This window comes from Lactuca sativa, chromosome 2 (genome assembly GCF_002870075.4).
Source record: "Lactuca sativa cultivar Salinas chromosome 2, Lsat_Salinas_v11, whole genome shotgun sequence".
NCBI lineage: Eukaryota > Viridiplantae > Streptophyta > Magnoliopsida > Asterales > Asteraceae > Lactuca > Lactuca sativa.
This window is the reverse complement of record NC_056624.2, coordinates 224,077,308-224,135,618: the sequence shown is the minus strand read 5'-3', so window position 1 is coordinate 224,135,618 and position 58,311 is coordinate 224,077,308. Positions and strand designations below refer to the sequence as shown.

Below are 58,311 nucleotides of genomic sequence, written 5' to 3'. Positions count from 1 at the left end.
ATATTTCAGAAAATTTCCAAAAATGTGTTGCGCGTGGAGAAGACACGTCACGTCCGGACCTACTTCTTAAGAGATTTCCGACATATTCCATTAAGTCAAAGCTCAAGCTTCCAGATCTGATCCCTAACAATGTATTAAAGGATAAAGTTGATGCGTTTTACACAAATAACAACCTATGTGTTCATGCAAACCCTAATGCTTGAATCTAGGTTTCTCTATTGTACATGCAATTCATTCAAGACTTATAAACCCTAGATCTAGTATGTATATTTCAAAATTGACATATGAAAACAGATCTAGATGATTACCTCTTCAACAATGGCTTGAATCTTCTTGTCTTGGAGCTTAGAGTCACAAATGTCACTCCTCTAATGGCTTACAAACACCACAAGCAAGAGGATGCTGGTTGAGAGAGAGGGGAGAGGCACAATTTTGGCTATGAAGACTCCTAGGGTTTCAAGTGTCTGAAATCTGATGCCCTAGGGGTTCTATTTATACTTGTGCTGCTAGGGTTTCAGTCAAAACCCTAATGGACAACTAAGGCCTTAAGCAATCCAAGGAAGCTTCTGGAATAGGGTCGTTATGGCCGAAATTAGGATGGACATATCCCTAATTTCTTCCATGCTTAGTCCATAAGCCATCTCAGCCCAATATTCAACTATCACACATTTGACAGCTTAAGTCCCCTTTATTTAATTAATGTCTTTTAGTCATATAATTAATTCTTGTCTAATATTAATTAAACTATATGATTTCTCTTTTAATATATTATTAATATAATATAATAATAAACCATAATAACCTCTCTCTTCAAAAATCACCCTGTCAAGTTGCTTTGGTGAAGGCAACCCAAAAGGACCATGCACAACCGGGTCAAATACATACCAAATATAGTTACAGGCTTAGACACTAATCCAACAGTCTCCTACTTGGATAAGTCTAGTAACTACAAATACAAGTACAATCCGATTAGCAATCGTAGCTCTCAATGACGCTGTCGAACTCTGATCTTATCAATAACCTGCCCTTTAGATAAGGGATTGTATAGTCCTCCGTTCTAGATATCGTGTAGACAATTACATGGAACATAATCATACTTATTGTCCAGCAGTTTGTTTCTCGATCTCTGATTCGTCTGACATAGAACTGAATTGAACACATCAATTTAGTCCTGACCGTGCCCGACACATAAGTCAAACCAAATCATCGAGGGGCCCAGATATCGCTTTTACCCTCTTAGGATAAAAGGAACAGATAAAATTCGACTTATATGCATTTACTATTCACTAATCAAATCATAAACAACAATGTGTTTTATAACATCAAGTTACGGATGTGTTTACACATTATCAATGCATAACCAATTAGCAAACAATAAACCATATATCTTGGTTTTAAGACCATACGATATTATCGTCTTGCGATCACTCGTGATAAATTCCATGAAGTGATTCCAGCAAGCGTGAGTTTATTCCAATGCTCAAATCTTATTCATAAGCAATCATGAACGTTGTAGCAAACTTTTGTTATGTCTAATACACTTTAGAAAATCTACACACCAATTCATGACAATCTTCTTTCATACCTACTCCCAAAGTATGAGCGACTGTGGAACGTTCGAATAATCTTATTATTTCAGGAAGTCAAAACATACAAAGTGAAACAATATATAAATAATCAACACAAGACAGTAACTTTACTTATAAATAATACTCCTTTATTTAATCATCAAATGTCAATTACATTTATCTATTACCTGTTTCAAACTATCTAATCTAAACTAACATCGTCCTTCAGCCCAATGCTCCTAGCGTGCTGCAAGTGCTTAACCCTACCTAGTCCCTTCGTAAGGGGATCTGCTGGGTTATCCTCCGATGATACCCTCTTCACTACAAGGAGTCCTTCTTCTACCCGATGTCTAATGAAATGGTATTTCCTGTCGATATGCCTGGATCTGCCATGATCCCTCGGTTCTTTGGTCAAGGCAACCGCACCTTCGTTATCACAGAAAATTTCCATAGGCTCCTGTATGGCTGGCACAACTCCAAGGTCTCCAATGAAGTTCTTCAACCACATTGCCTCCTTTGACGGTTCGCTCGCTTCAATGTACTCTGAGCCGCACGTTGAATCTGCTACAATCTCCTGCTTGGAACTTTTCCAAGTCACAGCTCCTCCATTAAGGGTAAAGACACATCCCAACTGCAAACGATAGTTGTCCCTATCGGTCTGAAAACTGGCTTCACTGTACCCTCACACCTTTAAGTCATCACTCCCACCGAGGACTAGAAACCATTCCTTGGTCCTCCGAAGGTACTTAAGAATATTCTTGACTGCAGTCCAATGTGCTTTGCCAGGGTTCCCTTGATATTTGCTGACCATGCTAAAAGCGAAGTCCACATCAGGGCGAGTACAATTTATCGCATACATGATCGAGCCAACTGCGAAAGCGTATGGTACTCGGCTCATCTCTGCTATCTCGACTTTGGTACTCGGACTTTGAGTCTTACTCAACTTGGCATTACTTTGGATTGGTAACTCCCCCTTCTTGGAATTCTCCATACTAAAACATTTTAGTACCTTGTCCAAGTAAGTATTCTGACTAAGTCCTATTAGTCTTTTACTCCTATTTCTCACTATCCTTATTCCCAAAATATAGGCAGCCTCTCCGAGGTCCTTCATAGCGAAACACTTCTCAAGCCAAGACTTGACTTCCTGCACCATCGGGATGTCATTTCCTATGAGTAGTATGTCATCGACATATAATACGAGGAAGCTTACTGTACTCCCACTGGCTTTGACATATACACATGATTCATCCTCGCTTTGCAGGAAATCAAAATCTTTGACTTTCTCATCGAAACAAAGATTCCATCTGCGAGACACTTGTTTCAGTCCATAAATGGACTTATCAAGCTTACACACTTTGTTAGGATGCTTCTTATTGACAAAACCCTCTGTCTGATTCATGTAAACATCCTCAGCCAACTTTCCGTTAAGGAATGCGATTTTGACATCCATTTGCCATATCTCATAGTCATGAAATGCAGCCATGGCCAGCATCACCCTAATAGACTTTATCTTCGCAACTGGTGAGAAGGTCTCATCATAGTTAACTCCAGGAGTTTGAGTAAAGCCCTTCGCTACCAATCGCGCATTATAAGTGGGTACATTCCCATCCATGTCGGTCTTCTTCTTGAAGATCCACTTGCACCCGACTGTCTTACGACCTGGAACATTATCAACCAAGCTCCAAACTTGGTTATCGTACATGTACTGAATATCGTTGTCCATCACCTCTTTCCATTTTGTAGACTCCGGGCCTGCCATGGCTTCCATGTAGCTGTTAAGTTCGTCCATATTCAATAATGTACTATCACTAATCCCCTTCTGTAGTAATATGAAAACCATAAAATTGGGGTTGAACCCTAACTCTTTAGGAACGTCTAAGAGGTAAGGACTCGTCAATCGGTTCAACCGGAGTTTCCTCCTCGGGTTGAGCGCCAGCGTTAGAGTTTCCTTCACCACTCGACTCTTGAATCTCTTCAAGATCTATTTGCCTCCTACTATCCCCTTGGCTTTGAGTTCTCGCTCTCGGAAAACTCCTCTCCTCGCGACGAAGACAGCATTGTCACTCGGTCTATAGAAGAGATATCCAAAGGACTTCTGCGGGTAGCCAATGAAAATACACCGCTCACTACGAGGTTCGAGCTTGTCGTGAGTCTCTCATCTTACAAAAGCCTCACAACCCCATACCTTGATATGTGCCAACAAGGGAGCTTTCCCTATCCACATCACGTGAGGTGTTTTGGCAACCTTCTTGGTAGGGACTAAGTTAAGGATATGGGCGGCAGTCTCTAAGGCATACCCCCAGAATGAGATAGGTAGTGAAGCATGACTCATCATGGAACGAACCATGTCTAGCAAGGTTCGATTATGCCTCTCAGCCACACCATTCAACTACGGTGTCCTAGGTGGCATCAATTGCGAAACGATTCTGCATTCCTTGAGGTAGTCATGGAATTCAAGACTCAGGTACTCTCCACCTCGATCGGATTGAAGCATCTTGATTTTCCTGCCCAACTGATTCTCCACTTCTTGTTTAAACTCTTTGAACTTTTAAAAGGTTTCTGACTTGTGCTTGATTAAGTAGATATACCCATATCTGCTATAATCATCAGTGAAAGTCACATAGAAACGGTTTGCATCCCTTGTGGTGGATCTAAAGGGCCCACACACATCGGTGTGTATGAGATCCAATAAACCCTCACCCCTTTCACAAGTGCCAGTGAAGGGTGACTTGGTCATCTTTCCAAGTAAACAATACTCGTACACGTCATCGTCCGTAAGGTCGAATGACTCCAACACTCATCATTTTGGAGTTGGGCTATGCGTTTCTTGTTGACATGTCCAAGACGACAATGCCACAAGCATGCTTTATCCAAACTATTGGAAGAACCAATAGACAACACATCATTTCCTAAATTATCTACAATCATCACAGTTTCATATATTCCATTACAAGGCAATACTTCAAAATAGAAAACACCATTAAGATAAGCATTAATAAAACCCTTTTCATTATCAAATGAATATCTAAATCCTTGTCTATATAAACCATGAAAAGAAATGATGTTTCTTGCCATATTTGGCGAATAGCAACAACTATTTAAATCTAATCCTAATCCATTACTAAGCACTAAAGAGTAAACTCCAATCTTGGTGACACGCGACGATCTTCTGTTTCCCATGATCAAGTTTATCTTCCCATGCTCCACATCCCTAATTCTTCTTAGGCCCTGCAAATTAGAACAAATGTGAAAACCACACCTTGTATCAAGAACCCAAGAAATAACATGTGATGAATCATTAGATTTAATAGTGTAAATACATGCGAAGGACGGCTTGATCTTTCCATCCTTGATATATTGTAGATACATCGAGTAGCTTCGTTTCCAATGCCCTATTTCATGGCAATAGTGGCACTTTGCCTCCTTGGAGTTGGAGTTGGGTTTAGCAGAACCAGCCTTGGTTCCACTAGAAGAGGTACCTTCTTGGGACTTTCCCTTACGGTTTCTCTTTGAGGGAGCCTTTCTCTTCTTTCCCTTTCCTTTCCCAATTGCCAAGACTGAGCAGCAGGAGGAGTAGGAGTTGATGCAATAGATTTATCTTTAAGATTGCTCTCAGCAGTCCTTAGCAAGCCTTGAAGCTTGCTCAAAGTGACCTCTTCCTTATTCATGTGGTGAGTCATGCGAAACTGGTTGTAGTAGGGAGGCAAGGAGTGAAGGATGAAGTCAATTTCCAGCTCTTCATCAAAGTTAACATTTAACTTTAGCAGGCGATCAACATATCTCTGCATCTTTTGCAGATGAGCGGTAAGGGACTCTCCATTACCCATTTTGGCAATGATCATTGGAGTGATGATCTTGTACCTTTCTTGCCTAGCGCTTTGGTGGTTCCGGTCCAACCGATCTTGATGCATCTCAATGGGATACATGTCCTCATAGGACTTCTGGAGTTCTGCAGTCATAGTCGCTAGCATGATGCAATGAACTATCGTAGCATCACGCTCATGGGCCTCAAAGGCAGCGTTCTCATCAGTAGTGGCAGTGTTGAGGTTGATTTCCTTCAGCTTTTGATCGAGGACATACTCTTTGTCTTCATAACGACTGACTATTCGGATGTTGCGGATCCAATCATTGAAATTGGACCCGTTAAAGATCACTCTCCCACACAAATTCATGAGTGAGAATGAGCCGGAGGAATTTAAGCCGAAAGCATTGTTGTTCACGTTCAACATCTGAAATAGAAAAGAGACAAGTTTGATTAGAAATGAATCCCCAATTAAACACCCAAATGAGAAATTAGGGATAGGACCCAACAATATTATTTACAAATTAGAAGAGGGATGTCGTAATCTAACATGCAAATAATTTGAAGGTAAGTGAATGACGATTCACTAATTTTCCACCATGAAAAATGAAAAAGAGATTAAGTTTTAAATGTATTGAAAACCCCTAGATCTTTTTGAGATTCATTGAACTTTTCAATGACATGTTTAAATCTCGATATGCCCCTCAAGTTTATGACTGGTATGCCGAGGATCACAAAGCGGGTGTGAATAACCATTATACTTTTAATGAGGAAAGGGTTTGCCCTATCCTACCCGTTCAGCTAACGACCATCCACCAATCAAGGAAGCGGTGGGTGAGAGTGGACACCCATTAAATGGCCATTTTATAGGCGATAACCTTATCCCCTCCCCCCTTATAGATCGGCTTCGTGAATGAGGCCTACTAACGGTAAGACTAGCAGTTTTAGTTATACATATATAATAGTTATTCTTATAATATTATAATAGTATAGGGTGAATTTTAAACTTGTAAAATTCTAAGGTTCAAAATTTAAATAATTCAAATTAAAATTTTAATGAAAAATTAAATTTCAAAACTTGAGGGCAAGTTTTAGGCTTTTCAAAACACATAAGATCAAATAGCAAATAATTCAAATCATACAATTAGTTTAATGATTATCTAAATTTGACTTATTCCATTTTATTCACAAGATAAATCATCAAATAATTCAAATAATCAAATTTTATCATATAAGGAATTTATTATTCAATTGATTGGTAATTATCTATTTTTTTGGTAAGGATAATCACATAATAATAATAATACTAATAATAATAATAATAACAACAACAACAACAACAACAACAACAACAACAATAATAATAATAATAATAATAATAATAATAATAATAATAATAATAATCGGATTTTATTAGTCAAAAACAATTTTGGTAATTATCCTTCAGCAAAACAGCAAGAAATCCCGAGATATTCTCTGTCTGACAGCCCGACTCGCCGAGTCCCATGAGAACTCGTTGAGTTCATCCAACTCGTCGAGTTTCTCATGAGGTCTTGTCAATATTTTTGCAGTTTATCCATTAAGACATCCCAAACTTTTATGCACCAAAATAACCTAAAGGACCAACATAACTTGCATGACTAAAAGAAAAGGAAAAAGGTCCTAACTTTCCTAGTTCATGAGGTCCAAGGAGCATCCCAAAGTGCTCACTTGGTATTGGAGTTCTCTCAACTCCAAGATTACCGAAAAAAGGGACCAAAAAGAGACATGAAGCAAGATCTAATGAACCAAAGAGAAAGTTTGAAGCTCTATACTAACAAATGTCTAGAAAAATGCAATCTTGTTGGATCTACACTAGAGCCTTCCTTTGATGCATCAAAAGAAACTCTTGAGAATTAATGCTTAAACAGCCTTCAAAACCCTAAAAAGACATTCATCCCATGGGCTAGGACACGTTGCGCCTATTAAAGGTGCTCTGTGTCTTTTACGATTAATGCTTGATTTTCAGATTTCAGCCAAAAAAGCAAAATAAATTACATATTGAGAATATGGATGTTACAGCTCTCCTCCAATTGAATCATAATGCTCCTTTGAAATTTTTTGTGGCAAAAAGCTCTTTATAGTGCTCGCGTATCTCCTCCTCGGGTTCCCAGGCCCATTTAGAACCCTTGTGGTGCTGCCACTACACCTTCACCAAACTCACTACCTTTTTACACAAGTTCTTTGTCTTCCTATCCAAGATCGCGATCAGTCTCTCCATATAATTCAGACGTTTTTCCACCTGAATATCTCCCAAATGTACCACTGTTGAATCGTCTTGTCAATATTTTTGCAGTTGATAAACATGAAAAGTGTTGTGGATCTGGTTAAGCTCCTCAGGAAGATCCAACCCTTAGGCAACCATACCCACCCTGGAAATCACTTGGAATTGGTTAATAAACCTGGGGCCCAACTTACCCCGCCTCTAAAATCAGATGACACATTTCCAGGGTGACACCTTCAGAAGTACAAAATCTCCAACCTAGAACTCGAGATCATGATGATGCTGATTTACATAACTCTTTTATCGACTCTGCATGACCTGCAGCCTCCCGCGCACATGCTAGATCAGCTTTGTGGTCTTGAGCACAATCTTAGTGCTCCCCATAACTCTTTTGCTAACCTTACCCTAGAAAATCAAAGTCCGACACTTCCTTCCATAGAGCAGCTCGAAAGGAGGCACATCAATATTGGCATGGTAACTTTAAATGTAGGTGACATGTGTATATTAATATATATATATATATATATATATATATATATATATATATATATATATATATATACATATATATATATATATATATATCATATCTTAATAGTTTAGCCTTTATTATTATTATTTAGAACTAAAAGGTACTTATAATGGTTAAATTTATGTTTTACAGATATAATTGTTGCTAGAGCGGAAAAGAAATAAGTGGAGCAGAAATTGGGCTTGGAGTGCAACCTCTTCCCCCTCCATCACAATGGGAAATACTATCGGGCTGATGTGTTTTAGACTGCCTATCAAACACAAATCATGCAACCTCTTCCCCCTCCATCACAATGGGAAATACTAGACCATTTGATTGCAGTTTTATTGACAATGTGATTACAATTAATTATGTTTGTAATTGATTTGCAATGTGTAATGAAAGCTATTATTATTGCCCTAATATTTGTTACATATTACAAAGATAGTAAAAAAAACATAATTTACAAGCACCATAGTAAACAAACAAGACAACATTACATATTAAAAAGATTAATAAGCGTTACAGAAGGTAAACATAGTTGAGGAACATAAAGCTTACAACTTGTACATAATGATACCATAAAAGAAAACCCAACTACAAATTAACGTCATCTTCAAGTGCATATTTTGGGTTTCAAGTTTCTTCTTCGATCAAAATAAGTTACTGATTAGCACCGAATTATTGTCTTTTGCTTTGTCAACCCAACAGATTAACCCAGACTGTGGTCCTTAAAAATTTAAGATCAAACACATGACATATATTGTGTAAATTAATATTAATTCAAAGAAAAATAATAAAAGGATAACCCACATACCTCTTTAGGACAAACGTAAAAAAATTCGTCCAAGGTTATTTCTATTCGTTGATGTCCTTATAATACCTTCAGAGCCACAATTGCAGTATGTCACTTCTTTGGATTATGATAAATGAATTTTAGGTATTAATTTTCACAAGGTAAAGAGTTTTGATGCTTGAATTCCTTTATATAATGGCATTTACTAGGGTTATTGAAAGACCCTCACTTTCATAATACTAAAACAATTTGTTAGTCCAAAACATGCTACATGCATATTCACAAATAATATTTTACATTGATAATTTATTTACAAACGACTAGATACAAACCGACTAAGTTTAAGTTTATTACAAAACTACCCAGGATATTGTATATTTTATACATACTAAAACTTAAATACAAAGTAATAGTAAATACTATTGTAATTCTTCCAACAGTATAAAGCTATATTGGGTGCTTGTTGCCTGCAATATATTAAAACATTGAGAGGGTAAGCGGTGACGCTTAGTGAGTTCAATAATAGATACAATATAACGTTATGCCATATATATATACTTCAATATGGAAGAAGCAAAGAGGAACAAGGAACAACAAAGGCATATGTGAATCATGTGACAAACTTTTCATATCAATCAATGACTTGATTCAAAGATATACAATCAATGAGACATAACAATTTCCAAACTTGATACACATCAATAAAGCATCGGCCCAAATGGCACAGAAGACATAAAATTTCTGATTAACATTTTGGTAGATTTCAGGCTTATAGCCCTATCTAACCATTTGCCAACACCATAGAATATAAGTCATTCTCTTACGGAGACATGCTCTACATGGTCAGAGGCTACATACCAGTACCACCATGAATCTAAGTCTTTCACTGATCACATGGTCAAAGGCATAACTTTGCTATCATAAATAGTTGAAATAATAACAACTGAAAAGCACATAGCACATATAGCACGTAACATACAATTGTTCCTATATATTGAAACTCACTTTGAAATAATCGGGGGTTAAAATGGTAATTTGTGCAGGACTTTGTTCCTATCAATAGCTTTCTTTTATAAAAACCGGGAGCTTTCTTGAAAACCGGGCTCTGCAAAGGTAGAGCTTCAAACCGAAAAGATAAATTTCCCAGGATTCTCGGGCACTTCGGGGCGTGTTTCAGGTGTTAAAAATAATATTGGGGCTTCGGGGGAAGTGGAAATAGCCAAAATATGGAATAAGGGGTGAAAAAGTGGCAAAAATCCAAAATTACCCGGGAGGTCTCGCACCCTTTATAAAGGTGCGAGCCTCGGATCCGAAGCAAGAGGGAAGGAGGGCAGGTGACATGAGGCTGCAAGGCTCGGTACACGCGACAGCTAGAGGGAGGCTCGGATCCGGATGCAAGGTAGGGCTCCGAAGGCGCCACCAGGTGCGAGGCGCGTCGGACGATGGTTGGGCCGCAACTTCGGTTCAATCGGAAGGCAACATGCGTCGGTATCGGATTCGACCACTGTTACGGACGCGTCATTGGTTCGGACACGGGGCGGTTCGCGAGAGCGGGTGACGTTGCCGGTACTATTCATGCGAAAATTCTCGGTATTATCCACTATTTCTTGGTTTTTGAGCCCCAAACTTCTAAAATCCATAAATTTCGCATTCGAGCTCCGTTTTCGACGTTCTTTATATGCACGCGTAGGTAAAATTATGCTCTGCAACTTTTTTTTAGACTTCGTCGGCTAATTTAAACATTAATTTTAGTATTATTATTTTTAACAGACCGGGACAGGAAAATTTGTTAAAAATTCATAAATTCTTCATCCGACGTCTGTTTTCGTCAGACTTTTTACCGTTGTACTACTATTGACGAGACATTCAATTCTCCTTTAGGTTGTTTCGGCTAAATATCGCTCGATCTTTATTTCGAGTTTTTAGTTGTCTACTGTTATTCCGAAACTTAGAAAAATCATAATTTTCTCATACGAAGTCATATTTAGAAGTTCTTTATATGAAAGTTTATTATTTTAATGAGTTCTACAACTTTCATTTATATTACTTAGGCTCAAAAATAGTTTATCAAAAACTCACTTTTTACGCGACATAGTGTTTGCCGGTTTTATCGCAGATCTTCGATTGATCATAACTTTTTCGTTATAACTCGGATTTCGACGAGGTTTTCGCCTAAACTTTTCTAACGAGATTCGTTACAACTTTAAATAATAACATTTTACTTATTTCAAATTTTATATTTTCACTAAATTTCACTATTTGGCATTTAATTGGAATCTTATAAGACTTCCAATACCTTCTGAATGATTCTAAGCATAGTTTTACTTCATTTCTAGTAAAACCATTTGTTAGAACTCAACATTCAAATTCACATAATATTTCGTAATATTATTCACTTTTATAATTTACAATACATGATTACTGAACATGTATGTTACAAACACCTCCTCCTTTTGAGGATTTCGTCCCCGAAATTACATTGATTAAAACAAATGGGGATATTTTGCATTTATCTCACGCTTATTTTCCCAAGTATAATTTGGGCCTCGATGGTGTTTCCACTTGACAAGGACCAACTCTACTACTTTATTACGTACATTAGTTCTTCTTTCATTCTCAATCTCTTCAGGATTTTCTACACATCTTAACTTATTATCCAGTTTCACCTCGGATAATGGAACCGTTTCATTATAGATGCTCAAGCATTTGCACAGATAACTCATATGAAAGACATCATGAATACCTGCCAAATCTTCAGGCAATTCCAAGCGGTATGCTTGTTTACCAATCCTCTGGATGATTTTGAAAGGACCAACAAATCTGGGACTTAGTTTTCCTTTCTTTCCAAATCGAATAAGACCTTTCCATGGGGATACCTTTAGCATTACGAAATCACCCACCTGGAATTCTATGGGTTGTCTCCTCTTTTCTATCTAGGACTTTTGTCGATCCTGGGCCGCTTTCATTCTTTCACGTACAATTTGAATCTTGTCGGTGGTATCTTGAATCATTTCAGGGCCTCCAAGGATTTTCTGTCCTACTTCACGCCAACATAATGGAGTACGACACTTGCGACCATATAATGCTTCATATGGTGGCATTTTGATTGAAGCGTGGTAACTGTTATTATATGAAAATTCGACAAGTGGTAAATACTTATCCCAGTTACCACCGAACTCCAAAACACATGCACGAAGCATATCTTCTCCTGTTTGGATTGTTCTCTCATTCTGACCTTCTATCTAGGGATGATAAGTTGTGCTAAGATCAACTCGAGATCCCAATTCACGTTGCATACTAGCCCAAAAATGAGAAGTGAAGCGACTATCACGATCGGAAATGATCTTCAGTGGCACACTATGTCTTGAAACAATTTCATCTAGGTATACTTGTGTGTATTTCTCCATTGGAGTTGTTTCACGCATGGCGAGAAAATGTGCACTCTTAGTCAGGCGGTCGAAGATAACCCAAATGCTATCATGTTGTCTAGCAGTCTTTGGCAATTTGGTAATAAAATCCATGGACAGTTCTTCCCATTTCCATACAAGAACACTAAGACTTTCTGGGGTTTCATAAGGCTTTTGGTGCTCTGTTTTGACTTGTAAGCATATCAAGAATTCTTGTACACATCTTCCAGTGTCGCTTTTTAATCCTGGCCACCAATAGTCAACCCATACATCATAGTACATTTTTCTTGTACCAGGATGTGTTGACAGTTTAGATTTATGGGCTTCATCTAAAATCTTCTGTCTTAATCCACCAATCTTTGGAATCCATAGCCGATTCTTAAATACCTTCAATCCTCGTGGATCATCAAGTAAAACATCGGTATAATGTACCATCCCTTCTTTCTTCACATTTTCTTGTTTTAAGGCCTCTTCGTGCCATTTCTCTAGTTAATCAAGAATCGTGAATTTTACTGTAGTGTGGGTAATAGTATAACACATACTATTACGATAAACCTTCCTACTAAGTGCATCGGCAACTACATTGGCCTTTCCAGGATGATATAGAATTTCACAGTCATAATCTTTTATTAGCTCCATGGCTCGTTGTTGTCTTGTATTTAAAGTTTACTGACTGAATATACATTTGAGACTTTTGTGGTTAGTAAACAATTGGCATTTCCAAAAAGATAATGCCTCCAAAGTTTTAGGGCAAATACCACTGCAGCGGGTTCAAGATCATGAGTGGAATAATTATTTTCATAATCTTTCAGTTATCTTGAGGCATAGGCTATCACTTTACCACGTTGCATCAACACACAACCGAGTCCCAATCTTGAAGCATCGCTATATACAGAAAAATCGTCATCACCTTCTGGAAGTGATAAGATTGGAGCATGAGTCAAAAGATCTTTTAGAGTTGAGAAAGCTTTTTCTTGGGCTTCACCCCATTCGAACTTTGCTTCCTTACATGTAAGACTTGTGAGAGGTCCGGCTATACAGGAAAAGTCTTTAATGAATCTCCGGTAATATCCCGTGAAACCCATGAAACTGCGAATTTTGGAAGCATTATGGGGCACTTCCTAATTTTGAATGGCTTCGGTTTTAGTAGGATCTACAGATACACCGTTACCTGGGCCAAGAAATTGAACTTGGCGAAGCCAAAATTCACATTTCGAGAATTTAGCGTATAGTTTCTCCTTTCGAAGAAGTTCTAATACCGCACGAATATGAATGGCATGATCAGCTTCAGACTTTGAATAGATTAGAATATCATTAATGAATACGATGACAGATTTATCGAGCATTGGGCGGCATACCCGATTCATCATATCCATAAATACAGCAGGAGCATTTTTCAAACCGAACGGCATGACAAGGAATTCATAATACCCATAACGAGTACGGAAAGCAGTCTTCGGTACATCCTGCTCGTGCACTTTCAACTGATGATAGCCAGATCTCAAATCAATCTTTGAGAAACAGCTAACACCCTTTAGTTGATCGAATAAGTCATCAATGTGAGGTAGTGGGTACTTGTTCTTGATTGTTACCTTATTTAGCTCACGATAATCAATACACATCCGCATTGATCCGTCCTTCTTCTTGACAAACAATACCAGATCACCCCAAGGAGAGGTACTTGGTCGAATAAAGCCTTTGTCAAGTAATTCCTATAGTTGAATCATCATTTCTTTCATCTCAGCTGGCGCAAGACGTTAAGGAGTCTTTGCAATCGGAGCAGCACCGGGCACAAGCTCAATTCGGAATTCTACTTGCCTGTCCGGAGGAGGTCCAGGCAATTCTTCGGGAAAAACATCAAGATATTCTTTAACAACAGGAACATCATTTACAGCTTTCTTCTCCTCTTTTGAGATATCAACTGTGTAGGCTAGATAGATAGAACATCCCTTCGATATGAATTTACGAGCTTTATGGAAAGAATTTATTTTTAAGATTCTTTGTTCACCGTAGACATAGATAGGAATCTCTCCTTCAATAGGAATGTGTACTATCTTTTCATAGCACAAGAGTTCTGTGTGGTTCTTTGACAACCAATCCATGCCAATAATAATATCAAAGTTGGGCAAGGAGATAGGGATCAGATTAGCAAGAAAATTATAGCCTTCAATTTCTATGACACAATCCCTATAGACTTTATCAGCAAGTAATGATATACTTCCCGCAGTATCTACGTGAAATGGTTGCGCGAGTGCATAGAAAGCAGTTTGAAAAGAATGCGCAAATTCGTAAGACATAAAAGAATCTGAGGCACCAGAATAAAATAAGATGTGATCAGGTCTAGAGTTGAAAAGAAATGTACCCGTCACAACATTCGGGTCCTTGCATGCCTCCTCTATGGTAATCTGTAATGCACGACCCTTAGCTTTTGGAACCTCCTCCTTTTTAGTTGGAGTACCCTTTGATTGTTGAACAGGAGCTTGACCTCTCGCCGGTTGTTGAACAGAAGCTTGACTTTCCGTCATCTGACTAGTAAGAGTAAGGCAAAAACACTTCTTATGGCCAGTAATACCACTTGCATAGCAAGTAACATCTTTTCTTGGGCAAGCTGGCTTTATATGACCTGTTTCTATACATCCATAACAGACAATGGATTCCTTGTCTATTTTGCATTGGCCCGGATAATTCTTTCCACAAACACGACATGAAGGCGATTGCATGGAAAAAGATTGTGATCGACCACGACCACGAAAAGTACTTTGAGATTGCACTTGCTTGTTAGGATCATATCGAATAGATTGAGTTGGTGGAATAGAGGGAATAGGAACAGTTCTTTCAGTACGTGGATGCTTCGGAACAGTAAAAGTGGCACCACGTATTTCTAAGTCATGATCGCGTCTTCGAGCACACTCAACGGCTTTATCGAATGACAGAACATCCCGATTGACAACGAAATCGTGGATTTCATGTCGTAGTCCCTCCATGAATAACTGAATTGTATCGTCTTCAGTTGGAATATACTTTGTAGCAAACCTTGCTCTTTGATTAAACTGTGTTTCATACTCATTCACTGTCATTCCTCTTTGTTTGAGCTCGAGAAATTCCTTCTCCAATCTCCTCCTCATGTCTAGAGGACAATACTTCTCTAGCAAATGAGTTTTGAACATTTCCCAGGATAAATTCTCCTGGTCATACCCGTTGAGAACTTCATATGTTGCTTCCCACCAGACTAAGGCTTCTCCAATGAGCATTGCAGACGCATAATTAGCCTTGTCTTCATTACTCACATGAGAAATACGAAACACTTTCTCTGTGTTCTGGATCCAGGTAAGAACAACAATGGGATTAAGAACACCGGAAAACTCTGTAGCACCACTACTCTTGAAATCTTTGAATGGGGGACGCTTCACTTCCCCTTTTGAAGATTCTCCAGTGGCTTTCTCTTTTCCTTTATCATCATTCTTTTTGTGTTCTTCGAGAGTCTATCGAATAACACCGGTAAGTTTACCCAAGAGTCGCTCCTCACGAGGAGATACTGGAGTATCCACTTCCTCGGGTTGAGGACATCTACCCACCTCAGGGGTATGACTACTAACCTGTTCAGCCATTGCTCTACAATATGGAGTAACATCGTATTTTAGAATATTAGGGTTTATCATTACCTAATACCCTACTTAAGTCTTTCCTAAGGTTTGTATCCATATAATTACAATGGATCAGTTCATATATTGAACTTCCAATAGTTTAAATCTAAACGCCAATCCGTGGCATTTTGTTCACTTAAACTACTGCTCTGATGATACCATGATTGAAAGACCTTCACTTTCATAATACTAAAACAATTTGTTACTCCAAAACATGCTACATTCATATTCACAAATAATATTTTACATTGATAATTTATTTACAAACGACTGGATACAAACCGACTAAGTTTAAGTTTATTACAAAACTACCCAGGATATTGTATATTTTATACATACTAAAACTTAAATACAAAGTAATAGTATAGACTATTTTAATTCTTCCAACAGTATAAAAGCTATATTGGGTGCTTATTGCCTGCAATATATTAAAACATTGAGAGGGTAAGCGGTGACGCTTAGTGAGTTCAATAATAGATACAATATAACGTTATGCCATATATATACTTCAATATGTCAGAAGCAAAGAGGAACAAGGAACAACAAAGGCATATGTGAATCATGTGACAAACTTTTCATATCAATCAATGACTTGATTCAAAGATATACAATCAATGAGACATAACAATTTCCAAACTTGATATACATCAATAAAGCATCGGCCCAAATGGCACAGAAGACATAAAATTTCTGATTAACATTTTGGTAGATTTCAGGCTTATAGCCCTATCTAACCATTTGCCAACACCATAGAATATAAGTCATTCTCTTACGGAGACATGCTCTACATGGTCAGAGGCTACATACCAGTACCACCGTGAATCTAAGTCTTTTCACTGATCACATGGTCAAAGGTATAACTTTGTTATCATAAATAGCGGAAATAATAACAATTGAAAAACACATAGCACATATATCACGTAACATACAATTGTTCCTATATATTGAAACTCACTTTGAAATAACCGGGGGTTAAAATAGTAATTTGTGCAGGACTTCGTTCCTATAAATAACTTTCTTCTATAAAAACCGGGGGCTTTCTTGAAAATCGGGCTCTGCAAAGGTAGAGCTTCAAACCGAAAAGATAAATTTCTCGAGCTTCTCGGGCATTTCGGGGCGTGTTTCAGGTGTTAAAAATAATATCGGGGCTTCGGGGGAAGTGGAAATAGCCAAAATATGGACGAAGGGGTGAAAAAGTGGCAAAAATCCATACTTACCCGGGAGGTCTCGCACCCTTTATATAGGTGCGAGCCTCGGATCCGAAGCAAGAGGGAAGGAGGGTAGGTGGCGTGAGGCTGCGAGGCTCGGTACACGCGGCAGCTGGAGGGAGGCTCGGATCCGGATGCGAGGCAGGGCTCAGAAGGCGCCACCAGGTGCGAGGCACGTCGGACGCTGGTTGGGCCGCGGCTTCGGTCCAATCGGAAGGCAACACGCGTCGGTATCGGATTCGACCACTGTTTCAGACGTGTCATCAGTTCGGACACGGGGCGGTTCGCGAGAGCGGGTGACGTGGCCGACCCTGTTCATGCGAAAATTCCCGGTATTATCCACCATTTCTCGGTTTTTGAGCCCCGAACTTCTAAATTCCATAACTTTCGCATAGGAGCTCCGTTTTCGACGTTCTTTATATGCATGCGTAGCTAAAATTATGCTCTAAAACTTTTGTTTAGACTTTGTCGGCTAGTTTTGACTTTAATTTTAATATTATTATTTTTAACAGACCTGGACAGGAAAATCCGTTAAAAATTCATAACTTCTTCTTCTAACGTCCGTTTTTGTCAGACTTTTTACCGTTGTACTACTATTGATGATACATTCAATTCTCATTTAGGTTGTGTCGGCTAAATATCGTTCGATCTTTATTTCGAGTTTTTAGTTGTCTACTGTTATTCCGAAACTTAGAAAAATCATAATTTTCTCATACGAAGTCATATTTAAAAGTTCTTTATATGAAAGTTTATTATTTTAAGGAGTTCTACAACTTTCATTTAGATTACTAAGGCTAAAAAGTAGTTTATCGGAAACTCACTTTTTACTCGACATAGTCTTTGCCGATATTATCGCGGATCTTCGATTGGTCATAACTTCTTCGTTATAACTCGGATTTCGACGAAGTTTTCACCTAAACTTTTCTAAAGAGATTCTTTACAAATTTAAATAATAAAATTTTACTTATTTCAAATTTTATATTTTCGCTAAATTTCACTATTTGACATTTGATTGGAATCTCATGAAACTTCCAATAGTTTCTGAATGATTCTAAGCATAGTTTTACTTCATTTCTAGTAAAAACCATCTGTTAGAACTCAACATTCAAATTCACATAATATTGCATAATATTATTCACTTTTATAATTTACAATACACGATAACTGAACGTGTATGTTACAGTTATGGTTCTTAACATTATTCCGGAAACACATTCCGGAATTGATATTTCAAAGTTCGAATACTAATTACGGAACAATAATTGTCCTAGATTAATGATATATGAGTAGTCACTTCGAACAGTAAAAGTCAGAGATTCCTGACATATATATAGTTATTTCGAACAGTAAATTATATAGATTCCTGACAGTATTTTGGACCATTGTTCTGGAGCCAAGTTCCGGACCAGCTATTTCAGAGCCACATTCCGGAATTGATATTCCGGACTATAATTTCGAAACAATAATTGTCATAGATTCCTGACATATGTGTAGTTATTTCCTAATAGTAAAATTCATAGATTTCTGACAGTATGTGAAGTCATTCAGACAGTAAATGTCTTAGATTCTTGACAGTATTTCGGACCCTTATTCCGGAACCCCATTCCGGATCCGGAGCCACATCCCGGAATGGCTATTTTTGGACACTTGCTTTTTGACCTTAAAATGTTCCTAGCATGAATCCTCAACGTTGAAATAAAATTGGAATGAATTCATCTCATGAAGGTGTCTGGCATTGTGAAGAAGAAGATTGTTATGTTTGTTCAGATAATAACTCGTTTCATAAAGGCCCATATTCCCCACTCTTGGATAAAATGTCTGATGATGTTTTCCAAGCTATAAAGGCTGATGAATAAGAAAACGAAAGGGACTCTGAAAGAAGTTGCACCCTAAATCGACATGCAGACAATCTAGCAGAACAAGTAAATGAAAAAGAAAAATAGGTTGCAGAAGCGACGAAAGAAGTGAAACAAGCTAAGAAGTGGATTGAAAATGCAAATAAGGAGATTAATAAGTTGCATGCAAAACGGAACCTTCTAACAAAAGTTCTTAGAACTATAGGATATTTTATAGATCGAGAACAAATATGTATCCCTTACAATTTCCTGATTTGTGGAAACCAATCTAAGTATGTATTAGGTTAAATAACGCTCTTTTCAATAATGTTAATGAAAAAATATAATTGTCATTTTAGTTTAGATAATCATATCGTTCGTTTTACAAAATTCAGCTTGAAAAGACATTACAATATACATATTTAAAATTAGATTACATTTGTGGCCGATAACTAGGAACTTGCATCTAATGCAAACTAGTCGTGTCTACATGATTTTCAAACAATTCCATGTAGGTCTCAATAGTTCAAAACCATTATTAGTTAATTCAACTCGATCTTCTATTGTTGGAGTTGTCTTACGTGTTTCTTCGATGATGTTCATTGTGTTCACAAATTGTTGTATATCTTTAGACATGGTAATAAGGAGTATTTGCATGTTATACAATGCTACTTTTCTTCGTTACTCAGCCGGTGAAAGCAGGTAATAGGATATCCATTATGACCATTTGGTGTTTAGTACTTTGATAATCACAAATCATTTCTAATGCAGTCGTATCAACAAAATGTCGTTCCTCATCTTCAAGACGTGGTATAACATACTCTATAGGCAACTCACCATGATCGTTCGAGTTACCGGATGTTGGAGACTGAAAATAGAATATACCTAAATTATATTAATATACTATTTGAAAACCAATGTGCATAAAAGTATTTAATAATAATAATAAACAATTCCTAAAACATATCCATAACAAAAAAAACAAAAAAAAAAAATACAACTAGTCTATCATAACAGGTTTGTCTGCACTTGCTTCAGTGTCATCTTTCAGAGTCCTATCTGCTTTCAATTTAAGTTTTAACACCCTTTCTGATTTTTTTTCTTAATTTTATGGATGCCTTTGTTAGTTTTTTTTTATCTTATTTTGAAACTCAACATCGGCGTTATTTATCTGGAAAAAAAAATCCAAGAAAATTTAAATACATTACCGTAAAAATAAATTAGAATTATAAAATCATTGTTTTTCGATTTTACCTTTAGTGGGCGCAATTCTAAAAGCTCATGTAAATAGAATACAACTTAGTCATCCGTAAAACCCATTTTTTTAACAACATCCACGCTAAGTCGTCTTTGGACTAACATGTCATTTCAGAACAATACTTAGAAAAAATTGTATATTATAAGTATTCCGAATCATCATTCCAGAATAGATCATCAGGCTCTGGACAACGTTCTTCATGTTTTGGACCTACATTATCATTTCAGAACCCCTACAATACCTAATTTCGGACTAAAACAACGTATCAGAAACACATTACAAAGTACTTACATAACATTCATACATGTACAACGAGAATATATATATATATATATATATATATATATATATATATATATATATATATATATATATATATATATATATATATATATATATATAAGGATAATTCGGATATTCTGGAGTTGTTCCTTGTGTTCTGGACCATTCTAGAATACATAAATCATTTCAGAAAATCAAATGCAAAGTAACTTAAAAGTATAGAACTTACTTTGTTTGATTAATCCATGTTGAAAATTTGGTCTGAAATACGGGTAGATCGTGCTTTGGTTTTGCTAATTCTGGTACATGTATTTCAGATATTTTGTGTGTGAGACCCATATATATACCATTGAGCTACAGTAGTGGGCTTGGGTCGATTTTCGGGTCCAAAATGACCTATTGCGGACCAAAATGTTATTTTTTTTTAAAAAAAAAACTTGCTTATATATATATATATACCCAAAAAAGTGATTAGATTCCTCAATTTCCCATCAAAAAATATATTACTCTTTTAAAAATCCAAATTTGTTTTATATAATGTAATTATTACATTAAAAAGGATACATGTATTTAATAATTAAAAAAAATCCTTCAACCATATATGATATATGATAGAGTAAATTACATGAATCGTCCCTTATGTAAGTGTCAAATGACATATTCAGTCCCTATTTTTTAAAATTAACTCGGTCCGTCTCTCGTATCGTTAAAGATGCACGTTACGTCCCTTGCAGATGTAAAATGACTACCTTGCCCTTTTCCTTTTCTTTTTTATTTTATCTGTATTTATTTTTTTATTATTAATTAATTTATTATCTAAACTAATTATTAATTGCCTTTAAAAAAAATGGGCCTAAACCTTAAGCACGTGCATAACTAGTCTCCACCCACCCCTTCTTCTTCCTCATCAGGACATCTCCATTCCACCATGATCACAGACATCGTCAGCCTGCATCACTACTTAGTACTCTAGTAATCCGACGACTCCAAGACATTTCCGGTCACTCAAATAATCCGACGGCTCCAATACGTCTCTCTTTCTTTATCGTCTCCAACATGATGGCGAACCTGAACAGATAGAAGAACATATCAACGAACTTGACGGAAATTGGATAAGGAGAAATCACTCCTGCGCACCTCTGTCAGCAACCACTAGCCACCTCCATCTGCTACTATAAACCTAAAATCCCATATGTAAAAATCCCAATCTCCGGAAAAAACGATTTTCTAAAATAATCTCTCTTTCTCTTTCTTTCTGAAAATCAAGTTTTAGATCTAAATTATCACCAATTTTCTTGTTCATATGAATGATTTCAGGGCTCCAGATGAATAATTTCCCAGATATCAGTTGATTTTCCGAAAGATGTGAGGGGTAATGTTTTGATTTCCAGTAGGGGATTAAAATTTTCTTTTCCCCGTTCAAAATAAGCCACCACAGTAAACCGATATTCAAACTCTAATTGAGGGTTGTGTTTTTTCTTATTAGATTTGAGTAAACTAATTTTAGGTTTTCGATGTAACTAAACTGATTTTGCCCTAGTTTTTTTATGCTTTCCAATTAGAAACACAGAGTGAAGGGGTTACATGTTTAAGATTTTTGGTTCAAAGGTATTAATGAAAATTTAAAAGTATTAATCTAAAAAACATGTCTTATTACTTTTTATTAAACAATATATTCTAATTAATACTTTTGAATTTTTATATGGGCTACCTATGTAGATGTTTGTAGTGGATCTGTTGGATTTGAAAAATAATCATTCTACCTTAAACAAATTTATATACAAAATGAGAAATCATTCTACCTTAAATTATTTATAAACAATTTTACAAATATACAACTTCTTTTAAATTGTTAAGTATTAATATTTTGAATATAAAACAATAATAACAAATGTAAAATGACCATGTACAAAGTAAAAATATACAAACATATATTTATGATTTCAATGTTAAAAGCATCACTATCTCCTCCACTTCCACCCTTAAACAATGTCATTAATATTATTTTTTCATTTAAATGCATTTATATAATAATAATAATAATAATAATAATAATCCTCTCTAACAAATGAAGGTTTTTTTTGCCACATGTCAATATCTAATTAGTTTTGACACTTGTCATTTTGTGATATTTTTTAAATAAATAATATCCACTAGTCAATTTATGATTTTTTTCAATTTTTAAAATTAAAAAGTCATATAATCTTATACTTATATATGTAAAGTATCAAATGTAATAAATATTATAATAAATTGCATTTAATATGTTTCTTCATTCCTTATTTTAAAATTTTATTTTAAAAAAATACTTATTATTTACATTTTAATATTTTTTTTTTAATCAATCCGTGTAATACACGGGTTTTACACCTAGTCCTATCTAATAAATGAATGTTTTTTTTATCACATGTTACTTTGTTATGAATTATGACACTTGACATTTTATGGTGTTTTTGAATTTAATAAAATTCACATGTCATTTTCTTGTATTTATCAATTTTATTTAAAAATGTCACCTAATTATGTATTCATGAGGATTTAAAAATACAGGTTCCTTCCAAATTTCAATTCTTATATTTAAGGCAATTTAACTCAAATTTTCATTTATTTTTCTTATTTGATATTATTAGCCTAAAATTATGCTACTATTTGGCATTCAAATTCACATACATTTCATTTTTTCAAAAAACTTACTTGTGTATGTATATATGTTATATGGATTTTAAATTATGCTACTAACATATTTTTTTTTATATACTTTTGTTAGATTTTTTTGTTCTTCGTTTTATTATTTACCAAATAAAATTTATTTAAACATCTTTTGAGAATAATAAAATAATAAAAGTTGTTAGCAAACTAAATTATTTTATTATAAATATTTTAAATAGAACACTGGTATTACTAGGCATGAAAATAATTTTTTTATATTAAAATTTATATTTTATAGGACGACATGATGATTATATCATAAATCTTGTGTTAAAAAATATTTTTGATGTTTTAATATTTACACTTGGATATTTAATCTTTATTTTAATCAGTTAGTATAGTAAACAGTCTCACACTAATAATAATAATAATAATAATAATAATAATAATAATTTATTTATTTATGTTTTAAGAGAAAATTCAAACTACAAACACAGTCAGCGAGAGTGGACGCATGAATTGTCGTTGTAGGTGTTAGACTTCCTCTCCGATCAATCGTCGTAAATGCTACACTCGTCCGTTTCTGGATTTCCAGAACAAAACGACTCAAGAGGATCTTCTTCATGCTCCAACTTCACTCTGAGACGAGCTTTCGCCTGACTAATCTCTTCTACCTCGTCCCACGCCACTTTACATTCATCGGAGCCTTCATGGCCAGCGCACACCTCCTTCGCTTCCGTCACCTTGTTCTCAATCATCTCTGTCAGCTTCATCTCTCTATCATGCGTCCCCTTAAACCTTGCTCCTCCACCCATCGCTACCACCGTCGACACCGCTGCCAATTGCATCTTCTGACCAGAAAAATAGAAAGAAGGGTCAGCCAATTTGTGGACAAATAATGAAGATCTGACATTATTTACGTATGTGATTGATCCAACGAACGAAGTACTAAAAGTTGCCATGACTTAAATAGAGAAGATTAAGAGTATGTTAGCTTCAGTACTAACCTAAGTAGAGGTATATGTATATATTATTGTCATTGATATCTTCATTCTTCGTTGTTTTCGAGATCGGAAGAAACAGAGATTTTGTTTCTTGTGATGCTACGAATAGTTATCTATTATAACAGAATTACTTGTAGATACGCCCAAGAGAAATTATATTTAGCGAATAATTTTCTAACACTTCACATATATCTATTGCTACTGTTACTATGTAAACAATTGAATTCTCATAGGTTATAAGCTGAACGCTGATTATAAACTCTCATTGCTCATGATGATCAACTTAATTGTCTTACTTTTTAGGTTATGTATCAACAAGACCATATGAAAGAGTTCCAATTTGTTTCAGTAATTTAAGATCGGTCCAATTTGATAAAAACCCTAAATAAAAAATTTGTGGATCCTAATTAACAAATTTGATCTTAATTTGTTCTCATCCTAATCAATTCAATGCATGATGTGATGGTGGGAGAGTATCAGAATCATTTTGTGGGGATCCATAACTTTATTCAAAGCCAAGCTAACACGAAATGGTACTCTTTACATTGTACTATATGCATTAATTATTATACCTTTTATGTGGTTCTTGTTCTTCCATGGTGAACTTGTTATCAAAATTCAGAAGTGGCCTCTGTGCTTGTTAACAGATAGTATAAGATTACACGACTTCAGCGTACAGTTGCAGAAAATGGTACTTTAGGAGCTATCAAGTATTGTAGCTGTTTATAATAATAAGAAAAAGGTTCTACTCGTCGATTGTTTCAGTGGTGGTCTGTTTGTTTAGATCATTAGCACTTTGTAGGATACAGATACACTCATTAGTGCTTTCCTGGTATTAATATGATATATATGAATATCTCGATTTATTTACAAAATGCAGAACATGATAAAATGATGCAAATTCTTGGTCTGTGACTATGTCAGCTACTTTGTTTCCAGTTTTGGTCCCATTGAGACATGCACGCCTGATTACTCCACTTTTTGTCCTGGTGTGTTGGTATCGAATAATTGGCAATGCATCATACAATATGGCCACTCTTTCTTAACTACGCCTACACTTTATTGAAACAAAGAGGATTTATTGCATTGGATGCTTGAATTTATTATTTTTACTCTACCTTTATAACCAACAATTTATTCACCTTTTACAGAAGAAAGGAGTGTGCTTTTGCTTTTGCTTTTCCTTCTTTTTTTTTTTTTTTTTCTCAGTGATTCTTCTTTCCTTAAGGTTTTAGATGCTCTCTCTTCACTATCATGTTCTTCTATTATGATTTCCTTTTTTATTAATTTAACATTGGATATATGTGTTGTCGACGTTTGTAACTTGTTAATCTTTTGTATAACCAGCAAATCTTTGAATGAATGAGAAAGATCTGAATTGCCTTTATCATGTTTCTATGGAAATGATTCTTTTATCTCTTTGAAATTGTTTATTCTTGAAATTTAAAGCTTCCACTTTCTAATGGAAAAGCTAAAGCTAAAATAATTGTCCTCTGCTTTTTTCCCATATAGGAGAAGTCAAGAACTTCATGAAATAGAAACTGGTCTCTACCAAAGCTTCAAGCTTTACCTTCATCAATGGCATAGTCACTTCCATCCAAGGTAACCAACTATTTCTTTCCCTCCTTATCTCAATTTTATTGCGTTTATCTTCTAGTTTATGCAACTTCTTACTTATGTCATTAATGATAGAAGTAAGCCTTCTTTTTGCATAATGGTTTGCTAATATTTACTCTTATTTCCAAATTCCTTTCATATTTATGTAGGTTGACATATACATAATGAAAAAACTTCAATTTGTAGCGGTTGCCACCATTATCTTCCTACTTCATAATCTTCATGAAACAACCGCTGACATCAGCAGTGACGCCCAGTCTCTTCTTCAATTCGCTTCATCGGTCCCACACGTAAGGCAGCTAAACTGGAATTCCACAATCCCAATCTGCAAATCTTGGGTTGGAATCACTTGTAACAATGAGGGAACTAAAGTTATTGCCATTCATTTACCGGGTCATGGACTATTCGGTCCAATTCCGCCCAATACCATCGGAAAGCTTGATTCCCTCAGAATCTTGAGCCTAAGATCCAATTTCCTAAACGGGTCTCTCCCTACTGATATCATCTCCATTCCCTCCCTCCAGTTTCTCTACCTTGAAAACAACAACTTTTCTGGTGAAATCCCTCTTAGTGTTTCTCCCCAAATTACCAATTTAGATCTCTCCTTCAATTCCTTCACAGGAAACATCCCGGAAACACTAAAAAACCTCACCCGTCTCACCTCCCTCAACCTCCAATTCAACTCCTTTTCGGGATCCGTTCCCGACCTCAACATCACCCGACTCCGTCTCTTAAACGTGAGTCATAACCAACTCAACGGTTCAATCCCGTCTTCCCTCCAAACTTTCCCGCTTTCTTCATTTTCCGGGAACGAACTCTTATGTGGGCCCCCGTTGAATCCATGCCCGGTTCCACCCCCATCCATGGCCTTACGCCCGAAAAAACACACCAAAAAACTCACAACCGGTGCAATCCTAGCCATTGCTATCGGATCCTTTTTGCTCATCCTTCTACTTGGAATCCTCTTGTTTTGTTTCTTGAAGAAGAAAGACCGGGATTCGGTTGGTGAATTGACGATAAAGGCCGTCCCTCCCGGGAAAAATGAAAAATCGGATGATTTCGGGAGTGGGGTTCAAGCTGGAGAGAAGAACAAGTTGGTGTTTTTTGAAGGGAGTAACTATAACTTTGATCTTGAGGATTTGTTGAGGGCATCTGCTGAGGTACTTGGGAAGGGTAGTTATGGAACTGCTTATAAGGCTATTCTGGATGAGGGAACAATAGTAGTGGTAAAACGAGTGAGAGAAGTTGGTGTTGCTAAAAAAGAGTTTGATCAGCATATGGAGTTTGTAGGGAGGGTGGGAAGGCACCCGAATATTGTCCCCTTATGTGCTTACTACTATTCTAAGGACGAGAAGCTTCTTGTGTATGAGTATATGGTAACTGGTAGCCTATCTTCACTGTTACATGGTACGTAAGAAAAAAAAAAAAAAGCAATGTACTTTTGATTTATTTGTGTATAAATTATAATGGAATATTAATTTTTAATTTCAAAACAGGAAATCGAGGTATAGGAAGAACTCCATTAGATTGGGAGACGAGAGTGAAGATATCACTTGGAGCTGCAAAAGGGATCTCACATATCCATTCAGAAGGAGGTGCAAAATTCACTCACGGAAACATCAAATCTTCCAACATCCTTCTCACCACAGACTTCGACGGCTGCGTATCAGATCTCGGCTTAGCTCCGTTAATTAACGTCCTCCCCACAAAACCTCGTTGCATCGGTTATTGTGCGCCGGAGGTGATAGAAACACGAAAATTCACCCATAAATCCGACGTTTACAGCTTCGGAGTCCTGCTTCTCGAGCTTTTAACAGGTAAATCGCCGCTGCCGTCGGGGCATGAGGAGGTGGTTGATCTACCGAGATGGGTGAGATCGGTGGTTCGAGAAGAATGGACGGCGGAGGTGTTTGATGAGGAGCTAATGAGGTACCCACATGTTGAAGAAGAGATGGTGCAGATGCTTCAGATTGGGCTCGCTTGTGTGACTAGGGTTCCGGATAATAGACCTTCCATGGAGGAAGTTGTTAAGATGATTGTTGATTTACGATCGTCGGATTCATCGGAGCATCGGGGTTCTTCCGAGGATAACAGGTCTAAAGGATCTAACGTCCAAACGCCATGACTTCAAAAGCGGAGACCGCAGTCACAGTGTGCAAATGGTTGTGTTATTGATAAATAGTTTCAATTTTGTGTCGATTTCCACTTTGGGGTTTTATCATATTCTTCCTTGTATAATTGTTCCTGGTCTTATTTGGTTACAAATTATAATCGCAAACCTAATAATCCAAATATCCATTAGGCAATACATAAAATACTTTAAAAAAATTAATTTTTTTTTGGAGCCATCACGTCTAAAAGACTAATGTAAAGGTTAACGATACAAATGATAATATACTTTTATATGATTTATCATTAAATTTTCTTCAGTTTTTCCAAAATTAAAATTGTGTTAGAATGTTATAGGTTATATCGGTTGTCTTATTTATTTAAAAAGATGATTAAATTTTAATTACATAGATAAGATTAATGACTTAAGATTGTAATGTATTATGTTTCGTATACATATTTAATCATTAAATTATTTTTTATATGCCACTTTGTTATTGTGATGATTTCTTTTTAGTTCTTGCTAGTTTTTTAATTAAAAAAAAATTATTTTGTATATGATTTATTTTTAAACTGTTTTCAATTGTTCAAAAACCACCGTTATTACGAAATTAAAACAATTGTGTATATATTTAGTCAATTAACAACTGTTTATATGATTTACCATTAAATTTTTTTCTACCGTTCAAAAACTACAATTATTATCCAAAGTAAAACCATTGTTACATATTTAGTAATTAAACTATTTTTTATATGATTTACCATTAAGTGGTATTTTATTTGCATAAGAAATGCATCTAAAATGAATATAAATGCACAATTATATATGAGAGTCATTTCAGTCATGCATATTCCATTTTACTATGCACATATGATACCCGGTTATAATTTAGTTTTTGAATATCTAAAAAGATTTATGATAAATCGTATAAAAAGTAGTTCATTAACATCGTATTTTCACAAAACCACCACCAATCGAACCCTCACGTCGATGCAATAAGTAACACCTTTGTCCCGTCTTCTCCCCACCTCGCTATTTTCTCCACCTTTTCGTATCCTGTCTTCTTGAGTCTTTAGAGTTGGTCAAAATGGAGTCAAATAGTGAGTCCTGAAACTTCCAATAGTATTTTGAATTTCCAGGCGTCTGATTGTGACGATGGAAGTCCGATGAGATGCTACAAGTGTTTAATTGGCGGTGGTTTGTTGCGCCCTTATCAATTGTTCTAGTGGTGGTGTTGGTTTTGAAAACGGGTGGCCATAAGTGGCTAAAAAAGGGGGCGATGGTGGCAGCGTGGGGTGGTCGTTGAAGGTAGATCCGACGTTTGTTCGGGGTTTTGTCTCCACATCGAGGGGAATCCAATAGAGGTGGCGCATGGTGGTTAATGACAAAGGAAGGGGAATCGGGAGGTGGGGTTTTGATCGGACCTTATGGGGGTTCGATTGATGGTGGTTCCGTAAAAATCTGATATCAGGAGTTCAAAGGATAATATTAAAAGCTTCAATGAACAAAACTCTATAAATTGATTGTTAAAAATTTATTGGACACAAGAAATTTGGTTTCAATCATTGACGTAGTTAAAAGGATGAACTTAACAACTTCTCGCACATTTAAAAAAAAAAAAAACTTTATAAGTTAATAACCAACGATCAAGAAGGTGCTCAAAGGATTGCACATTTTCATTCCATAAATAACTTTTAAAATTATATATAAAGTTACTATATTATAAAACAAAATATGAAACTTATCGTTAGGGCTCGTCCGTTGATTTTGATGGCCCTGTACGAAAACAAAAAAAAAAAAAGGCCTCGAAAATTTTGAATTAGCAACAGATATGGAGAGATTAGCGACGAGACTTACATATTAGCGATGGATTAGTGACATAGTAACGAGGGATTAGTGACAAAATTGTGACAAATTAAAATTCTGTCCCCTAGACAGCATGGGTCATGTGCGATCATACATCCTACATGTGTTTCGAGCCAACCCTGCTTATCAATAAACATACATTATAATGTCCCAAATTTCAGAATAAAAAATTTCATTTTTAAAATAGAATAAACACTCGTTTTTATGAAATTACATTAAGTCAAACCATTTGTTAAAAATCATAATTCAAAATTAGAGTTATAAGGAAAACAATGGGGAATCTCGAATCACAAAATCGTTGATATGCATGTGTACAGTCATGCCTTCGCAATCCGATAAATACCTGAAAAACATCTAATCAACAATTATAAGTCAAGGCTTAGTGAGTTCCCCTAAAGTACCTCACACAACAAACCATATACAATGCATTAATATTAGGCCTACAACACAAGACTGGACCGCCCCTAGGCCTACAACACAAGACTGGACCGCCCCCGAGCCTAACATAAAGTTGGACCACTCCTGAGCCTGCAACATAAAGCTGGACCACCCTGGGTATCTTGGCCTACATCACAATGCAGGACAACCTCAACCCAACCACACTATATCGACATATGCAAACAATAATCAATAACCAACAAGTACATGTAATCATACAGATCTGTCAATCTAACATATCACTATAGCACAACAACATCCTATATACAAAAAAATATAACACAATCTAGTGGGTCATCATTGGTGCCTTTGATCCACGAGTACAATGAGGAAACTTACCTCGAAATCAAGCAGATAATACAATAGCTCCCTCTAGATATCAAGCCGACACCACAAGTCACCTATAAGACAATAGGAACTAAACTTCAGACTAAATTCCAAACTCACAAGTTGACTAAAAGTCAACTAAGTCATAAAGTCAACGAGTCAATCCTCATGGTCAACGGTAAAGTATACAACTCCAAAAACCCTAAACAGCGAGTCACTATATCGTGGCCATCCATCGGTTGTGCCGTGGCAACGAAAGGGAAAAACAGTCGAGTCCTTACCCAGTCGTCGCGCCATGGGGACTTGTCTGAACAACTTAACATATTAAGCTGTTTTCCAACAATTCCAAGAGCTCCAAAGCTTAGATCTGGTCCTTCCCATGGTCTTGATGGATAAAGTTTCCAACTTTATCTATTTATACATATAAATAATTCAAGATCTCAAACTGTAAGTCCTTAAAGTCAACTCAAGTCATGCAAACATCCATTAAGCACTTAATCATTAGAGTTACTCCTCTAAAGTTTCCAAAAGGGTTTCCTACACCTAATGGACCATAAAAATCGTAGCTTTATGATCATGCATGTCCAATGCATTTCCCTTCCATTTTAGGTCAAAAACATGGCAAATATGCACTGAAAGCTTGTGTATGGGACAAAAACTCCAAGGATCCTCAGATCTGGAACATATAACACTAATATGACCACAAGGATCCATAAAGCTGCCAACTTTATGGAATCCAACCTTCCAAAATTCAAAACCATGAAGATTAAGGGACCAAAATCCTAGATCTAGAAGCAAGTAACAAAAAAATTGGATCTTGGACACTTACAAAGGTCCAGATAATGCACAAAGGGAAATATGATGAGGCTTGCTTGCTAAATCCACACTCTAAAGTATTTTCTTATTATTCTCCAAGCTATCAAGAGCACCAAAAGGACCAAGTGTCACCAAGACAGTCTAGGGTTAGAGTTTTTGAGGTTAAAGGATGATGGAGGCTGAGGATAAGCAAACCATAGCCCATACTTTCCTTTATATAGGCCATAAAATCTGAAACATTAGGGTTTTAATCGTCAGACAGTCGTCATGCCGTGGCCATTCCATTGACACGCTATGGGGGGCCAAAACATATCTACAGTTTATTAATCATCGCCACGTCGTGGTGGTGCTTCCACTACACCGTGACCCCTGAAGAACATAAATGATTTTAAATAACAAGTACCTCAAGATCCGGATGCTACATACATAAAAAGGAACTTACGAGAATCTGATAAAACTACTAATGGTGGAATTGGAATCTAATAATTTATCAATGAATCCATGAATCCTTTATGTGCTAATATGTTGTGTAACACATCAAGAAATTTCATATGCTTGTGAAAATCTCATTGTTAATTTAATATTCATGTCACACGGAAGGAGAATATAAAAGAATACAAGAATTTTTTTAATTACGTTTTGTTATGTAGTCACTAGGAAGTCTTGAATCTGTCGGCAATCGATGTTATTTTAAAAGAATACTCGTCTATTCACGAAATCATAAACACATGCCTTTTATCCGAACTAATGTAATATCAGGTTAACTAAATACCCGAATTTTCAAACCCGAAATCTGATAACCACAACCCAATCTATCCGAATTCGGGTCGATCGGTTTTTTTAGGTATCCGTTAATTTAAACAGGCCTAACTAGAAGTTTATAGTATATATAAAGATGATTTTTTGTTTTTTTAGTTTGCTAACAATTTTTTTTTTATTATCTAAAACAACACAAATCGGCAAAAACAAATCAAAACGAGGGCATACTTAAAAGCAAAGAGTTGGAATGTCTACAAACTTGAAAAGTTATTTTTTATATCATCTACTAAAACATTACACCAATGTTTTTAAGTCTTCTGTTTAAAAAACAAACAATATTTTTCAAATAAAAAAATGAAAAAAAAAGTATAAACCGTACCATATGAGTGGTTTATCAATCTACCCCAAAAACCATTTTGGAGGTTAATTGCGCGACATTAAGAATATTGTTGGTGTGACATGGTTTGCACTGTGAACCTCCTTGGTGGAATTCAACTCCTCAACCACTAGACTCTGATTGTAAATTCTGATCATTTTGCACATATGTTTGTCCTTCCGGACATAAATGATGAAATAAATCTTAACTAGAAGGTGATCCGCGTTTCGACGCGGTTGATTTTTTTTTTTTCATGTTTACATATTTCAGTGTTTCTTTGGTTTTTTTTTTCTTGTTTGTTGTTTCTATTTTGTGTGTGTAATGTTCCGAGGACAATATGGTAGTGTAGTACATCATCATATGCACCATTCATGTAAATATAATTTTATATAAATCTGTTACGAAAATTACTAGGACAATTCTTGTAATTTATTTTCTATGTAGTGACCAAACATGTCAAACCTACATACATGTCAATATACGAAATGTAAATGAGTGGAACTTGTTGTTGTCTAAATTGAGGGAGTAAAACTAACATTTTACAAAATATGGGGAATGGAAAGTGACATTTAACAAAGTAACGACATGGGAAATGTGAACGTAGAAAAATATAGGAACCAAATGTACCAACAAGGGAAAGTCTTACGGCCAAAGTCTAAAATAAGATAGTTTTATGGCCAAAATGTAAAACCATAACAAACTCTAATATAAAAAACTTTTGTTGTAAAAATCTAAAACCATAAAAAAATTATACTATTCCTAAATATAACACATGAATTAATATATATGTATAATGTAAATAAAAACAACAAGCATTCTCTTAATGAACAACACAATAGAACAGCAATAGAACGGATATTTTTTGGTTGTCTATGTGTTCGTGTTTGTCTGTTAGCTCGGTTAAACTCACAGATGAATAATATATTTTTTAAAACAAACAATTACAAACAAAAAATTAGATTTGTTTATATTTTTTAATTCAATTAAACTTAAACAAACTAATATAGTTATATAGACAAATTTTATTCGTATTAAACTTAAATAAACCAATATAGACAAGTTTTGGTCGTCTTTGTTTGCTTCGTCTACGGCCTAAATAACATATAAATTATAATAAGATTAATATCTTCAAAAAAATAGTACAAAAATTCAATTTTGGCCCATGCAGGTCTCGAACCTGCGACCTTCGCGTTATTAGCACGACGCTCTAACCAGCTGAGCTAATAGGCCTTGATGGTGTGTAGTATGAATTACGACTATTCATTAGATTGGTCATTTTTATTTGAACTAACAAAGAAAGCCATAATACTCCGTGATTTCACTTGGTTTGACTTCAACAGTTGGTTTTTGTTTAAAGTAAACTTTAAAATTTGATGCAACTTCCACTATGACTTCACTTAATTAGGTTGATTTTAAATCGGAAGAACCGAGTTAATCTATTACATTGTTTTTTTCTAAAAAAAATTCATAATACGTAAACACTAACTCAGCAATATAAAAAGCTTAAAAAAAATCTGGTATATGATATTTTTATCATCAGATTATTTTTCGAACCACTAATATTATAGAGATTATTTTATTGTTATTATCTTTTACTTAAACAATTAGGTGAAAATTTATGAGATCCATCAAGATGATAAAACAACTCCGCCCAAATAATTTTACAAGATTTCTTAAAAGGTTTTGAGTGAAAATCACCAACAAAAAATTGTTCATACTTCATAGAGTTTTCCAAGTGATAATGTTTTGAAAAAAAATTATAATAAAAAATAAAAGACTCCTAAAAATGTTATATGTTTTTCCATGATTATATAAAACTACATGTATGTTTGCGCTCTGCATAGTAATCAAATGGTATAGTAGAATAACATTGAAAGCTTTACAATGTTAGAAGCTTAATTGACTTTGAAATTCATGAATTGCTATCTTACAAGCTATACTTGATGAATTTGTGATACCCTTAAATTTTGAAATAGAATTTTGTTGCCAAATTTTAATCGAAAAAATCCTATAATTTCCAACCAAAATCTGGGCGGATCATATCTTCAGTTTTGGAATATATCGTATAATTTCCAGCCAAAATCTGCGATATATCCCATATGGATTATTCAAAATCCAGTAATTCTGGTTTTATCCAATCCAATATTAAGATATGAAAAAATGAAATCGAATGCACATGTACTCATTAAGTCCAATACAACACCCATAAAACCTTTAGGTGACATTTTTTTGAACAAGCTAAGAGAAATTTGACGTCGTCATTGTCTCATTAATGATTGATTGTAAGGTTAACAAACGATATTTAAAAAATCATTTTCAATGAATAAAAAAAAATGATTCCTCTCTATAATTCCCTAAATTTTGGAAAATACTCAGTAAGTGGCCCATATGACATGTTGGGCCGAACAAATTTCAGTTACCTGAATAAAGATGTCATATTGGGCCTCTCTTAACGGTATACAATTAGACAACTACCCGAAATATCTAACTGTGAAAATACCTAAAGACTCCTACAACGTCTTCCCCAATCACGTTAAGTTTTTGAAAACCAAAGGCTATTTTAGTCAATACATATTTAAACGGGGAAAAGGCGGGTAACATCCTTTCCTTAAGATCCGGATTTTTCTTCATGCTCTCTCTCTCTCTCTCTCTCTCTCTCTCTCTCTCTCTCTCTCTCTCTCTCTCTCTCTCTCTCTCTCTCTCTCTCTCTCTCTCTCTCTCTCTCTCTCTAAATCAGAAGTTCAGAACGAGCTTTCATCTTCCCTATCAGTGATCATTGCAGATACAAACTAATTCTCTCGAATTAATTTCAGATTTCGTGAAAGGTTAGTCAAACTCGTAAACTATTGTTTCATTGATGTTTACTTCGATTAGTTGTGAAGAAATGGATGCTGATTATGATCTCATTTCTATGGTCCAGTTAATTGTGTTTATTTTCGTTACCTTTTTCTGATTAGGACTGATTTCGATCGTCAAATTCGTAATTGAAAATTTGGATGAAATCAGAATGTGATGATCAATAATCATTGAAAACAATCCAGTCAATCAAGAAGAATCAAGAACATAAAACAGAATATAAGAAAACAAACGCTCTGTTTATTTATTTCTTTCTTCTTCTTCTTCTTCCTTTTTAATACTACAAGTCTTGTTCCACTTGGCAGCGTCAATATACAGAGTAATCATCTAAAGAGTTCCTGAATTTAGAGAAAGAAAAATGTCAGTTACTAACTGATCTCTATCAATTTTATGACATTCAAGTATTTCAGGGCAGTTGATCTCTTGATATGGAAGGCGTAGAATCAAAATCACAGTCACCAGGGCAGGGTAGTCGAAATATGCCAGAAAATTCTGCATTCCTTTTCGAAAATGTGGAAGGTAAACAAAGCATTTATTTATCATACTAAATACATCTTTACATTTCAATCTATATGCTAATCGAGCTTGAAATTTCTTGGAAATCAGGGTTCCAGCAGCGTGTCAAAGAAATCCTTAACGTGATTGAACAAGATGAAAATTCACCCAAAATTGGCGATATCAAGAAGTCTAAATTGACAGCAATGGTTACAGAGTTATCCCGTATGCACATGGCGTTGGCTGATGAACATGTTCATTTGATTAAAGAAGTGAGCAAGAACACTCATAAGTTTACAACACCTATCAAAACACAGCATGTTGATTCTTCTACTTCGTCCTCTGCTCCAATGAGTAAAACAGATAATATCATGACACCTGTTGGTTATGAGTTTACTTTAGACACTAGTGGAGGTGGTTTCCATTTTTCTACAAGAGAAGGCTCAGAATCTTCCTTCACATTATCATCAAGTTCGGATTCAGAATCTTTCATGTCCATTAGCAAGAATCTAAATTCACCAGTCAAAGATGATGCATCGAAGTCAAAAGAAACCAAAGTCCATGACCCTAAGGTGTTGCTCAAAAAGATTTCAACTCTTGAAAAAGAACAGTCTAGTTTGAAGAAAAAGATTCAGAATCTGACAGACGAAAATGCCCTTCTTGAAGCTGAGAAATCTAATGTGGCTGAGCTGAAACGTATGATTAGTGAGTCTAATCGTAAGATTGAAACAATGGGAAACGTGATAGAGGCCTCCAGAAAACAAGTATCAACAGCACATGATGAAAATTCAAAGCTGATAAAGGAGATGTCTAACAAAGTTTTTGGCAAAGTCTTTAACTCGATAGAGAAGCAAGCTGCTATAGGAAAGAAAGATGAACAAATCACAGAACTGAATAACGAGCTTAATCGACTGAAAATTGCTCATGCTGCAGAAATGGATGCATTGAATACTGAAATCGAAATGTTGAAAACCAAACTTGGGGAAAAGTGACTTCATGGTGGATCTGAAATATATATATGTTGCTGGATTAAACACAAAGTATAGGGGTTAGTTGTAAATAGAGTCAAATGCTGGTTTGACTTTGGCTACATATGATAGATGTATATTGAGAATTTGAGATTGACTTAGTCTCATTATTCCAGTCTTGAGTTTCTCCCAGTTTTCTTCTTTGTTTCCTTCTGTAAGCACATACACAAAGTAATAAGAGAAGCCAATTTAATGTCCCATTTCTTGTTCGAATTCCTTCCACAAACAAGTTCACATGCACATTCTCCATAACAAATTGGTATCATAGCTGTTAGGTGGAACTATGCTGAATTACTCATGGACTGTTTTTTGTTTTACTTAATTAACTTAATGGATTAAAAACAAAATTAGGACATTTATATAAATGTTCCTTTTTAACTTGATGGTTTAAGCCAAAGTTGGCTTAATATTAACACATTAACCCTCTACCTATTTTTTCCTCCAAACTCCTTCCACGTTAAAATTTATGAATATTGTAATATATATATATATATATATATATATATATATATATATATATATATATATATATATATATATATATATATATATGTGTGTAAATTAAGATAATATGGTCATTCAGTCCCATTTAGATGGCCTTTTCGGTTTGGATAGATACAATAGATACAAACTTTATATACATTTAGTGGAAAACAAAGAAAAAAACAAGAAGCAACCCCTTATATTACTTTTTACTTAATGAAGTTAAACAATTAATTTGGATACTTATGTACTTAAGTACGTTTGTTTTTTCTGAACCCTCTACGTATTTGACACCATGACATGGTGTGTGTAAGAAATTGACTTTGGGCAGCTAATCTGTCATGTTCTACACAGGGTTTTTAGTCTTCTCATATTAATTAAACCATTCTGACAAATTTAATGTACTTTCCTTCATATCCATGATGTTAAATGCAAAACATAACAATGTACTTTCATTACTAGTTCCATATAATTTAGAAAAGATAATGAAAAATCTGAATTTGAACCACTAATTTCCTTTTCTACTGTTTAATTCTTACCTAATTGCATCAAATGTCATATAATTATAATTGGAATATCCCTTATTTCATAATATTACAACAGTAGATTTCAAATGTATGTATGTAAATCAGTAAATGTAATGTAAAATGAGAACATTGCCAGTTCGCCAAAATTATTACTCTTCTTATAATTCATTTCATACAAGATAATATTGATCAAAATCCATTTCACTTGATCATCGGAATAATAATGACCAGCTTCAACCCGAGATCTCAGCTTTAAAATTACTGAGATTTCCTTTTAATCAGCAAGATCTGCATACCTAATAATAAAGGTAATCTTGCGAAATCCCGCATGAAATTTGGCCTATTTGTTCTATCAATTAAACTCAATCCCATGAGATCAGGAATTCCAACCTGATATCCAAAAATAACGACTGAAATCTTACTCAAATTTACATGGTATGCTGGTATACACAACACATATTAAGGATTTTAACTAGATATTTGTAATCACATAGTATATTGGATTACAATTCTATCTACAAAGAACTTGCACCCCAAGAAATTCTTTATCGTACTCCTCTACAATTCGCCATTTTGTCACACCAATCAGAAGCAGGTAACCCTTTATTTTTTTGATTTAATTATGAACTATAAGAGGTAAATCTGATTCAGGTGGCATGGTCGCTTTTTGTATGCAATGGTAATCTAGGGTTTGCAATATGGCAATTTATTTTTGATTTTTAGGTGATTGTCCGACAAAATGTGCAATCAGATGATTCATTTCGATTTTTTCTTCTACCAAATTAAAAATTTAAGGTACTATCTTTCTCCCCTCATATTGTAGTTATAGGGTCTCCATTGTATCTTTGTTGACTTTTCTTTGTTGTGAAATGTTTTTTCCAGGAGATGTTTTGATTTTTTGGTGTCGAAGCTCTATCCCACCAGGATCATGTTTTTTTATATATCATACATAGATATACAAAAAACAACCTGTAAGTTCATCTCATGGCCGATAAGCATTTGTTCAAGGTGACAAAGCTCGGATGACAGCTCATGAAGTAGAGGGTATTATACTTCTTGCAAATGACCATTAATTTTGTTCTTTCGAATCTATTTTCAAATGGTGGTTTGGGTATAACTTTGAACTTTGTGGTTGTTAATGATCTTTACAGATGCAGAGTGAAACAGTGGAAAAAGACTTCCCATCTTCATCTTCAGTCTGTGAATCGGTAGCTGGAAGCTATAAACAAACCTTTAATTGAGGAAAACGGCAGTTTGTAGAAGCAAGTGTCTCACCTGGTATATGAGAACGAATGCTTTCGTCAACATACAAAAAATGTGAGACTTTTTTCTTTATGAATTTAACTAAATCTCTTGAAATAGACATAATCAAAGTTACAAGAGACTACTTTTCAAATTTAGGAAAATGTTAATGATATGCATGATCTCATATTGATAAACTTGAGAACATCATATCAGTTCTAAAAAGACTATGATTGTGAAACAAGGGAGTAGAAATTGTGTACATGATTTTTGGTTACACATGGGTAGGGATGAGCAAAAGGACCGAACCGGACCCGACCCGGGAACCGACTTCGGCCAAAATCAAGAACCGAACCGGCCCGACGGTTCTACCGGTTCTTGTCGTATCTTCAAATGTTGGAACTGGTCCTCGAAAAATAGCATCATACGGTTTCGGTTTTTGCCGGTTCTACCGGTTCCGGTTATCTCAGTTCCGGTTCCTACCGGTTCCCCGTTCCAAAAATCCACAAAAATAACGTCCCGGTCCCGGCCCGACTGGTTCCATCGGGTTCCGGTGCCGGTTCCGGTTCCAGCCGGTTCCCCGGTTCATGTGCTCGTGCCTACACATGGGTATAAAATTGAACATTATACATAATGTTTGACAGTTTTATTGATTGTATCTTTGGTTGAAACTTACAGATCTTTGTTTTAGCTGGTACCCTTGCTTGTCTGGACAAGGATGCTCGAAATTATAAAAAGTATGCTACTTCTCAATTTTTTATTTGTTTATCTTTATTTATCGCTCGTGAAAGAATGTTGCCATTTCTAAAGTTAAAAATAGAAAATCCATTTTGATGAAGTACAATCAACATGTTTCTAGCTTTTTTTATCATCGCCATTTATGATTTGTTAAACATAAGTATTATATATTTGTTGACTTTTTGACACTTTTCTTTTCTAAATATGAATACACATTTTAAGATACAACCAACAACAAATATGATTACATGTTAAAGAATAAAACTGATTCTTTATTTGCACTCTTGAATCATTTGGAAGCTATTAGTCATGGGTTTAAACTAAGAATTTATCATAACCATTTAAATTGTGTTATTTATAGGTTTTTAGGGATTATGTATGCCCATATTTTAAAAAAGATATATGTTCAGATGTGGGGTTTTTGATGACAAAGATGTATGACCAAAACTTACAGTTGGGATATATGCCAAATTCTAATATCTGTTTGAACCGTTTAAGTTATGAATTCTCTTTTGATCATTTAATTTTGTCAAAGTATATCATTTAGTGAATCATGTGTTTCACTTCAAGTATTCACATATAGTCATAGTGAACTATCTATTTAACTTCCTCAAAAATAGCAGATGAAGTCATATGTTTAATAATTTGTTTTACAAGCAGAAAATAAATATTTTTTATGGACCAAGTAAAACACTATAATAAGAAAAATGTATTCACATGTCCTTGTCCTTTTTGTAATTTCTGTTTGTAGGGACTACATTGAGGCAGAATAGTTTCATGTTAAGCTATTCCGCTTTAATTGTACAACCAAGCAACAGGAAAAGCTTACAAAGTAAGAAAAATGTTACCTTTCCCTTTCGTATTTTTAGTGTTTAGCAAAGAATCAGGGAAGACTTTAACAGAGTAACTCTACACGTTTTATGAGAGTGAATAATTTAAAATAGAAAGTGGTTTTAAACATTTTTAAAGATATTCGACTTAAGCTTAATGGGTTTAAACTTTTATTTTGGGATCTTGAAAAAGGTTTAACATTGTGATTGATTGTCACAAGTTCCATATTTTGGTTGATTTTAGGATTTATTGGTGTTTCTGGCTACTTTATTGAAGATGAAAGAGGAAATGGACGTCGAAAATCAATTGTTGCAAGGCCTGGTGTGATAAAAATCATAAAGGGTAAAATAGTCTTTTGTTGATTAAAAGTAAAATTGGATGCGTTGAATAATTCCTATTATATCCTTTGACCGAAAATTGTCACCCATTTAATTAAGGAGATCCAATAATCTTTTAAAATACAAAAAAAAATGTATCGATCTATTTCCTGCATGTATTTTAAACACGGAAACTCATTAATCAACATTTAACATTATGATTTAGAACCAATCACATACTTATTTATCGTAATACTCTAAACTTTATAAAGATTTTATTATTTATTATATTCGTTAACATAGTCACCATATTGCGTTGATTCTTCACATTCCAATCGTTCACAATTCCAGTACTGGAGCAGGAGCAGAAGAAAAACAAAGATTCTAATCTGCATCCCTTCAATACCCCTTCAATACCTGTAAGTCAAAACCCTTTAAAAGAAATATGCGCATAGTTATTCATTATACATTTAATCAGTAGATAATGAAATTTGTGTATCTGTATATGTGTGTCTGCATGTATAATTCAGAAAAGAAAAACATGTACATATGCGTGTCTGCTCTTATGTATGTCTGTTCTGTATCTGCATGTGTTCTACCATCTTCATGTAATGACCATCTTCATGTAATGACCGCAACAAAATTTACTTAAATAATTTAACATGTACTAAATGATGATTTCACTTTGAAAATTCGTTTCATCAAGTCATGGATCCTTAAATAGTTCAATAACGAAGATAAATTTTTTCCATTATGTTATTTTAATGGCTGAACAAGTATTTTACAAACCAGATTTTATATTTATAAAGACCATTAATATATTATATTTTACTTTTGAAATTGATGTTCAATTAATTTATTATCGTTGGCATGATAAAGAGCAGTCTACATAATGCAGCTTGGTATAATGAAGCTTTACCAATTGCATTACCAAAGCTTATGAAAAAATTATTACTTCCAATCAATTTGAAGTTTCCAGATCAATTTAAAAGACTTAGATTTATGAATGTCTCAATGACAAATACACAAAAACCATAACTTCATTTGTTCCTAGGTTATTACTTTTTACTTGAATCATTTAATTATGTTTTTTATTGGTCAAAACCCTCTAAAAGAAATCTGCTCATCGTTATTCATTATACATTTAATCAGTAGATAATGAAATATGTGTATCTGTATATGTGTGTCTGCAATCACCATGAACGATTAAGAAGGAGTAAAAAGTAATGGTTTTAAAAATCTCCACTTGTAGTTAAATACTTACCATTTATTGTGTAATTAAATACTTACAAATCAAAAACTTATTAAAAATACAATATAAGTTTTCTAACTTAATGAGATATTATTTATTACATAATTAAATTTTAAATTCTATTTAACATTAACACCTGTAGGTTCCACGAGTTTTCACCTAGTAATTAATAAAAAAAAATATTAATAAAAAATGGATTAATAATGTGGAAGGGTAAAATAGTAATTGTATTTTCAGTTAATTATAGAAATAAGAGAAGTTTAAAGGATTCTTAAATTTTCGAAATTTAAAATTTAAAATTTTTAAATTTCAACATTTTTAAAATTCTGAATATTTAAATTTCATGTTATAACCTAAATTTCAAGCTAATATTCATCATGAAATATACTATACACTTGCTAAATTCTAGTCAACAAAGCATATTCGTAATAGAATGTATATAAAAAAAATATTAACAACATGACGAATTCTGTAACAACGTAAAATTCCAATTAAATTTTTAATTTTTAAAACCACCAAATGTATCATATCAAAATTTCAAATCCGAAACAACAGTGTTTTCAAAACAAATTCCCAAGATCTCTCAAATGTGAACTCCATCGGTGTGAGTGTGTACGGGTCAAGCCGCCGCCTTCCCACGGTCCTCGCTGGTACCTGAGACATCAAACACAACAACTGTAAGCATAATGCTTAGTGAGTTCCCCAAAATACCACATACCACAAATACGCCACTCGAGGCTAAACCCGACCCTCTGGTCAAGATGTCTTAGCGGGACCCTCCAGTCCCGCAGCTCGTCGGACCCTCTGGTCCAGTCATAGCTCACTGGGCCCTCTGGCCCGTTCTGAATCGTTGGACCCTCCGGTCCGGTCCATATAGTCATACAACATACAAATAACACATAGCATACAATCTCATAGATAGCACATAAGACCCTCTGGCCAAACCAGAATACCACTCAAGGTAACGTATAGTGAGAAGACTCACCTCGCGTGTCTCGGTAACTCGTAAATCTCTTAACCACTAGTGCTCGATCTCCCGAGCTATCGTCCTCCTACAACACAAGTGTATTTCTACTTAATACTACTTGACTCTGGCTGACTAATACCACGAAGTCAAACCAGTCAACACTGGTCAACGGTCAACCCGACTCGCCGAGTCTGGCGTGGACTCGCCGAGTTCCTACGGGAACCCGATCCCTCTGAATCTCTTCCGACTCACTGAGTCACTCACCCGACTTGGTTACTCAACCCCTGGTTCGTAATCGTTGAACAACCCGCACCAACTCGCCGAGTCTGGGGAATGGACTCGGCGAGTGCATTCCATGCACAACCCCAAACGACCTTCTGAGGTCAGATCCGCTTCACTAACTCATAGATCCAGTCTCCTTAAGCTTATTGACCACGTAAAGTCCAAGTCTTGATGCTCATCAAGCATTGAATAGCTCATGAATGGTGTTTTAGCCTCAAATACATTGATCCCAAGCCAAAACCTCCATGAATGCATATAAAGCTTTGGCAATGAGGTGCTCTGGACCTCTATGGGTCCAGATCCAGGACCTTAACTCGCTAAGGGACCATGAGGACACTAGATCTAGCCACAAATAGGTTCAAAAGCCCTAAATCTACATGAACATCACAATAACAGAGAATGATTCGGGATTGTACCTCAGATGTGATGTTATGGACCTTAAATCTTCAAGAATCCACCCCTCTCTTGCTTCTTCTTGGCTAGATCTCCTCTTTCCTTGCTAGACAACAACTCCAAGATCAATAATGGCTCCTTCCCTCACTTGAATCACTCAATTGCTCTAGGGTTTCACTATGGGGACTGATGAGTGCAAATGACAGCCATAAGGCCCTTTAAATATGCCTCAAACCCGAGAAATTAGGGTTTCATTAAACAGCGTGGACTCGTCGAGTCCACTCTTGGACTCGCCGAGTCCGGACGCGAACCCGCGTCCAAATCCACGATCATACTCGGCGAGTCTAGGCTCCAACTCGCCGAGTCTCCTCACAAATTACCAAAATAAATAAATAAATAATACCTGAAAATTCGGGCTGTTACAAATTCTTTACTGAATAATGATATAAACAAAAATTTATATTGGAGAAAGTCATAATAGAATATTAATATACATAAAAATATGAACTTGTACAAAAATAAAGTATACACACAAATTCATGACAAAAAAAATTTAATTAAGTTATATGTATTCTAATAAAAAAATTTTGTTCTTGGTCTTGACTATGTTCCTTTCTTGGCCTTCATTATTTTTTTATTTCTTTGAGTTCCTTTTAACCTGTAAATATAAAAAACAAAAACATAAAGAATAAGTTGTATGCAAAAATTCATAACAGAATAACAATAAAAATACTAAGATGTTTGTAGAAATTCAAAACAAAATAACATAAACACTAAGTTGTATAATAGAATAACATCATAAACCATTAAGTTGATCTTAGGTAAAATGTCCATCATCAACCTTGTTTTTTTTGGTTGTTTATTGGATCCGTTGTAAGATTAATATGTAAGAGTGATATTCATATAAAAGTATCACCATAATCAATAAAATAATAAAACATAACCAACTAATCAACCAATATTCTTGATAAAATATGATAAATTCATTGCAGAACAAACGTAGATCGATTCATCTATGAATCATAACCAACTATCAAAACAATATTCATGTTAGAATATCACAAATTCCATACAGAATAACAACTTTGAATGAAAATAACATAAAAAAACAAGGATATTTGTATAAAAAAATGCATATAATTCAATATACACAATTGAGAATTCCAAACAAAAAACATGTAAAAAAACAAATGCAAAATCCTTTTAAATCAAACAATTATAGAAGATTCAGTACTTCCAATTGTTTCCAAATTGAGAATTACATATAACTTTATCTCCGTATTAATTATATGCATATATTAAAACTCATCCTGTTTATAAACAGGAAACTTTATCAATTTCAAATTTTAACCACATCAATTTGTACAAAAGACTACTTCGTCCTTCAAATTCTAACAACCGTCTTCCCCAATTATAACTAGGTGTATTACTCGGGCTCCGCCCCGGGACAAATTTATGTTGCATATTCATGCGCCATTTTCCATGTAATGTTAGTAAAAGGGATTTATGTTAGTAGCCTACATCATTTTTTAGATGCATTGTGTATTGGATTTTGTTTAGCGTTGCTTCAATTTGTGGAATAATGCTTTTATTTTTATTCATGATGTACATGTGTTGGTAGATGATATTATCGGAGGTAGATTATGCAGATGTAGAATTCTGTTTGGTTTTTGATAAATGGATGTTAAGCATGTATTAAAGATAATTTAATTAATTATAAGTGATGGTCTTGTGTGTAAAAGCATATGGTGGAAGTGGACATGACGGTTATTATAGGTAAGCGAACTATGTGACATACATAAGATACAAGTGTTTTAACATAGTTTACCACCAGGGTTGTCAGTTATACATACGATACAATTGTTTTAACATAGTTTAACACCATTCTTATTTTTTGTTTCATTGATATACAAAGATGTATGAAAAGATAAATACATGTCATTGGATGTGTAGATAAGATATTAACAATGTAGTGGGTTGTGTCGCAGGGTATGAGGGTTGCATTTGAGATTATGTTTTATCCTTGGTCCTTGTATTTTTTGTGTTTCTGAGTCAAGGTTTTTGGAACATCAACTGCACAATAAAGAGTGCTGTCATATAATGTTTGTATAAATATAGAAATATTTATAAATCTTACCTGGAGGACCGAGTGGTAGGCGTTTACCGGTTTTGCGTGATTTTTTAGGCATTGTCACGTCTATGTTGTTGATTCCGGTGTGTTCTGTTGTTGCTGGCGCAACTGTCGTTGTTAGCGGTGATATGGTTGGGTTTTCTGAAATTTCACACGTAGTTAATTTGGTGATTGTATAAAGGATGTTGCTGGAACTGGATGATTTGCTGCACTCTATAAACATAGTTCTTGTTGAGCCTTTAAGTTGTTCAATTGTTGAGGGTAGAACTTTTTTGGTGTCATCGGGGTGCTTGTTAAGCATTTCTTGCATGGATGTATTTGTGAGGCAACGTGTGGCTTCATCAGACATGAAGATGGTTGTAGAGTTTGTTGCATCTGCGATAATTGCTGCGATTTTGTAGCTGCATGTGCAAATATGGTTACATTGTTGTTTTTAAGAATAATCAGGAAAATGTAAGTTAATGTAGGTGTATACTGGAAATTTGGTTGATTGGCTGTTCTGTGAGTTGTACAGAACCACTCGTCGCCTTTCTTGAACATTGATCGCGCACATTTGGGACACCAGACATAATACCAAGTATCTCTAAAAGTGAAGTCAGAAATTGTTGCTTTTACCACATATGTTATTCCTTACATATGTATTCATTTTTTGTTAGCATATGTTGTTTGTAGCAATTAGTAATATTAGGAAATGTAAGAGTCATGTAGCTTACCATAGTTTGAGAGTGTTCCAGACTGTTGAATTGTTGTAAAGTTGTTGCTATAGCAGATGGGGTGGATGGTGCAGGTAGTTGTCCTTGGAATCTGGTTATTTTATTATTGAGTTAGTAGTGTATATTTTTCTACATATATATTATTTGTGTTGTTATGAATGGATATGACCTGTGGATTAGAGATCGTGTTTTTGCTATCTCGGGGTTTACACACATATGTGTTGCGCTAGTAGATGTTAGTTTCAAAGTTGCTTTGGAATAGATAATTATGAGTTGGAAATAGGAAACTGTAAAAATTACAGTGCAGGTAGGTAAAATCTAGAACTGACCTGTGTACAATGTGGCTTTCATATTGGTAAGGGCTATGACTACTGGATTAGAGTGTGATGTCAGTTCTTTTCGGTTGAACTTGTCTGCAGATTCTATGCACTCCTTCCACAAAATTATTGGCATGTCTTCAGCACTATTTCAATATTAATGAAGATAATAAGTGCATAATTAGCGAGTGTGCTATATGTAATATATCTAGTATTTATAACTCATTAAAGCGTTAATTTTAATTTGGTAAAATAGATGGCAATATGAAGTTAACTATAATTCTTTATATGAATATATAATGTAGGATTTTATACCTGGATACTTGATATTTTTGTCGGCAATAACATTTAGGTGTGATCTTGAACAAAAGTGGAAGTTTGTTTTTGGAATGCTACCGTCATATGGTATTTCCTCAATCGTTGATGCAACCCCAACATTTATTTGGAATGGGTTGGAAATGAATTTTTGATATGGATCAACGTTAGTGCATGTATAGTCACTAATTTGGTAACATTGGGAGACAAATAGTGAAGACTCAACATATGATTGATCGGCTCTTTGTCCAAGTACTTGAATTGCATCCCCCCTAATGTATGTAGAAGATTGTAGCTTTTATTTTTCAAAGTAATATAGTGTAAAATACTATATTGACTTTCAGTATTACTTACATGTTTATCTATGATGATGAACCATGTTTCGTTTTTTCTGAAGTTAGGCTTCCATTTCTGCAGCACACGCACCTGTATCATTTTTCCTAAGCATCCGGTGCGTAGGTTTGAAATTCTATCCATTTCGAGTGACATGTGTTTCTGACTGTGTAAACATGAAATATAGTTAGTATAGTCTACCATATTGTAATTTAGAGATGTAGTATAGATATATGTGACGTGTATGTAATTCAATTTAGTACAATTTAAAATTTTAAAGATCATGGATGATATGCAAACCTCATGCATATCAACTTTTGTTAGCAAATCTTTAAATGCGACATTTCTGGTGGTATTTGCGGGTATATCACATTCAGGATCCAATAGAATTTTAATTGATTGTGGTGAGGTGGCTCTTGACAATGCTACATATAGTTTCCCATGCGTGAAAACTGATCGTGGTAAATATAACCCAACTTTCTTTAGAGATTGTCCCTGGCTTTTATTAATGGTCATTGCGTAACATACTTTGATTGGAAATTGTTTTCGGGTGAAAATGAAAGGCAAATCGGAAGTGTTGTGTACAAATTTGATTCTTGGAATATACACCCGCTTTCCTACAGAAGTTCCAGTTATAATAAAGGCCTCGATAACGGATGGTAATAATTGGGAGACAATTAGTCTTGTCCCATTACATAAACCTTCTTTTTGGTTGATGTTCCTTAACAGCATGATGGGAGTATTAATTTTCAAAAGCAATTCATGTGTTGGAACCCCCGAAAATTCTAATTTATTAAGATATTCTTGTGGATATAACGTGTCTAATTTGATTGTGTCTTGTGTATGCGAGATGACTGAATCACAACTGTTATACACAATTTGATGACCTGTATTCTTCAATGAGATCAAAGCATTCACCTTATCTGCGGTTTCATTTGTCGGACAAATAATGGCTCGATAAATTTTCAGGTGATGGGTTTGCCAATATTTCACATCCATATACAAAATCTATAAGTGATTGAAGTCCTTTCGTTGTGTCAATGAGAAATTTGGGAGGTATATCTATAACTTTTGTGTTTTCTGGATCGGTTGCATCTGGAACGCCAATATTTCCATTTCCAATATCAAGGAGATAAGAAGCAAATTCAGATAAGGAATAGGAAGGAATAGTTGTATTATCTGCATTAGATAGACGCATATTGTCGTGTAACTTGTAAACGGTAAAGTGAGGCCATAAATATGAGTTAGGTAAAGTTAGGGCTATAATTTGTGAATTTGTGCTTTTTGGTTGAACGGAAAGTGTTTGACGGAAATCACCGCCTAACAGCATTGACATTCCACCAAAATAACATTTGTTATTTTCGAGTACATCTTTCAACGATCGATCCAAAGATTCAAAGCATCGCCGATCACTCATTGGAGCTTCATCCCATATAATCATTGAAGTGTTTTTCAACAGCTCCGCAAGTTGGGTTTTCTTTTTATTATTGCAACATGATCTATCTGTAAGTTCTGTTGGAATTATGAATCTAGAATGTGCAGTGCGTCCTGAAGGGAGTAGTAGGGATGCGATACCCGAGGTTGTGACAGCTAGCACTATTTTTCCTATAGATATGAAGTATGACAGTATTGTAGTCCATAGATTTGTTTTTTCGTTGCCACCGTGTCCATATACAAACAATAGTAGTTGTTTTTGGTTTTGTTCAGCATTTACAATATCCTCATATATTCTAAGTTGATCTGGTTTTGGCTGTAAAACCATAGACGCATGCTGAGAAGCTAGTGATTCTTTGTTGTAGTTTGTTTCTTCAAGGAGGAGTCGATTTCTAAGTACAGCAAGGAGTGACGGTGAAGGCAGAGGTAAGCCAAAATCTGTAAGGGATCTAGATGGTGTAGACGCAAGTAACAATTTCTGAATTTCCAACAGTACTTGTTGTTCTATAATGTCATCGTGTAAATTTAAGTCGGGAGTAGGAGACTCTAAAGTTAATTCATGATGAATGTCATCCCCCATTTTGGATTTTGCAGATTCCCATAAGAGAAATGGACTACCTACCTCACAAAATAGAAGCAAATAACAAACAAGAGACCGTAGTTCACTTGCGGTAGCCCAAGAAGATGCCCCTGTAAAAGCTGCTAACCATTCCCGTTCATCACCGGTTAAACCCAAAGCCTCACAAGCCGCACGAAAAGTAGAGTGTGTTATTCCGCGTACAGTACGAATATCATCGTATGATATGCACCCTTTTTGGTGACATAATAGAATCCTAAGGTAAAACAACTCTCCTGCTGTTGGGTGCACATATGCGAGCCTCCCAATTGATAAGCTATTTGCTTTAAATCTGTGGCTCCATCTTTTAGCTGAGGCATTCCAACAGAATTTTGTAGGATAATCTAAATATGTTAAATTGACCCTTCGTATATCTATGCGGTTGTTCTACATCCATTCTGTTAATGTTGTTACAGCGAAAGTAGGATTGTTGACCACTAAGCTTAGTTGTGTATTCCCATTAAAAATAGTTGTCTGCATACCATCCAAATGAACAGCTAAAACTTGCACAGTTGGGTTACGTTCATGAATTGGGAAGTTTAAAATTCTCCAGGCAGCTTCATGTGTACATATGTAACGACCGTCTAAAAAAGTGTTAGTTTCATTGACAAAAGGCAATTTGCTGGAAGAAGCAATGTCAACAGTCGATTTAGATCGCTGTAGGACAAAACGGACACGATCAACACCCTTTGAAACATACTTGAATAGATACTTTATCATTATATTCCAGCCACAATGTTCAACGTTTATATGTGCATCAATACGGGTGCATAATCGCTTATTGTAGAGTACTACGTATGCATTATCAACTTTTATGCCATTTTGGAGTACATGACATACCCCAGCGCGTCGCCTATAATGAACATATCCGTTATCATCAAATGTTGTAGACGAAGTGAAGGCTTTTGGAAAACGCTTACTACACTTATTATCACGCATACATGGAACATCCATATTTAACAGACCACAAGGACCATGTAACATGCAGGTGGTTATTGTCCGATATAATGCAACCTTGGTTGTAGGATCGGGCAATTCTGCTGAAATATATATGTCAACATCCGCGGGTTCATATATTTTAAACGGCGATGCAACCCAAAGAAGCAAACGACAATGGGGAAGGCCCCACTTCTGAAATTCTATAGTGTAAAGATCTGGAAACAAATAGTAATAATTTGGAAAATATATATTAAACAATGACATTATTCAAGAGCAAATTATATAAAAATGCCAATATGATGAACAACTTACGCGCATCAACTTCACCGAAAGTTTTATCTTCCTTGAAGAAGTCAACCAAAGCATCAACTTTAATTCGGAAAACTCGAGCAATAATGCCAGATCTATCTTGAATATTACCTTGACCAACAGTACTTGTATATCGCCTATACTCAGGCCACTTTACATTACAGGTAAAAGTAATGAAGTATTGCGGTTTACCATGAACCCTACATATCGCCAACGCATCCTGATAATGCTTATACATGTATCTAGGTCCTCCCATGAAAGATGCGGGGAGAAATACACGCCTTCCTATGACTTGTGTATCAGTATCACCTCTAGACAAAGCATCATAAATGCCAGTAACATACTCAGAACGAAGTTGTTGTTGATGATGTTCAATGTAATCTAGCCTTGATTGTTCAATACATGTATAAGCATCAACTAAATACTGCTAAAATAGGCGCTGACCACATAATAAAAGCGAGTAAACACTTAAACGATCATGAATTTGATAGCTGTAGAACATATTATTTGTCAGGTTCTTATCCCGACTAGAAGATTGATTGTGTATCTGAAATTGCGGAGACCAACCTGCTTCACCGTACGTAAATAATAGGGGATACATCAAAGGCATGTAACTTGGATGTAATTTACTTATACGTTGAGGTAAAACTGTATTTGAGTATATGACACCATCATAGGAGGCACCACCAACGTCATCTCCACAAACGATGCAACCCAAAGTACCGGCAGCCGGGGGAAGTGTTAAATAGACAAACTGCATACGAATCCAAACTCATAGACTGCGAAATTTCTTTTGTTGTCTTAAAAGTACGCACATATTCGTTGTTTGTAGTTAACATGTCACTTAGACAAGCAACAATATCCACAGATAAGACCACGTTGTTGTCTTCACGAAAAGAATGAATTCGATTAACAACCTCATTCTCAGTATCACACATATATAACTGTAAAAAATGTGGGGGCCACCATCTTGTGGACAAAGAGACCCAATCCAATGGGAAATCTGACCAGATACCTTGAAGACGTATGGAGCATGACTTTTATTAATTTCTTCATCCACCTTTACACCAAAAGACGTCATAGAAAGCATGGAATTATATGCTCTGACATTGCGCATAAAACTATCATCTTCAAAAAACTGAGACAACACATTTGGTGGAGTGATAGGATTTGGAAGAAGAACATCACCTGATCGACAACAATGAGTATAACATGGGTGATTAACTCGAGAATATCGAAGAACTCTTTCAGTAAACCAAAATAAAGCACCACAGAATTCGCATACACAAGAGCAATCACCACAATCATAATAAACGGGCAATACATCATCATTAATGGGAAATGAAATCCTCCTTGAGCGACCCGATGTCGACGCAACAGAGGTAGAACTTCTTTTCCGTTTGTTAGAAGACATTAACGTAAAAGGCAACACTCATGCAGAAGGAGAAAGAACAAATGGTGATAGAAAGAAAAAAAAAACTTTCTTAAGGAAACAACGATAAGTAGAATAATAGAAAACGCGCACAACAGAAATTATTGTAAACAAAAACAGGGAAAAACACCCAAAAGGAAAAGGGTAAAAGCATACCTTAGTCATCGTTAAATGACTTCACTCTTTTGTTGAATAATCCAGGAAGATGATTCAATCCTTAGTTATGAAGCTGATTTGCAATCAAAATTCTGTAATTATAGTATTGTACTTAAAAAAATCTACCAAATTGTAACAATGTCATTCAAATACAAAGTTGATCACTTGTGATTTTAACAGTTTTATTGGAGATTGTCTTGGTTTGAATCATAGGTTTCGACTTTGAGGTGCTCTGCCATTTAAAAAAGAAAATACAAAGTAATGCCACTTTCCAGTTTTTATGTTTGGTCCTTTATCTCATGCTTTCTGAATGTGCTATTTATTTTCATCTTCCTTTAACTTTCAATTTTGTAAACGGTTTGAAATATTTTGATTTTATATAGATTGAAGTTTCAATCAAAACTCTTCATAAATTCCATAAATTCTATTATGAGAATAACATCAAAATTCTCTCTTAGGGAATTGAGTATTCACTCATGATTTTGACCAAATAAAGTTTGACCAGTCAAACCAAACCATTTCAAAAATTCTTTCAGGTTCGGCCTGGGTTGGGTCTGGTCGTCATAAGACTCGATTTTTGTGGTCGTCATAAGACTCGGTTTTTGTGGTCAAATCAATGGACGAAGGGGGTGTTATTGAGGTCCAACATAAGAACAATTTGTTGGCGGGTGTTATTAGTGAGGAGTTGTATGTGCATCTTAAATGGTGGTATGTGGTGAGGATTATACAGTGGCATCATGCAGAATTGTTGCTTTTGCCTTCTTTGATTACTTATTGGGTCCTCAACCAATTACATGTTGTAATATTATTGTTTATTATAATGCAATCAGTGAAGGATGAATTGTTACAAAGTTGTAGTTGCTAATTGTTCATATACACTGGAAGACTTTGATATCATATGGGAGTCATTAAAGAACAAAAATTTGATTATTCCTATTACTGGTTGAGGAAAATAGCGGGAGATGAAGATCAAAAAGATGTTTAATATTCAGACTAAAGAAGATGAAGATACAAAAAATGCATGATAAAGGGAGATGAAGATCAAAAGGATGCGTAATATCTAGAAGAAAGAAGATGAAGATCAAAAAGATGCGTATAATCTATTTGGGAAATCACACTGAACAATCTTATTTTTCTATTAAAATAATGCATTCGAGGATCCAGTTGAAGGAAATGAAGATAAAAAAAAAAGTGCAATCTGAGATGGAATGACGAAATACAGTAGATATAGGAACATCCTTACCGGTTGTATTTGGACACAGAGTCCGTAAATGCAAATCTTCAACGTAGGGTTTACAGATAGGAAGACGAAGAGAATCAAGGATACGATGAGAACGTAGGGTTTATAGATTGCAAGAGAATGAGAATCAATGATACGATGAGATGGAGGGTAGATTTGGGCATTTCTGGATTTGTCGGTCGTAATTTTTTGGTGAAGAAACCGGAATTTGGTTGGTTACAGGAGAAGGGAATCAATGGGTGGGTCGGATTCAATCGTATTCGGATTCAAAAGGATCGATGGGTGGTTCGAATTTAATCTATTTAGATACCAGAAGCCACAAGCCACGACTTTTAAAATAGTATATAGTATATAATATAATGTTGGCAATCCGCTGCTGGTCCAAAACACCATCAAACCCTCACTGAAGGCATCTAGATACAAAAATGACAGGTACACAATACACTTTCTGTACTTTCTCTGGTTCTTGATAAAACAAGCATACATAAATACTTCTTTGTGTGTGTAAGACTTGAGGTGAGTCACATGATGCATATTGTGCTTAAGCAAGCAAGCAAGCTCATATAATGTACATGTTGTCATCATTCTTTTATTTTCCTTCTTTTTATTAGAAATCAAACCCAATTGTGATGCATATTGTAATAGAGTTGTCTCTGTTTAGCCAAAAATAAATGAAATAATTTAATCTCATATCTGATATCATTGACTTCTACTGTATACATTTATCTCAGAAAGTCAACTTCAGATTAGTCAGTATCTTTGATGTTTTTATAACAAAAACTATTGACTGTGGTGAGGATAACAGATGTGGTAAATGGTAATGTAGAATTACTCTGTGCTAAATAATAGACAAATACAAGACACTCGACAAGTGTAAGAAGCAACTAAAGAATAAATGATGCTTTTACGAGAGTTCCCTTCACTGAAAAAGAAATACATGGAAAATGATGGTTTTATAGCTCTGAAAACATGTTTGCAGAAATACAATATAATTCTTTTTTGGTTATGGAATGAAAGAAAACGATGCATATTTATTTTATTTATTTGGGCTTAGCCATCAAATTTTGTGAATTGCATTGTATGCTAAATTCTTTGTTCTCTTTTGTTTCTTCTTTTTTGTGGTAATAATTCAATGATTATCGTAATGGTTTGGGCCTTAAGGCAAGAACTAACAATATGTTCTAATGTAATTGTGTATTATAGTATTGAAAATTGATGCGAGCATCAATATAAACTGCACCTTGGGTTGACAGCAAAGAGATGTCGACTTTCAAATCTATATATGGAACTCACTGAGAAAAGCATCAACATATTGTGATTAACTGTTTTTAATTCTATTTGGGTTCGCCTATAAGAACCTGAAGGTCTCCGACTTTCATTCTTTAAATCTTCATTTTGTTATTTGGAATGGTTTCCCGGTTTCGATATTCCATCCTATTGCTTATGACTCGTATGAAATCCGCAAGTTATGTTTATATTGTATATAGACCACGTATTGGAGCACTGCCTTTATGATAGTCTTGGAGGGTCTATGCAACAACAATGTATATAGACCATGTATCAGAAGTAAGTTTCTCATTTAGGTTTAATAATCTATAATTGGTGTTGGCAAATTCCAAGATCTTAAACATTGGGATTTGTTCTTCTGTCTATTGTATTAATTTTTGTTGAGGAACAGTAGTCATTAATACATTTTCTGTTTCTATTATTTTTGTTTGCTTCTATACTTATCTTTCAAACATCTCGGAATATTACACCAAACTAATCCATACGTTGATTAAACCCAATTTATCCACATCCCAATAACAAATTTCAGTACATTACACTAAAAAAAAAAACCGTCCCGTGCTTTTGCACGGGATCACCTCTTAGTTAATTAATAGTAAAAATATAAAGGAATCGTCGATGCAAAGTTTAAACTATTTAAAATCAAACGCAATGTACTCTTTATTTGGTGTAAATAGTTTTTTAAAATAAATAAAGAATAGAGCCTGGAATCATTGACGAAATCTATATAACAGTGTAAAAAAGAATCTAGTGGACAACTTTTATCTATTAACAAAACTAAATATTCAATATATGATGTCTTAATTTATCGTCAAATTATTTTTCGAACCACCAATATTATTGAAATTATTTTATTGTTATTTTTTTTTTTCTGAACAATTCGGTGAAAATCTATAAGATCCACCAAGATGATAAAAACAACTCAGGACAAAAGCATACAAATTCACAAAATTTCTTAAAAAGTTGAGTGAAAATCACCCAAAAAATTGTTCATACGATACGATCATAATTTTCAAAGGGATAAAGTTTTGAAAAAAACTACTAAAGATGCTCTTACGGGGTTACGAAACATAGACCATATATTTTTCCATTATTATATAAAACTAAATGTATGTTTGCGTGTTGCATAGTAATCAAAGTGTATGTTGTATAGTAGAATAACATTCATAGATTTACATTGTTAGAAGCTTAATTGACTTAGAAATTGACGAATTGCGAACTAACTATCAAGGCAATCACGTAAATATTTCCACAATCATCTCCATTATAATATTTACCATATTTAGTTAGTCAAAGTTTACCATGTATTGTTATTTTAGGTGTAATTGACAGCTACCTTTACTCCTTACTCCTGTAAATACTCCTGTAAAGGCTTTATATTGGCCACTTATTTTCCCTGTAATGTGTGAAAAATTCAATATTAAAATCAATACTTTAACATGGTATCAAGAGCTCTCTTTCTCCTCTGAGAAATCTCGATCCCCACTGCCTTCCTTCTTCTCAAACCTGCAGAATCATCACAATCATGTCAGAAAAATCAACTTCTTCTACCACCATCATTCATCTCACGGCCACTACCCACTTCCCTATCAAACTTACTGCATCTAATTTTCCTGTTTGGAGAAAACAAGTTCGTTCCACCCTCATCAGCCTTGATCTCCTCCATTTCATCGATGGTTCTTCAAAACCTCCCACTAAAACCAATGCTGAGTACTCTCACTGGTTAAGACAAGATCAGATCTTGTTCAGCGCCTTACTTGGTAGTTGCACAGATGCTATACAACCCTTGCTATCTTCTGCTGAAACATCACATGAAGCTTGGTCCCGTCTCACCACAAGCTATGCCAACGCTTCCCGTTCCCGAATCATCTCGCTCAAATCCAAACTTACCACCAATCCAAAAGGATCACGCACTGTTACTTACTGAATATCTTCACGACATGCGATCCATTGCCGACGATCTTGCCTTAGCCCAAAGTCCGGTCACTGATGAAGACTTGATGATTCACATCATCAATCAACTAGGAGATGACTTCAAAACCATTGTTGCTGCTATCAAAGTCCGGGAAAACCCAATTACTTACTCCGAACTCTATGACAAATTAGTAGATTTTGAACGGCTCTTGAAGGAAACAACAATTCCTCCTCCTGATGTTGTCACAGCCAACTACACCCACACTTCACGTAATGGGTCTACTCCTCTAAACAGATCCATGTATCCCCTGACCTCCAATCCACGGTCACATCATGGGTCTCGCCAGGGATCACGTAACTCACGCCCACAATGGTCAAAATCGCCAAACTCCTACACCGGAAATCGCAACACTCGCTCAAACTCTCACTGCCAATTCTGCTCCATCGATGGCCATGATACGAGGAATGTCGTAAACTCTCACGGTTTCTACGTGAGAACAACATTGAAATAAACACAGGACCAGTTGCTAACACCACAACAACTAGAACAAACCCAGTTCAACCTACTTGGCTCTTTGACACCGGTGCATCACATCACTTTACATCAGATCCATCTAACCTGCAACCTCCAATGGACTATGGAGGGCCTGATGAAATTGTTCTTGGCAATGGTATGGGTCTCAAAATTACTCACACTGGTGACAGTAGTATCCCTACATCGTCCCGCTCTCTCTCCCTACCTCATATATTATGTGCTCCTAATTTACGTCGTAATCTAATTTCGGTTGCCAAACGATGCAAAACTAACAAAGTTTATGTTGAATTTTTTCCCTCGTGCTTTGTTGTGAAGGATCTACTCACGGGGGCGCATCTACTTCGGGGAGTGAACGATCATGATGTGTACTATGCACCGGCCTCATCTCTTCCTCAAGCAAACACGGTCACAATATCTCCTGCTCATGATTGGCATCATCGTCTTGGTCACCCATCTATCAAGATTTTTAAATCTATTGCAAAGTTTCTTGGCTTTCATTCAAATAAAATGGCGAATCCTATGTTTCACTGTGAATCATGCTCTATAAATAAAAGTCATAAACTTCCATTTAATGACACATCATTTGTGACTACAAAACCATTGCAACTTATATATACCAATGTATGGGGACCAACTCAAAAATCTATTGATGGTTACCAATACTATGTAATATTTGTTGATTTCTACACCAAA

General features: G+C 35.2%; 3 protein-coding genes and 1 non-coding gene across 8 annotated transcripts; 1 reads left to right on the top strand and 3 right to left on the bottom strand.

Moving 5' to 3' along the window:
- Positions 1-23,657: 23,657 nt before the first annotated feature.
- On the bottom strand, positions 23,658-24,696 carry LOC111883656 (calvin cycle protein CP12-3, chloroplastic). Its single transcript, XM_023879977.3, has one exon. The coding sequence runs from the start codon at positions 24,183-24,185 to the stop codon at positions 23,775-23,777; it is 411 nt and encodes a 136-aa protein (XP_023735745.1). The 5' UTR covers positions 24,186-24,696; the 3' UTR covers positions 23,658-23,774.
- Positions 24,697-25,415: 719 nt separating this feature from the next.
- LOC111883639 (probable inactive receptor kinase At5g58300) lies at positions 25,416-28,082 on the top strand. Of its 2 annotated transcripts, XM_042899599.2 has the most exons (4): positions 25,416-25,455; positions 25,740-25,829; positions 25,994-27,251; positions 27,341-28,082. In XM_042899599.2, exons 3-4 carry the CDS (start codon positions 26,009-26,011, stop codon positions 27,967-27,969), a joined length of 1,872 nt encoding a protein of 623 aa, XP_042755533.1. In that variant the 5' UTR covers positions 25,416-25,455; positions 25,740-25,829; positions 25,994-26,008; the 3' UTR covers positions 27,970-28,082. The 2 variants fall into 2 exon arrangements, with proteins under 2 accessions (XP_042755533.1, XP_023735731.1); XM_023879963.3 differs by lacking the exon at positions 25,416-25,455 and having other exon boundaries at positions 25,465-25,829.
- Positions 28,083-33,692: 5,610 nt separating this feature from the next.
- TRNAI-AAU (transfer RNA isoleucine (anticodon AAU)) lies at positions 33,693-33,766 on the bottom strand. The gene has a single exon. It is a non-coding gene; the product is annotated as a tRNA-Ile (tRNA).
- Positions 33,767-45,733: 11,967 nt separating this feature from the next.
- Positions 45,734-54,736, bottom strand: LOC111883664 (ATP-dependent DNA helicase RRM3-like). 4 transcript variants are annotated; one of them, XM_052768713.1, is made up of 8 exons: positions 51,058-54,736; positions 47,778-50,960; positions 47,424-47,695; positions 46,961-47,254; positions 46,792-46,882; positions 46,554-46,707; positions 46,085-46,479; positions 45,734-46,020 (listed from the first exon to the last, which is right to left on the bottom strand). In XM_052768713.1, exon 2 carries the CDS (start codon positions 49,768-49,770, stop codon positions 48,688-48,690), a length of 1,083 nt encoding a protein of 360 aa, XP_052624673.1. In that variant the 5' UTR covers positions 49,771-50,960; positions 51,058-54,736; the 3' UTR covers positions 45,734-46,020; positions 46,085-46,479; positions 46,554-46,707; positions 46,792-46,882; positions 46,961-47,254; positions 47,424-47,695; positions 47,778-48,687. The 4 variants fall into 4 exon arrangements, with proteins under 4 accessions (XP_052624673.1, XP_052624672.1, XP_042755532.1 ...); XM_052768712.1 differs by having other exon boundaries at positions 46,554-46,882; positions 51,058-52,242; positions 52,643-54,736; XM_042899598.2 differs by having other exon boundaries at positions 46,554-46,882.
- Positions 54,737-58,311: the final 3,575 nt, after the last annotated feature.

Coding starts and splice junctions, on each gene's coding strand:
- LOC111883656 (XM_023879977.3), bottom strand. CDS start 24,185: ATGGCAACTTTTAGTACTTCGTTCGTTGGATCAATCACATACGTAAAT.
- LOC111883639 (XM_042899599.2), top strand. CDS start 26,009: ATGAAAAAACTTCAATTTGTAGCGGTTGCCACCATTATCTTCCTACTT. Junction 27,252..27,340: donor CCTATCTTCACTGTTACATG/GTACGTAAGAAA, acceptor ATTTCAAAACAG/GAAATCGAGGTATAGGAAGA.
- LOC111883664 (XM_052768713.1), bottom strand. CDS start 49,770: ATGGGGGATGACATTCATCATGAATTAACTTTAGAGTCTCCTACTCCC.